Raw genomic sequence first — 55,952 nt, forward strand, 5'->3', positions numbered from 1 at the left:
TCGCAGTAACTATCGTAACTACACTATTTGCATCTAAGCAGACTCAAATGGGATAAAATGATGGGAGGAAGGGGACATTGAGTCACTTTGCTAGTGGGCGGTTGGAAGAAGAACGGGAAGAGCAATTGGAAGAGGAAAAGAGCCTGGGTGAAGGAGGTGGTGGCGAGTTTAGCGCAGGATGGGAACAGGCTGGCCGCTGACAGCCACAGAGGTGCTAGAAAGGGCAGTACCATGCTCCAGGCAAGAGATGGGAAAAGCAGCTTTGGTACCAGGGCTGGGCCTGGCAGGCAGTTGCTGGAGGCCAGATGCCTGGGGGAGGGGGTAGTAATGGGCAAGGCTGATGGTCAGAGACTAGATTGAAACAGCGATTGAGGGCTGGGAAGAGGAATTGAAATGGGGCAGAGAAAGACTGGTGTTTGGCAGGGGGCATGGAGAGAGGAGGTTGACGTTAACTCACGTAGTCTAAGCTTTGCCCTGTGAGAGGAAGAGAAGGAATAAAGATAGGCTGATAAACATCGCTTTTCTCGGTGGTCTCCATCCAACCCCATTCAAGCGGGTTGTTCCTACAGGGACCCCAGTCTCTCTTACAGAGGTCCCCACCGAGGGAGAGCAGTAGTGTGGTCCCGCTGTGGAAGCTGAAGAGACAAGCTAACTCCTCATCTGGTCGGGGGCAGGGGGCGGTGGCTTATGACTTAAGTTTGACCCATCAGAACCTGTCTTTCAGGATGTCGACTCCTGAGCAGGTGACCTTAGAACGCAGGGACAAACAGAGATCATTCCTACCTGACAGTTAGCCTGTTTCCACTAAGTTACAAGCAGTGGGGCAACAGAGCTCCTGGGCTTTTCACCATCCCAAACCTGGACCTCCAGCCCCCAATCAATTCTGGGAGCCACCTCCACCACCACACACACACACTCACATGCGTACACACATGCTTCCATTAAATTCCTCTGCTTTGGTTAGCTGGACTCAGTTTCTTTGGAAGAATTCAGAAGAACCTCACGTTTGTTCATGTCATTAATCTCCTTTGTGCCAGATACTGTCTGCCAGGTACTGGGGACAGAAAGAAATACGACAGGCCCTGGTCTTCAGGTAAGCAAGTCAGTGTGTCTTAGTTTGAGTTCACCCATTAGCAAACCTTGAGACAAGTATTCAAGTGCAAATCGTTTATGTAGGAAGTGGTCCTTGGAAGCACCGGGTCAGGGAGTAGAGAAGAAATAAGACAAGCCAGGGAAGAAGGCGTGGAAGTAACTTAGAGGGCACATCACGAAGCGAGCTGCCGCAGTGGCAGTTGGAGCCGGCCTGGCTGCAGCCTCCGGGAGACCGTGTAGAACAGGCCTCAAAGTTTCATTTCTCCACCAGCTGCCATCTCTAGAGGCTGTGGGCTCCCCGATACTTTCACTGCCCTGCGTGTGTGGAGACACGGCAGCCTGAACAGCCCTGAGGCAGAGGCACAGAATGGAGAATGCCAAGGGGCCATAGTTGGGCCACCATGTCCACAGCTGAGGAATGCAGTGAAGAGAGATTTCTTTGGGTTCCCTAAGAGAACGAGGACAGAGATGGTGAGCACCGGAAGAGAGCAGTCAGTTCCAGAGAGACAATGTCAGACTTGAGTGACGTCCTTCATGAAGGCCTTCCAAGCATGATGGGTTTTGACTGTGAACTTGTAGGTGTGGTAAAGGAAGGCCAGCTGGAAAGAAAACCAGCTGTTCTGTGGTCCCACCCCAGAAGGAGCCCAACTGCAGGCAGCCTGCTGGGCTCTAAGGGAGAGGCAAGAGCAAGGAGGCTGGTGAGTGGGGGCCCCCCCGAGGGCAGCAGCCTCTCACCAGCCTTCTGCTCCCATGGGCACCAGAGCCACCAGCTGAGTCTCTACCAGCTACCAGAAATGCGTTTTAAATCACTCAGTTTTATTGAGGGCCCAACCCCAGCTCTTCACACTGATTTTTTTTTTTTTTCAACTTTTTTATTTTAAGTGTGTTTTTCCAGGACCCATCGGCTCCAAGTCAAGTAGTTGTTTCAATCTAGTTGTGGAAGGCACAGCTCACACTGGCCCATGTGGGGATCAAACTGGCAATCCTGCTGTTGTGAGCATTACGCTCTAACCAACTGAACTAACCGGCCACCCCTTCACACTGATTCTTGACTCCTGGTGAGGAAGTGCACTGATGACCCACGTCAGGAAACAGCACTGGGAGGTGAAGGGTCTTGCCCAAGGTTTTGTGGCTTGAGCAAAGCCAGAGTAGGGTGTGAACCCAGGTAGCGTGGTTCGCAGGCCTGTGCTCCCAGCATTTCCAGAAGGATTATTTAAAAATACAGGGGAGGTCATGTTCCTGCTCTGTTAATACACAGAAGGCTGTTTGTTTGTTAAGTGACAAGTGACATAAAATGAAATTCGCGGAAGGCTGCTGGCTGCTTGGATGTCTGCAGAGGGCCTCACCCAGGAAGGTGAACTTGAAGGATGGCCAGGCATGGGTGGAGTGCAGGGACATGGTGAGGAGAAGTTTCCCTGGGCAGCAGGCTGTGGCACGGCCAGGTGGGAGGGGACAGGCACTGCTGCGCTGCAGGATGAGACGCGCCCTCCATCTGAAATGGCAGGGATCCCGATGTAGGAGTCACCCTGTCAGGCACCAATGAGCAAGAGGTTTGCAAAGGGTGAAGAAGACACTGTCCTTTCTCGCAAACAGAATCACAGTCCAGTGGAGGAGATCTAAAAGGCCACAACAAATGGTGGAGGGCGGTGACAGCTGCCAGGACAGGGTATGACAGAGGCCTGGAAGTGGAGGAGGACCCGGGAAGTGGGGAGGGCAATGCGGTCCGGATCCTTCTAAGGAAATGCCAGCCCTGCCTCCTCACCACCCCCCATACTCCTCTGTCTGCAGGCTCCTATCCACCCAGTGCCCAGGCTAGAGGCCTCCTTCTCCTCTGGGCCCCAGCCATCATGCCTGCCCACCCTTTATGCCTCGTCCTCTCTCCTTGCAGGGATCAGTAGGTTGCATTCACACATAATGTGCTACAGTTAGCGGGACAATGCCCCATCCCCACCACCCAGACTTCCACTGTCTTGGAGTTATGTTTGCACGAGGACGTGGAGTTTCAGGCAGTGCCGGCAGCGGTGCGTTCTCAGGGGGCCAGATGGGGTTTGGGTGCTCATAGTCTTGTGACAGATCTGAGGACAGCAATCCTCTTGGACACACACAGCCTGAGCCTTTGCAGCTTAGCCACGTCTGGGAAGCTTTGCGGCTCTTTGGGTACTGAGGTGATGCACCAGGTAAAGAGAGCTGCCCCTCACAGGGTGCTGTTCTGGAGGTGCTCTGAACCCCACAACTCAAGCCTTGTTCCATCTGATCTTGAGATACTCCAGGGTGGGCATAAGGCAAGGTCATTAAATTGAAGTTCTACTCGCTTCTGCTGCTGAGAGAGCTCTAGCCACAGACTAAGATGCCTTTTCTTTAACCCCCTCCGCAATCATTTGGGATGGGCGGGGGTTTGCAGGGGCTGCAGACAAGGGCCAGGTGGCAGAGGGTGGCCCTGCTGCAGGAAGGCTGCTCCTGGCTCCTTTGCATCCCAGCAGCCCCCCTGGCAGTTCAGGGACTGGGGCAGAAGCTGCTGTCTCCAGGGTGGAGAAGAGGGAGCTGGGGCAGCCAGGGTGGGCTTGTGTGCAGGGCTCAGGACAGCGTGTGCAACTGGAGCAGAAGCCTCTTCTAAAGAGTGTACATACATGGCTGTGGGGGCAGGGTCTTCTCCGAAAGGGAGATTTGGTCTGGGGCTTGCCAACAGCTATGAGTGACCGTGATATAGTGGGTATTAGGGGTGTTCTTGACGGGAGCTGAGAGTTGGGGGACAAACTGGGCCTTTGCTCCTTAAGTGAAGGGTCTCAGTGCTGGCCCTGACTAGTGTTTAACCCGAATGTGTGCTTGAGCGTGGGTGTGCAGGTCTGTCCGGCCCATCCAACCTGTGCTGCTTGCGCTGCCCTGCTCCACCCGTAGACTGGCTGCAGAAATTCTCCAAGGTCTGCCCCAACACCCCCAACCCGGCCTAACCAGCAATTCTTCCCTCACATCCACCACGACTTCGCATTCCAGGGCCCAGCCCATGCACAGGTGAGCACAGGCCACTGCCCTGAGGCTGGACTGGACAAAACTTGAGCCAGACGCATAGGGAGGCTCAGGCCCGGTGAGTGAAGGGAATGAGGACTCTTTCAGGCCAGTGTCCGGATGCAGGCTCTGCAGTTTCTGCCCCGCCCCACAGGCTTTAATACCTGTCCTAATCCCTTCTGTTAATGAGGCTGGCTGGGGGTGGGAGGAGGGACTAGTGAGCCCGGAGAGGCCCTGGGAGCTGCTCTGCCCGAATCCCATAGACCTTGGGAGGGGTGGGCTCTTGTTCTGGGCTCTGGAAACCAGGGTCACTCAGGAAGGCCATCAACCCAGGGACTGGGGCTCTGTGCCCTAGAGCTCCAAAGTGAGCTCATTGGGACAAAGAGTTTAGATCTGATTTGAAACTGTGTATCGATCATTTACTGATGTTAACCGGCTTCCCTGATTGCTAGACTAAGTTGATCTTGGGCGACTGGCACAGCTTGGGAGGGTGAAGAATGTGTGAACAAACCCACCATAGGCTGTTTACATTTCTATTGTCCTCTGTTTGTCTAAACCTCAGGAGGTTTCCTCTGCCACCCCCCACCTTGATTTGGGTCTCTGCTCCTGTTCAGAACTTGAATTTCACAAGTAGGTGTGAATTTCACCAATCTTCTATGTCTTACCTGGAAGTGGGGCAGTTCAGGCCTCAGCCCACATGCATTTAATGAACATCATTTGCACTGAGGGAGGCCCCGAGGGGCTGTCTCTAGGTCTCTGGGACCCGTCCTTAGCCGGTTTGCCATCTTGGTATCATTCAGGCAGCCCCTTGCTGTGCAGGGGTCCGAGGCTATGATAATTAAGGTCTTTTGAGGCTCTCAGCTGAAAGATTATGGGGCCCCACCCCAGCACAGATAATAGGATGTCTAACCACCTCTGGAGAGTTCTCCTGGCAACCACTTCGATTAATTTTTAAATAGCCTTTTTATTTTAGAACTTTTAGATTTACAGAAAAAGTGTGAAGATAACACAGCGCGTTTTCATATATCCCTGCACCCAGTTTCCCCTAGTATTAGTATATTAGCCTGGTACATTTTTTACAAGTAATGAACCAATATTAATACATTAGTATTAACTAAAGTCTATATATACTTTATGCAGATTTCCTGAGCTTTTTTTTTTTCCTGACCTAATATCCTTTTCTGTCCCAGGATCCCAATCCAGGACACCACACTACATTTGGTTGTCATGTCTCCTTACGTTCCTCCGGGCTGACAGTTTCTCAGCCTTGCCTTGTTTTTGATGAGCTTGACACTTTGAAAAAGGACCTGTCAGGTAGTTTATAGAATATCCTTCAATTGGGGGGACAGTGTTTCTTATGATTAGAAGGGGTTATGGGTTTTGGGGAGGAAGGTCACAGAGATAAAGTTCTTTGATTAATTTTTAATATAAAAATAAAATTAGTTGCAAAATTGTTTGTTTTTCTCTCCCAACCCTCCCTCCCTTCCTTCTTTCCTGCTTTTTCTCTTTTTCTTCCTCGGCACACCTGCTTTGCCTGTCCCAAGCACTTCTCCCATCTATCTGCTGGGTAGTGGAGCACTGGGTCAGGGCATCAGAGCTGAAGAGTAGAGGGGCAGGTCGCTCTGGACCGGAGAGGACCAGGGCAGGAGGGGGGCCAGTGTGGTGCAGCGGCTAAGATTATGGACTGGCGGGGTGGCCGGGTGGCTCAGTTGGTTAGAGAGCAAGCTCGGGGCAACAGGGCTGCCGGTTGGATTCCCACATGGGCCGTCGAGCTGCGCCCTCTGCAACTAGAATGAAGTCAATGAGCTGCCGCTCAGCTCCCGGGTGGCCAGATGGCTCAGTTGGTTGGAGTGCAGGCTCTCAACCACAAGGTTGCGGATTCGACTTCCGCAAGGGATAGTGGGCTGCGCCCCCTGCAACTAACAACTGGGCCTGGAGCTGAGCTGCGCTCTCCACAACTAAGATTGAAAGGACAACAACATGACTTGGAAAAGTCCTGGAAGTACACACAGTTCCCCAATAAAGTCCAGTTCTCCTTCCCCAGTAAAATCTTTAATAATAATAATAATAGACTTGCTGGGTTCAAGTGCCGGGAAGTCTTGCACTTTCTGCGTCTCTGTTAAGAGCACCCACCTATTTGGGGTTGTTGGGGGCACTAAGCGGCAGTGAGCGGCTAGAGAATAGCCTCACCAAAGGGGGTGCTTGAGGTGAGCCCTAAAGACAGGAATGGTGGGAGATAAGGCACAACACCCCCCCTTGCCACAAAGGCACTACAGCAGAGCAGCACTCTGGCCTGGCTCCTGGGCTGCAGGGAACATCGCTAATGACAGGGCGGCCTCCCTAGAACACCTACTAGCTCCCATCTGCTGGGCACGCACTCGCCAGGCTAGGTGCCTGGAAGGGGTCCTGTGAGGAGCTATTATTACAGCCCCTTTACGGAAGAGGAAGCGAAGGCCCCACCCACTGCACTGGCCTAAATCAATGTATTTTAAACCAAGGGTGTCATGGAAAAAGCCAGAAAGAGGTTTTCCTTCTCTAAAACCTTTCTCTTCTAGGGATTCCTGGACTTCCTTTAACAATTCTGAATAAAAGCGGATTCTGAATAAAAGCCGCACTAGCCCTTTGCCCTGGAGAGTTTCAATGAGGCGACTCCAGTCCGGATTTCTGAGCAGGAAGACCTGAGCCTGCCCCCTGCCAGCACTGTGTGACTTTGGGTGAGTCTCCTAACCTAAGTTTCCTTTTCTGCACTGGGGGTATGGGGGGGTGGGGCGGGAGACAAAGGCTATTGAATAGTTAATATGTACTGCTGATCAGCAGGACTCCTATTTAAATAGCATTTGCTGTTTTCCAACAAGCTTAATAGCAGAAGAACTAGAAACAATGCAAATAAATGTACAACAGCCAGTAGGTTTTCAAAAACTTTTGAGAATATTCACTAGGTGAAATAATAAGCAGCCACTGAAAATGATATTGACCGAAATGTACCATAGTATCCTGAAGTGGATCTTGGAACAGAAAAAGGATATTTGAAAAAACCGGGGAAACGGAATAAAGTCTGGAGTTCAACAAATAGTATTAACGTTAATTTCTTAGTTTTGGTAAATGAATGTTAACATAAAGGAAGCCAGGTGAAGGTTTATGGGGACTCTATGTATTATTTTTGTAATTTTTGTTTAAATCTAAAATTACTACAAAAAAACCTTAATGATATTCACAAGTTGTAGTAGAGGAAAGATAGGGCTAAAATGTTAAATGATAAAAGCAGAATTCAAAATTGTGTGACAGTATGATTACAACTATGCAAAAGTTTTTTTCATAGAAAAAGGAAAAGAAAACATGCAAATTTTCAACAGTCTATTTGGTTGACCATGAAACGGTGAGTAATTTAAATCCTATTTTTTTATGTTTTCCAATTTTTCCTTAATATGGGATCTCAACCACTCCAAACTCTTCAGAGGGTGCGAACGTCAGAAGGGGTTGGTTAATTTCAGCGGAAAAGGGCAGGATCACTCTCAAATGGCAGTGACAGTGTTGGGGATCAGGCCACCATAGCCCAGGTTACACACACTGGATGACACCTATAGGCTTGCCATCCACACCCACAGCCTGGACGATGCATATATCCAGCCCAGCCTCAAATCCTCGACTTTGTACTTGCTAGCTTGGGACCTTGGACAAGTTTCTTAAACTCTCTGCCCCTGAGTTTCCTCATCTATAAAATGGGGCTGCTAATAACTGTATCTTCCTTTTAGGGTAGTTATGAGGACTGAGTTACTATTAGAACTGAATGAGTTACTATTAGAACTGTCTGGCATGTAGTAAGCTCTATATATTTATTACAGAAAAAATACAGCTGGTGTCACCAGAATGAATTTAAACGTCCCTCTTGTCTCTTGCCCCAGACTCAAAGTCCTAAGGAGGAGGTGGAGGGAGCAGGAGAAGTGGATGTTGGTGAAGTCCCACCTGCCAGGGTCAGGAGAGTGTGAGCGTGCAGTGGGTGGTCCGGCTTCCGTGGGGGGAGGGCGCTGCCTCCTTGCAAGACCGCACAGAGGCCTGAGAAACCCGGGAGGGACCAGATACAGGGCTGGGAGGCAGAGATTTCATAGTAAGTGCTCAACGATGAATTGTTGAAGGAATGAAAATTCATGAATGAATGAACTGAATAGGAAACCAAAGCAAACACAACAACTACAACAACAAAGAACAGAGCTCATTTAAGGGGAGATCCCATGAAGAAGGAGGAGGGGGTTGGGAAAAGGAGACGAACAAGATCTTGAAGTGTCTTGGAGGTAGCAGCTCAGGTGATGATGGCATTCACCTCTGCCTCTACACCCTGTGGTCAGGTGGTCCTGGCCTGGAGGAGGGGGCAGAGGTGAATGGAAAGTTGCAGAGATGGACCTAGGGCACGTGACTGGTTACAATTGTAAAGTACTCTTTATCTGGCCATTTCTTTTTTTTTTTTGGTGGGGGGAGGAGTCGGGGTATGAAAGTGAAAAGTAGAGAGCCCAGGATGTCTGAAGTGGCATTGTTGGGCCAGAGGGAAGCTCTGAAGGATGTCACCTTTTGGCTACGTGACTTTGCTTTGTCACATGACTCAGCTCCTTCGGCTGGTAAAAGTACAAGAGTACAGGGAGAAGAGAGTTGGAAACTCAGCTGACCTTTCCCTGCAGCCTTCCGCCCCGCCCCCATCATTGCGTCTGGGTCTCCATGGAGGCTAGTTATCCAGCAGGAAGGACCCCAGGGTCCTCCAGAGACTTCTCTTCTTCCCTTCCCTCCTCCTCCTGCCAGCCCCCCCAAGATAGTTCTGGCACACGGTGCATGCCCCCAGGTGCTGGCTCACAGCACCTTACATCCTAGGAGCTCTCCCTTGGGGTTCCTTGACGTTCTTTGAGAATTTTGATCATCTCCCCAGCTATGTTACAAATTCTGGGGTGGGTTCGGGGAAAGCGGGGCAGGGACTGAGGAAGACTCCACAGGTGTAGCATAAAGGGAAAAGTGAGTCTGGGTTACGGGCCCCACGTGGGAAGAGTTTTGCTGCGAGGTCTTGTTTGATCTCACTCCAGCCAACGCACTTGACCATAATTTTGCCAGGTGGTAATTGCAGGGCTAGGATTCAAACCCTAGATTCTGACCTAGCACCATAACAAACTGGGGACAGCGTGCCCAGACTGGCCAGAATGGTCAAGTCGCTTGGCCACTCTGAGCTTGTTGGGGTGGGCACCGCTCAGTGGGTGGCAGTTGGTGAGAGTGGTGTATCACCCCGACAGGGCCCCAGGCTGGAGTGATGGGCAGATCTCCATGCCTGGTCTCCCTGCGTCACCCCCATGCAGGGGTGAGGCTCCTCTCCTTGGGCCCTGCTGCCCTCTGCTGGTCAAGGTCCAGGCGCCTGGCGAGCACCCAGAGGAGGTCAGGAGCTGGAGCTGGGAGTCCTGACTCGTTCTGTGTCCAAGTGCCCAGCTCTTGCTCTGCCACTCACTGCTTTTGGTCTCACGCTAGCTCTTTGAAACTGTTTCCTCATCTGTAAAGCGGGGATTTGTGAGGATTGAATGAGGTAGGATGTACAGAATGTCACCTGTAAAGCCTGGCCAGACAGGCCTCTGTGATGCTCTCCTGGTGGGCAGACAGGAGCAGGGTCCTAGAATAATCCTGTTGCAGATGCACGGGTGTGGTGGGCGAGCTTGGAGTCAGCTGTGTCATTCAGTGGGAAGCACCTCCCTGGTCCTCCCATCCCCAGCTCCCCTCCTGTTTATCTAATGGCAGGAGCAGGCTGCCGAGTGGATACTGGACACTCCCCTCCCCAACTGGTTGTGTCGACACTGGAGCTCCCACGGAGGATGGAGGATGGAGGTTTGGAAGGCAAAGACCACATCCTGCTCACCCCCCACCGCCGCCCCCCCGCCCTGCACTCAGCACTGGACCAGGCTTGATGTCGCCACTGCAAACATAAGCCCTGCAGGAATTCCAGCCCCATCCTCCTGGATCCCCTTGCAGGGTCCAGCCAGCCTTACACAGAGTCCGCTGCTTTATACTCCACGTCCACTCTGAGACTTCCCATCTTTGTCACCAGGAAGGTCTGCTGACTCCCTCCCTCCTCCTCCCAGGGCATGGTGACTCAGGGAAGAGAGAACCAACATCCATCAAACATGTCCATTCTTGCTTCTGCTTTGCAGATCCTTCAACAACCTTGCAGGGTAAACAGTGACCCTCATTTCATAGTTAATAACTCTAGTTGTTCACTGACTGAATAAGCACCAGTTGTATGAGTTTGTTCAATCCTCCTAACATTTCAGGAGGTAGGTCCTACTCATATCCTCATTTTCCAGATAAGGAAAAGGACACAAAGTAAGCCCTAGGGACTTGTCCAAAGTCACAGAGCTGGTAAATTGCAGAACCAGGATTTGAACCCAGGAAAATCCCCTACTTTCCACAATCCGTCCTTAACCAGAAGCATTTAGCTTGGAGGTCAAGCCCTGGAGCGTAGGGAGGGTGGTCAGCTAGTCCATTTCGGACATCTGCTCCTCAGCCTGGTCACAGGCTTTGCTGATTCCCTAGCCAGTGGCTTTGGGATGACTTCCTAGGGGTCATGAGTTCTCATCCTCCAAAGGAAGGGCCCCCAGGAGCAGAAGGAGACCAGCGAGAGCCAAGAGGGAGACCTGAAGTGGCGTATCTGCCAGATGTGGGGCCAGGGTGCTATGCAGGCAGAGGGGAGAGGAGAGTTCCATGACTCACAGATGCCAGGGAGTGGCCTGTCCTGGAGGAAATGACTTGGGGTCCCCACCTCCACCCCTTGCCTTCCCAGCAGACAACCCCGAGGCCAGGCGGAGGCGGTGTGGAGAAATGAAGACAGGGTGGTTTGTGGTTGTTGGCCCGACTGGCCTCTGGCCTGCGCTCTCCCCGGCTCCCACTTGTCTGGCCGAGCCACCCTGCCAGGCGGGGTTGTGAGGAACTGAAAGAGGGGTTTGGTGGGTGAGGAGGAGGAGAATAACAACCATCCATAATAACAAGCCTCCCTGGCTGCTTGGTGGGCGTCTCTAAATGCTGCTACTCACTGTGCCCTCCTGTGACACCTGAAATGGCTGCATGTGGCCGCTGGGAGGCATCGGGCCTGAAGCTGGAAATGGGCCACCTAACATTCCCTCCTCTCCCAGGGCGGCTGTCTCAGTGCGTGGAAGGGGCTCACCTTCTCCGCCTTTCTCACGCAGGGGAGAGCCGGCATTCTTCCCTCTCTCTCAGTGTCCCCACCCTTCCCACAGTACACCCTTGCTGTGGCATAGGCTACCCAGCCCAGAAGTCACATGGCCTTCACTTGTGGTGGCTTGTTTCTTGTTTCTAGACGTCTGCAGCTGCCCAACTGGTCTACGGCTCTCACCTCCACCCTCCCAGTCACCTGGTCCCGCCACCAGACCTGTCATCTTAAGGAATCCAACCTAGCCTTTCTCACAGCATGGAAAGAAAGGCCAGTTCCTTAGCCAAGGGGCTCTGGCAAAGACAATGGATGTTTTGGTGTGCATGCAGTGAGGTGGGAATGAGGAAGCCAGCAGATCCATAGACTTCCTGGAGGTGGTGTCTTGAGCTGGCAGCTAAAGGATTTGGGGGTGGAGGAGCCTTGGACAGGCAGTGACTGGGAGGAAGGGTGTGCTGAGATGGGGGAACAGCCTCAGAAAAGGCTTGGAGGCTGGTAGGGGTCATTAGCGCTCCCAGGGTATGGCTGCGGGTGTCAGGCGTCCAGGCCGAGAGCCTGGAGACTGGGAGACTTGTGTGGCAATCTAGGCAGGAGCGGATGAGGGCCTGAAGTAGAGCACTGGTTCATAGCAGCCATCCATCCGTCACACCACCATTCTTTAGTACCTCCTGTGTGCTAGGCACAGGGGATTCGGACTCACCAGTCTGTGCTCTAGGGGAGCTGGCCATCCCATGGGGAGACAGACAGGACAGGACCATGTGAAATGTGACCAGCTCTCAAAGAAAGGAAAGGGGAGCAGCTAAGCGTGGGTCAAGGACAGGGCTTGGATCCGGTCCCACTCCAGCACCTACATGGGGTGGGCTCTTAACTACCATGGAACATGTGTGTAAAGGCATTTCAAAACAAGAGTGACACAACTAACAGGTGACGTCATTTTAGTTGTTACAGTTACCACTGGGAAGGGCGGGGGAAGCAGGGGTTGTGGGGTGAGTGGAGGGGGGGTGTCCTAGGACCGCCTGGTGCTGCCTGAAGATGCAGCCCCAGGAATAGCCACGAGGTGGCACCAGGCTGCCCGTCTGCTCCAGGAGGTGCCGGTCCAGGGCTGGGACCTGGGAGTGGTAGTGATTCTAAGGGACTTCAGGACTAGCCCTCCTCAGGGCTGGTGGGCCCGGGAACCCCCTTCCTCAGGCCTCAGAGGGGTTTCACTTCAGCCCAGGGATCCCAGCCCCAGGGTCAGGGGCCCAGCCTCGGTGGTGCCCATCTGTCTGAGGGTCAGTTCGGCAGTCACAGTCTGGGGACTGGGTCCAGCCCAGCCAACTAGGCAGAAGGTCAGCACCCAGCTCCTTCCGGTTCTGCTGGGGCTGTCGGGGCAGGGAGGGCCCCAAGCTGTCAGGTCACCACGCAAAAGCTCTGGGTAATCCGCCTCCAGAAGTTGCGACTGCGGCTGCTGAGGGCCACCTCGGCAGCCTCCTGGAAGACGGCATGGACGTTTTCGTGGAGAAGAGCTGAGCACTCGAGGTAGGCCACGGCGCCCACGGACCTCGCCATCTCCTGGCCCTAACAGGGAGAGTGGATGGGGCAGCTGTGAGGTGGGGGCCGCTGGGCGCCTCACTCCAGCCTTCCCACAGCCCTCTTGACCATCCTAGGGAGGCTCTAGGACAAAAGTGGAAGGTACGTTTTTTTCTAGGGCACCCACATACGCTCCCCTTAGCTTGACCAAGTGCTCTCGTGGCTTCATTGGATTTCCCGCCTCGGTCTGGGCTGGGTCTTTGCCTCTCAAGGTACCAACTAATCAAGTTCCCAGGTGTCTAGCAGAGAGAGGCCTGCAGACTGAAGAGCTGAGGGTCCTCTCTGGGCCTCAGGTTCCCCATCTGTGAAGTGGGTGGGTCAGACTATCTGGGTAGCAAGTGCACACTATTTGTTCTCCCTCCTACAGGCAGAACCTTCTAGAGTATTCCAGGTGCCACTGCCAAGCATCAGCCATTCCTGACCCATGACTGCCTCCAAAATGACCCATACCCTGGCCCACACCCCGAGTGTGCTGGACTCTTGGTGCTGTTGAGAGGCTGGGCCGGGTCAGCATATCCCAGAGGTTCCCTCTCCCAATATCCCTGCCTCTGGGCTGGGTTTCTTACCCTGTGGTAAGTCACGGGCTCCAACCTATTTTTCCGCAGCTTCTTCACCAGCGACCTGTCCTTGCGCAGGTCAGTCTTGCAGCCGACAACGATGATGGGCACCTCCTTACAGAAGTGACTCACCTCTGGGTACCACTGTGGGGAGGGAGGTGGCGAGGGTGTGTGTGTGTTAACCATCGGGAGTGCTGTCCCTCTGGGCAGATGGGAGAATGGGCTGCTCTCCTGCCCCCGCCCAGGCTACCTCCTATGCGTTCAGGGAGACCTACTCTGTGCCAGGCTCTAAGACTTTACACCTGTGAACTCATTAATCCCCAGGTCCCTATGAAGCAAGTTCTAGCATCAGTCCCATTGTACACATGTGGTGACTGAGGGTCAGAAAGGCTATATAACTTGGCCTTGGTCACACAACTGGCAGTGGCAGGATTTGAGTCCAGGGACCTGCTCCTACCCCCTCTAGAAAGCTGACTCTCTGCAAGGTAAGTGTTCTCATGACTGCCTCCCCAACTGGGTGAAATATATCAGCAAATAAGTGATCCTTTAAAGATAAAGCATCTCACAACACAGTTGCAGCAGCTGTTTGCCTTTGGGAGGAAGCACTCCCCTCCTGGGTCAGCTGTTCTTTGGAACGTGAGGCTCCAGGCCTAGCTGTGTCAGCCTGCACTACAACCCGGGAGCCCGGAATCCAGAAACAGGGGCTTTATATGTCCAGGAGCAAATGCCTGCTCAGTTTGTCTGTTCTGAAAAAATTGGCATCAAACCAGCTAGCTCCTGGAGCCAGATGGGGCCCATGTGGGGTCCTGGGCAGACTGCCCACACTCCCAGCCCTCACAAAACTGCCCTCGGAAAGGGTGTCCTCCACAACTCCACCTTGCTAAATCCAAAGTAAGTTCTCAGCCCTCACCCTCCCTGAGCCCTGACACTGGGGACTGCGCCCTCCTCAGAGATCTGGTCTGCACTCTACCCCAGGACCCCTCTCTCTTCTTGGATCTTCTTGGATCTTCCCAGCCCCCGGCGCAAGCCATGGGCTCACCTCTCTTCTAGGTGCTCTTGCGCTCCAGGTGATCCCAGGTGACCACTCCTAGCCCATGGCTCTTCCCCACCAGCAGCTCCTAAATGGATCTACCTGACCTGGCTTGGCCTGGCCCTCTTCAGGGAACTGCAGACTCAGACTGCCACCTGCCTATCTGCCACCTCTCTGGGATGTCCAACAGGGCCCCCATCTCCCACCTCGTCACCCCCAGCTTGCTCCTTGGGACATGGCAAGTCCACCTTCCCGTTGCTCTGACCAAAACGTCTCTCTCCCACCCAAACCATCCAAACTGTCTGCAAATCCTGATGGCTTTGCCTTCCAGATTCAGTACCCAGCCACCTCGCACCACCCCTTCTGCTAGCAACCTGGTCCTAGCCACCACCATCTCGTCTGGCCCCCGGAGCCTAGAACAGAGCCTGGTACATAGATGTGCTCAATCAACACTTCTGAATGTTTGTATGGAGCAGGCTGCGTGGGTTCAAATCCCCATGTTCTCACTTCAGTAGATGTGTATCATGGAGCAAGTGATCCAATCTGGAGATAGTGATAGTATCTGCTCCCTAACCTTGTAAGGGGGATAGATGAGTTAATATATATGTAAGTGCCGGGAACAGTGCCTGGCACACGGCAAGTTCTAATGCCATCATCGTTGTGTTATTATTACTAATGCTGTCACTGGCTGTGCTGTGAGGAACTCTGGAGCAGTTTGGGTGGTAATGTGTCATGGGTGAAGCAGAGGAACTCAAGGGACCACATGTCTGACACCTGTGAGCAGCTTCTGGAACCCCTGACATAACGGGTAGGCATCCTGGGAGGCTACTGAGAGGCAGCGGTCACACAGATGGAGGCTGAGAGCTGCTGGAACCTGACGGTTTATGCGACTTTGAGCAGGCCCAGGCGGGGGAGATTCAGGGGTCTCTGGGTCACGCAGCATTCTCAGGCAGGGGCGCAGTAGAAAGAGCCACAGCAGTCTGAGTCTGCAGTAGAGGGCAGGCAAGGAGCACTGGACTAGGAGTCAGAGGCCAGACCCTGCCACCAAATCCCTGTGGGACCCCCAGCTAGTCCCTGACCCCTCTCGGCCTCGGTTTCCCCATATGTATGTCAGAGGCACTGGGTCAAGAGTGCGTGCGGATGAAGCAGTGTGGCCTGGCTATGGGGGCTGTGCCTCCTGGACCCCCAAGACCTACCCGGTTAAAGATGTTGTCAAAGCTGTGTGGGCTGGTGACGTCGAAGCAGAGGAGCAGGACGCTGGCGTCAGGGTAGAACAGGGGCCGCAGGCGGTCATAGTCGACTTGTCCTGGTAAGCAGGGGAGGTCACTCCCTCTGATCTCCTGCCCACTGCAAGTTCCTCCCCAACATTCCTACCAGACCGTGCACACGCATATACCCTGTTTCCCCAAAAATAAGACCTAGCCGGACAATCAGCCCTAATGCATTTTTTGGAGCAAAAATTAATGTAAGACCCGGTCTTATATTATGGTAAAATAAGACCAGGTCTTACATTAATTTTTGCTCCAAAAGACACATTAGAATTGATTGTCCGGCTAGGTCGTATTTTCGGGAAACACGATGTGTGTGTGTGTGTGTGTGTGTGTGTGTGTGTGTGTGTGTGTATCAGGGTCTAGTCCTGTGCCTCAGGGTCCCAATTTCACACTCACGTGGCCACTCAAGTGGCCATTCCTGATGAAGATCCCCCTCTGGGCAGTGTTCTCTGGTCTGCCCACAGGATATGCCAGCCCTGGCCTGGATGAGACCACCTGCCGGGAGAGCCCTGTTCTGGAAGGGGGAGCAAGGCAGAGGCCCAGTCTAGAGGGATTGAGGCCATCACTCAGAAGCTTGCTTTGCCCTGGGCTGAGGCGGTGAGGAGAAAGAGGCAGGTGGCACCCCAGCAAAAACATCTTTGCCCATCTAAGGTAAGGGGGCTGCTGGGACTGTCTGAAGTTAGCTTTAAGCTCTGGAATAAATTGACTGAAACCTCATGTAGAGAAGGTCAGAAGGCTGGAGGGCAGAGGTCAAAGTCCACAGATCTTACAGAAGCTGAAGCCAGGGTGGAATGCTGAGGAGGCCAGGAACAGTCCACTCCTTGAGAACAAAGAGCTCTGGACTCCCCCTTGTCTGGGGGACACAGTGGGCTGTCCTGGGGTAGAGGAGGCAGCAGACTCAGGTGCAGAAGCAAGGAGGGTTCAGGTTCCTGGGGCCCCTAATCCTGGTCCACACCTGTCCCTTGGAGATTGGCTGGCCTTCCCGGTTCAGAAGGAAGGGAGTGGGGTTTGGCTTGGGGCATCTGGGGACCCTCCTTCCATCCTGCCCCTCCCCCCAGCCTTGCACACTCACCTGCTGTGTCCCAGATTTGGAGGTGCACCGGTTTGCCCTTTATTTGCAGATTAACGGTGAGCCGCTCAAACACCGTGGGGGTGTAGCTCTGAGGAAGAAGGGGACAAATAGAGGCTGTGAGAACAACTGAAGGGGGCAGGTGCCACTGCCCAGGCCAGAGCCCAGGAATGCCCGTGGCACCGCCCTCTTTGGGAGCCTGCAGAGTGCAGTAGTTTCTGGAAGTGGTCGGCTGACTGGTGGGGTTGAGGTGTAGAGCCACCACTTCCTAGCTGTGTGCCTGGCAAGGCACCGACCTCCCTGGCCGTCTTCTCCGCGGTTGTAAAGTGGAAAAATTAAAAGTACCCACTGCAGTATGTTGCTGAGATGCCCCACACAGATCCCTTAGCACAGGGCCTGGCACGAAATAAACACCCAAAACATGCCAGCTACTGTTATTTTTATCTTTATCCCCCTGCATCGGGAACTGTCCCATTTCTGAGCCTTCCTTCATGCTGTCCCCTCCTCCTGGAATGACACTAACCTACACTCGTTCATTCATTCATTCATTCATTCATTCATTCATTCATTCATTCCCACTCTCTCCAGGTCCAGTTCTGGGCACTGGGAGCAAGTAATAAACAAGACTCAGTGCCTGCCCCAAGGAGCACGCTGCTTTTTGGGGTCCTTCCTTTGCCTCTCAACCTCTCACAACCCAGCCAAGACCCCTGCCCAGTGCCACCTCCCCCAAGATGCCTTTCTGGATCCCTCCACAGCTCGTGCTCCATCTCTGCCTCTCTTACTTGCCCTGTCGGGACTCAGGAGGAGGTCACCCAGGCCAGAGGCTCCCAGGCCTGCTCTGCCGGAGCTTGCTCCCTCTCAATAAAGTCTGGGTAAATAGAAACAGGTTGGCTTTTGTACACAAATGCAAGAATGTAGCGGGGAGCTTTTACAGATCTGGTCTGAGCAACAGGTGAGGTGTTCAAAACTCCCGCTTCACTTGCCCTCTGCCCCGAGGGGTGCCCTGGACCACTGCAGCTTGTGTCCCCAGGCCTTACTCACTTGCTCAGGGCTGGTCTGTGGGGCCACAGCCCAGGAGACCCTGTCCTCCGCCCATTTCCCATGCCAGGTAGAGCCCCCACCAGCCAGTGACTGGCCGAGTCAGGCCCTGGCTCTGGAAGGGCAGCCCCCTAGTGGTGGCTTGGTGCAGTCCTCCAGGCACTTGGGAAGCTGCTCAGGGAAGGTGGGCACAAAGGGTCCCATAGTAGGCAGCGGGGCCAGATGGAGACTTTGAGGATGGTCCTGATGTAGGGGTTCCACCTACCCTGGACTCTTTCACCTGTCCCCCCTCTACCAATAGGAACAGAAAAGCCTCCACCCACCACCCCGTGCCCCTCTGCCTGACCAGGGCCCCTGCCCTCAGGCCCATTGCCTGGCAGGGGACCGTGTGACATGGTGGCTAGGAGCCCTGCTTTGGAATCAGATGTACCTGGCTTAGGACTAGCTCTGGCATTAACCAGCTATGTGACCTTGGGCCAGTCCCCTCACTGGTAAAAGGAAAAGAGTGTCACCTCACAATGTGATAGGGAAGACGGGTGAAATCAAGCATCCATGCCCACCACTTAGAAAGCTAGTGGCCAGGGACAGTGTCCACACAGCCACTTCCATCCCTCCAGCTGGTGCCCCCTTCCCCAACCCCTCCCTAGTCTGTCACTGGAGGGCAGATGCCTGCGGAGCTCTCAGCGTGGCCACCCACTTACCAGTAGAGGGGTCCTGTGCAGGATTCCCGAGCTGAGGTGCAGGGCAGCCTGCCACTAAGCTCTTGGGAGACACATGTCACTACTTTGCAAATGCCTGTGGAGATGACACCATCACCCACATTCTCCATGGCCCTTTACCTGCACCATCTCTGATCCCTGCAACCTTTGAAAGTTGGTACCAACCCATTTTCCTGATGAGGACACTGAGGCCCAGAGAGGGGAAGTGACTTGTCCAAGGTAACGGACAGATGGCTAAAGACAAAGCCAGGTCTTTCTGGTTCCAGAGGCCAGGTTCTGTCCCCAGACACTTGCCTCTCGTGAGGTCACCAACTCTAGCCACTGGTGGGAGTGACCAGGAAAGTTCCCCCCGCTCCCCCCCTCGATTTCAGGGTGTGGGGTTGGGCTGCTCCTCTGGCTTGTAATTGTCACAACCCTACTCTGGAATGTTATCCTGGAGACTCTATCCGTCTACACCTTCTGTTGTGTTCTTTGAACCCCTAGGCATGGTCACTCTCTGCCCATAGAGCCAAAAAGCCCTTAACCTTATCTGTTGAGCTGTTCTCAGCCAGAAAGGCAGGGCCGAGCCTAGGCTGGACCAGGGTAGAAATGACTCAGGCTTGGGTTTGCCCTCATGGGGCTCACAGACACACAGTTGGATCATTCCAGGATGGGGGACGTAGCTCAAGAGAGGAGAGCGGGGCTTCCCTGGGCAGCACACCCATGGGAGTCCCTGTGTGGAGCGGGAAGACTCAGCTGGTTCGGGAAGGCAGGGCTGGCACTCCCTGTCCCCTCCCACCTCCCCTGCTGTGGGGCCCCTAGGCTTTGGCCCTGTGGGAATGGTTGCTGCCCCAAATGTCAACCAGGAGTCCTCCCGCCTCAGGAGCTCTTTCCACTCTGCTCCCCCTGCCCTGAACCTGAATTTGGGCCAAAGCCAAAGGTTGTTGAGGCCCCTGCAAATCCCAGCCTGTTCTCTGCTCTTTGCTGCAGGCATAAGCCCTAGGGAGATGGGGCCCCAAGTCTCCTTGCTCCTGGCTCCCTGGGCTTGGTGGGCTGCCAGGAGGGGAGTCCAGGGACAGGAGCAGGAGAAGGCTGGGTCCAGCAGGCCGAGCACTGGGGGCTTTGGAAGGTGTCTTATCGGGGGAGGAAGACCTGGGTTCTAGACCAGCGCTGCCACTGCTGGGCCCTGTGCCCCAACGGGAGACTCTGTCTCTCGCCTCGGTTATCCTATCTGAAATGAAGGCCTTTCCAGCTCTAGGACCTTGTATTTCTTTTAAATGAAGAGGCCTCTCTTGTGCCTGGAGGCAGAGGGGTGCCTGGGAATTCAGGATCCCCAAACAGGGAGGAGCCCAGACAAAGCTGCGCCCACCTTCTTGGTGACAAGCATGCCTTCCCTTTCCCTGGCCAGCTCCAGTGTGTCCCAACACCCACATTTCGTCAACTGCGTGGCAATGCCCACTTCTACACTGTAACCTCTTTGAAACCAGGGTCTCACCATCAAGGCTGTCTCAGAGCCCAGGACACTGGTGGTGAGGCACCACCCCTCCCAGCCCCTCTGCTGGGCCCCACTGGCCTGGCCCCTCCGTGGTGCTCTTCCCAGTGTTTCATAATTGTTGGGTTCCCAAGGGCAGCATCTGGGGGCCCGGAAACACATCCCCCACAACTTAAAAAAAATGTGACTGGCCAAAGGAGATGACATCAGCTCCATAAACCACAAAAGACTCAGCTCAACGCTGTCACCGGGGAAAGAAAGTTCCGAGACTGTTACGAGGGTTGGCCTCTCCTGCCTCCCTCATCAGACTCCCCAACGCCTGCACAACCCCAGGGGTTTGTAGGATGCTGGCACAGGTAGGAGGGAGAAGAAGTGTTGGAAGCAAATCCATGGTCTCCCAGGAGAACTAGGCTGAGAGGGGGCATGGGGTGGGTGGGTCCAGCCCATTCTGGTACCTGGTGAGTCCGCCTGAACAGTCAGTAAACATGCTAGTGAAGGACCGGTGGTCAACATGCCCTGAGCACCAAGGATGTGCCAGGTACCACGCGGGGTCATCTGTCAGCCTGACTTTAATTCTCACCAGCACCCTGGCTCTCTCCACCCCAAAAGGTGTCAGGAAATGGAGGCTCAGAGAGGTTAAGCAAGTTCCTGAGGGCCACACAGTTTGTTAGAGGAATGCCAAGGTACCAATCAGCTGTCTGACTTGAGTCTGTTTCCCTTACCCTCCAAGGCAGAGCCCATGGGATGTCCGTGTCAGGGGCAAATCTGGGGGAGAAGAAATGATGTTTCTTTCCCAAGTGAGTCCTTCCTGTTACAGGTTCTGAGCTGAGTATCTGACCTGTATTAACTCACTCTTCACCGCGACACTGGGAAGTGGGCACCATCATTATTCCTATTAAGCAGTCAAGGACACAGGCACAGAGAGGGTAGGAGACTTGCCCAAGGGTACACAGCTGTAAGTAGCAAAGCCATCACTTGAACCCAGGCAGTTTCCAAAGTTGTCAGTCCCTTTTAGCCATGCTGTGCCACCAAGTGTTCCCTTAGGACCTGCCACTACCCAGGTTGCCAAAGTCAGTCCCTGTGACACCTCTCCCAGGTAGGTGCCTTTCTCCAAGATGATATCATTGAGGCCCTCACTCCCGATGGCAGAGCGAGAACTGCCACTGACCCCACGCTCTGCTGGGAGACGTCTCGGGAGGCCAGCGTGGGCACACATCCTGGGCAGCTCCGGCACAGACGGGGCACACCGGGCGCCCGTGCGTAACCGTGACCAGGCGGGGATGCGTGCACAGCAGTGGGCGCCGTGCCCGGAGGGCTGCGGCACTCACCTCGGGGAAGGCCCCTTCGGCGAAGACCATCAGCAACGACGTCTTCCCGCAGCCGCCGTCGCCCACCAGGACCACCTTGACGGACCGCACGCCTGGCGGCGCCTCCTCACCCGCAGCCTGGGCCGCCTTCATCGCGGGGCCGGCCGAGGGGCCGGGCGCGCAGCGGCGTCCGCCCGGGCTGCGGCGAAGGCCGGGTGCAGGGCAGGCCCGGCGGGGCAGGAATGTGGAAGGGGCGGGGCGGCGGGAGGAAGTGCGAGCCGGGCTGGGGGCGGGCAGGGGGCGGGCGGGTGGCCGCCGAGCCCAGGTGAGAGGCCCGAGCCGGGATCCCCGCGCGTGGGGCGGCAGAGACGTGGCGGCAGGGCTCGGGCCCTTCCCCTCCCGTCCTGTTTGGCCACTAAAGAAACATTTCTTGAGCACCTACTGTGCGCGTGCACTGAGACCACAGAAGCGGGGGACCCAGACTCAGCATCCGGTCCTCAGGAGGGCACTCTGGTCTGATGGGGAGGAGACAAGTAGCTGGACAGCGACAGTGCGAGTAGGGGTGTGGACAGGGAAAGAGGGGGCACCTGGCCCATTTCCCCTGGAAGGAGGGAAGTGGGGGTCAGCCATGTTAGCCTACCAGTTTGGTGGGATCAGGGACTGGGTTCCAGGTGCCCAGTGGAGCAGGAGCTGGTGACTTTTGATAAAGAAAGAGAGGGAGGGAGGGTAGGAGGTACCAAAGAAGGGAGCAAGTAAGGAGGGAAGGAAGGAAGGAAGAGAAAGAAAGAACATGCATTTTCCCCAGGGCTCTGGAGACCCAGGACACCACCTTCCTCCCTCCAGGTGTTTCGGCCGGGTAGGAATGGGGTGACGTGGACATGGCACTGCCAGGCCTGGCCTGCCTTCCCACAGCCAGCACCAGGAAGTTTCGCTGCAGGTGGGTGACCACCTGTCTCACTTCTGGCTGGAGCATGATCTGGGGAAAGCAATGGAACCTTCCATCGATAAACTGCTTAGATCAAGGTTTGGTACATGCTTGATGCCACGTATGAGTGATCCTTATTATTTAACCAACACTGATGGTTCCTCTGTGCCCAAGAGCCTGGGGGACCCTGAACCATTTAAGAAAAAGTCCCTACTTTGAGAAGCCCGTGCCTAGAATGGGAGATGGGCGGGTATCGGCACGATGAGAGCTACAACAGAGATGACACAGGACGGCTACAGGGAAGAGCGGCCCCTCACTCAGGTTTGGGGGAGGCCGTGTCAGGAAACCCTTCTGAGAAGAGGGGCTACTCTTGAAGAAAAAGTGAGACACAGACGGGGAAGGGGAAGGGTGTTCCAAGCTGAGGGAACAGCACACGCAAGGTATGGAGACGAGACGGGGGTGCTTTGGGGTCACAGTCCTTCCCCAGGACAGAGGGCAAAGTGGGTTGGGGAGCCAGTGCCGGGGGTGAAGCTGAGAGTTAACAGGCCTGGATAATGGAGCACTTCGGATGCCAGGAATTAATACAGAATGAAGTGGAAACTCACTGTCGCCTGACCTCCCACCCCTGGTAGCAGCCAGAATTGAAATCTTTTAAAAATGAGCACAGGGGCCTCCCCCAGTCCTGGACTGAGTGTTTTTGTTGAAGCTCAAAGAAAGGGGGCAGAAGTCTTTGGGTTTCACATTCCCCCACCCCCTTGCAGGTCATGATATCATCTACATAGAGTTCAAAGCTGGACACCTGAAAAAACCCCCTCAGCCCCCTTTGAACTTCACTGTGGCCCAAAGAGGCAGCCAGGGCAGGAGTCACTGCCCCAACGGCAGAGGCAGAGCTCAGACCCCTGACTCCTCTTCTACGCTCACCCAGGACCCCAGTCATCAGGCTGAATGAAGACTCACCTGGTTGGAACGAACATCCCAGGACCTCCCCACCCTTCAGGTGCCCCTTCCTCCCCGAAACTGCCACAGGGCTGGGCAGTGACTTAGAACAGGACTGGGTGTGTCACCACTGAGCAGGGATCTCCGCCCCAAGGAGTGGTGGGGAGGGCCCCAGCCCCCAACGATCAGCTGTCAGACTCATCATCTTCTGTCCTTGCCACTGTTGCTATCATCAGGCTTTGGGTGGCAAGGCTGGGAGGCAGGTGGGGGTGGAGAGTCAGGCAGAGGCATTTGGCCTTGTTTGCTATGGGGATAATCACCTAATGACACCCTTGATGTGTGTCATGCTTTACAGTTTCACTGAACATTTCGTAATAATAACAGTGTCCATGAATGGATCGTTAATCCTGTGCAGCAGGACCTACTGTGCAGCACCTACTGTCCCCTAGTAGGTGGGGATTGTTAGTCCCATTTCACAGAGGAGAAGCCTGAGGCCCAGAGAGGTTAAGTTCTTGTCTAAGATCCACAGCTAGTAAGAGGCAGAATCCTAATTTGAGCACAGGTCTGGTCACAAAGCTGGGCTCTCTCCTGACATCACACCTCATATACTTTAGTCCATTCAGACCTCAGATCTACTGATGTTGAACCCCAGCCTCATACCTCTTGCAGAAGCATGAGCATAGATAGAGCATAGATTGGGGCCCGGAAAAAATCCATCTTGGTTGGCAAAGAATTTACCCAAATCCCAGACATGGCTGGGCCCTGGATGGCACTGTTTTCCTGGTGTTTATTTTGGAGTGGGGAGGGGCCCAGGTCACAGTCAGCCTGGCTAGGATACTGTTTACTGTTGTACTGTTTTCTGTGGCTACAGTTTGCCGCCAGCCTGTGGGTGACTCAGCCCTTGGAGATCCCACTGGTCCCAAGCCCAGAGTCCTTCAGAAACCCTGCCCAGCGGGTCACTACCCCAAAGACCCTAGAACAGCAGAGGTGGCCAGGTTGGCCACCTGTGCCTCAGGATGTTATGTCCAATTGAATGCCTTGCTGGACAAGTGGGAAAGGAAGGAAAATGAGGGAGCAGGGGAGAGAGGAAGGAAAGAAGGAAGGAAGATGGGCTGACTGAAAATAACAACAAACTGAAGAAATGAATAAAAGAATAAACCATTGCATGGATGAATGAATACAGCCCATGACCTGAGTGCGGGGTCAGCAGACAGGTGAGCACCCTCCAGCCTCCATCTGCTCCAAGGCTCCCCAGCCCTGGGACCCTCTGCCCCATTTTCTGACACCCCACCCCCATCCTCCCTGAGGCCCGGGAGTCCCCTGCTGTTCCAACCGAGTCTCTGCTGCCCCCGTGTGGCTGCTATGCTCCCTACACCAAGGGCAGCCCGCTCTGCTTGGGGTTCTGGCTCCGGGTGTGGGGTGTTTATGAACGGCTGAAGCAGAAGGAAAGTGGGTGCCAGGGGGTGGAACTTCAGAGTCTAGTCCTGCCCTTTGGATGCTTTGGCTGCGGACACAGGCCTTTTGCTCCTCTTGCCTCCCTACCCTCCCTCCTTCCCTTTCATCCCAATCTGGTGGATCCCAAGAGCCGGAACGCCACCCAAAGCCTTGACTTCACATATACTGAGCACCTAGTGTGGGCCAGACACGTGGCGTGTGTCATTTATTCCATCCTATGAAGTGTGTATAATTCTTATCCTCTTTGACAATTGAGGAAACTGAGCCCCAAAGAGGACAGATAGTTTGCCCAAGATCCCACAGCTGATAAGTGGAAGAGCTGGGGTTCTAACCCAGGCATTGGGGCTCTAGAACCCATATACCCAGAATCCCCAAAAGTAAGAGATGCGAGGGGCCTTTACAGGCCTTCTTGTCCAAATGCTCCTTCTTCAAATGGGGAAACAGAGGCTCTCGGGGGGGAAGGCACTTGTCTCACAGCGAGTAAGCAGCAGGCCCAGGTCTATGGCAGGCAGAACCCAGAAGAAACTCTTCTCAAGTTTCTTTCTGAGGCTCCCCAGAGCAATTTGATTGGAGCGCAAGCCTGGGGACGCAGGCCTCCTGCCCCTGCCTCCTCTCCCTGCCTCACCATCCTTGATCCTTCTGGGTAGGATGGGAAGATTGATTATGGGGCGGGAGTGGGTGGAGAGCGAGGGAACCCAGTGGCCCAGTCTCAGTGTTTATTTAGCTTGTTGGTTTGTTACTTCCGGTGTCTACAGGCATAGACAACCACAGGCAGAAAGAGGAAGTGAAGTCTGAATCTGCTGTCAAGTGTGGATGATAAAGTAGCTGATCCGGCTCCTCCCACATGCAGGCCTGGCCTGGCCAATGCCGCTGGCCAAATCAGCAACCTCCACACCTGTCCTTTTGGGTGGAGCTCGGCCTGTCCCCGAAGGCTCCCAGACAGGGGGCCTGGGATCCTTGAAGCAGGCCCATGGGCCTGGGGTTGGAGGAGGGGAGAAATGAGGGATGGGAAGGAAGGGGCAAAAGAGATGGAAATAGCTCAATTTGGACCGTGCTGAATGAACCTAAAGCCTGAGGGCAGCTTGGACTGCCCCTCACTGACCTAAAACAGCCTTATGTCCCCCCTTGTCATTTCCAAAGCTGCTTAGAGTGTTCCCCTTCCTGCCTCCCTTCTTCTCACTTGCTCCTGCCCAGGACCCCTCAGTGGCTCCCCATTGCCAGCTGGACAAGGACCTTCAGCCTCAGCCTGGACACAAAGCCGTCCCAGCTCAGCCCTATCCGGTCTCTCCACACTCAGCCGGCTGTGTGGCTCCCTAGACACACGCAACGCTTGTGCTGGCAGTTCCCCTGCTTGGAGGCCCCTCTCTCTCTTCCATGTGTACGGTCCACCCGCCCTGCAAAGCCAGAGCTCATGTTTCCATCTCCTCTGGGAAGCCCTCCCTATCCACCTTTACAGGCCCCTGCAGCAGCCTGTCTCCCTGGTGTTGGGGGAGGGGGTTCCACAGAAGCAGTTCACAGTCAGGCCCTGGGGTGGCCAGGCCTCCTGGGGTATGCTGGGAATTCCCACTCAGATTCTCTTCTTCCCATGTTTACTGTGACCTTCCAGGAGAGGGCAGGGGGAAACCAAAGCAGCCTGGAATCCAGAGGGCCTCCTCTGCTGCCCCTCAGCCCCACCCTTGAGGAATTGAGGGAGGGTTTGGCCTAGTGATTAAGAGGATGACCTTTGGGGGTAGCTGATTAGCTCAGTTGGTTAGAGCATGGTGCTAATAACAGCAAGGTTGCTAGTTTAATCCCTGCATGGGCCCTTATGAGCTGTGCCCTCCTTAAAAAGAAAGAACATGAGCTCTGGAGCAAACCTGAGCTTCAATCCTAACTCTAAGACTTTTTGGCTGTGTGATTTTGGGCTAGTTACCTAACCATTCTGAGCTTTGGTTTCCATATCTGCAAAAGGGGGATGACAATAGTACCTACCTTGAACTGTTGCAGGGTTGCAGGCTGCGCACTAGCTCTCACTGACTCGTACAGCCTTTCCCCTGGCTTTCCCCTGGCTCCCTTCTGCCCATCCTCCCCCAACTTTGCTCTAACAAGGTTGAGAAATTGGCCAAGTGTTTGTCCACTCCTGCCCTTTACCGTATGCTGTTCCCTCTGCCAGGAATGCTTTTTGGGCCTTATCCATCTTTTGCGGCCTCATGCTTCTTGTCCTGAAGACTCAGCAAATCCACTGGAAGCTGCGCTTGATATTCCCTACAGCCATCCGCTCCACCAGGCCTTGCTCAAGGCCCCTTCTCTGAGCTTCCCAAGCAGCCTGATGGCACAGAGGAGACAGATCCCTGTCTCCCCAAGCAGACTGGGGGCTCCTTCTCCTCTGGGCATCCAGCTACAGGGGAAGGAACACTCACAATAACCAGGGCAGAGACCTGAGTCCCTGGTTCCTATAGAAGAGACGAAGGTGATTCGGGCCGAGCAGGACTCTCCAGAAGCCTCCTCCTTCCTGCCCCAGCTTTATTTTGGTTCTAGAATTATTCCAGTCAGCATACTGGGTCCCCACCACACCCATCCCAGGTGCATGGTCAACATTTCATGCAGTTAGAAGGAAGGAAAGAAGGGGAAGAGAAGGTGGAAATACATGGCCTGCACTGCATAGCCACTGGGGTAGAAAGAATCCAGGGTCTCCCAGGCTGCAGAGGTTCTCCCAGGCTGTGTGTCCCCGGGCCCTAAGCTGGCCTGGGCTGTGCAGACCTCCTGGTGCAGGCACTGGGTAGACAGCCTGGCCTCAGGGCTGGGCTATGGAGGTGTCAGGTGAGAGCCACAGTCCTGCCTCTAGTCCCAATTCTGGGACCCCACCCTGTTCCAGCTACGCCCTCCGGCCACATCACTGGGGATAATTAGTGGGCCTGGGTCTCCATGGCTCACCAGGGCCAGAAGCAGCCAGCCTGAGAGCCCATGCACGTATGGGTGGGGGGGCGCCATAGAGTAGATACTAATCCCTCCTGCCCCCAACCTTTGAACCAATAGGGACACCCACCTGTCCACTGGGGCACCCACCCCACAGTTTCAAAGGGTGTACAGCTGCCAGCTTCTGTGGGGCTGCGTTTGGTGGATGGGAGCTTCCTTAGCCAGTGACCCTTCCTCCAGCTGGGGGTGGGAGGGTAGCCAAAGATGATGCATGTAGGGGTGTAACAGCCCAGCCCTTTTGCTTCTGGGCAGGACCCCTCTGGGGTACTATTCACACTCCGAGCTCCCCCAAGCCATCAGGCTGAAGCTAGACTCTCCTGAAGCCACCACTTGCTAGCTGCACCCAGGCTTCCCTCTCTCCCTTAAAGGTTTCTCCTGAGGGTTCTCCCCCATAGACCCCTTGCCCGAGAACTGCCCCCCTCGACTGCCCCTCACTGCTCAGGATGTCCCTCCCTCCGAGGCCCAGCCCAAGGGCCTTCTGCTCCACCATGACATCCCAGGGGCCTACAGCCCACGGAGGCCTCTCCCACAGACCCTATCACCACCAGTCCCCCATAGACTGAGGCACGTCTCTTCCCAACAGGGCCTGGCCTGGAGGGACTTCAACAAAGGCCATGGAGCCAATGCCCGGTTTGTGTGGGACTGAATATTAGGACCTGGGTCTGGGCCTCTGGGCCTTGGAAGGGTTATGGTCCAAGGGAGTAGATTTCACAGAGAATGACTCCGGAGCCAGGTCCCACGTGGCCTGCGGGCCTCTGCTTGGCGTGGTCTCTTGGCCTCTTCTCCTGCCCAAGAGAAGCCCTGGTGTCCACTGCAGTGGCTGAGGACTGTTTGTACGTCCCTGCCATACTTAGGTGGGACCGCCTGCCTGGGATACTCTCAGTTCTTTCCCTGCCACCCCAAACCACAGCTCCCATCGTCCTCCAGCCCCCAGAGCCCTCCCCCAGTCTGCCTGTCTGGGCTACCATTTAGTGCTGAGCAGATCAACAGGATGTGGCATCTTGTTTCCCGATGTCCTCGGGGCTGTGTCTCGATCGTGTCACCCCTCTGATGCCCTAGCACAGCACCTGTCTTTCAAGACTCGCTCCATTCCAGTGCGTGGCACTGGCCAGCTTGGCACTGGCCTTCCAGCAGGGGTAGGGCATGGGGAACTCTGAGAGGCCAAGGTCACCCCAGGCCAAGGAGCACAGCTGTTGGGGACCTCAAAATGGGAGAACAATGGGCCAGTGCCCAGCTGCCCTCCTGGGGCCTGGCCCAGCCACAGCTGGTCCTCAGTGGGAGAAACCCTGGGTCCCACGATACCTAGCCAGGCCCGGTCCTCCACTGCAGTCTGGACAGAGGGACCAAGATGACTGATGGGGACTCCACTGGAGACCCCAGCATTCATGGCTCCAGCTGGACTATGGAGAAGGGTGTTAGAGCTGAGCTTGCACCAGGCTCCAGGCAGCACCAGTGCCCACCCTGGCCTTGCCCCGGCTGCTAGTTTCGCCGGACAGGGTGCCACATGGACACAGGCCTGCGCAGTGTGGCCAGCATCTGGTTCCAGTGCGTGGTGCCCATGCCGCTAGCCGAGGGCCCGATGATGACATGGCCCACGTTGTCGCCGTGGCCATCGCTGCTGCTCTCAGCCACCGTCACACGGAGAGACAGGTCCTAGGGAGGAAGGGACACGGGCGCTGGGGACCAGGGGCAGTGCCAGAGGTGCTCCATGGCTCCCGGGCCCTAGTCCACACATGCTTGGCCCCAGCGGGGATCCAGGTGCGGCTCCCTGAATCCTCACCTTTCATCTGCCTAACCCCACCGCCTTCTGGTTCTGCCTCCCCACACAGCGGCAGCACCAGGTTCAAGTGCCAGCCTCCCCACTACCTTGCTGTGTGACATGGACTGACTTGGGCTCTTCCTACCTCAGTTTCTCCATCTGTAAAATGGTTTCTACCTGTTCTGGGAACAAAATGAGTTAAAATTTACGGAACAGTGTCTATACCCAGTTAGAGCGTTACAATATCTGCTGTTCTTCCTAATATAATTGTAGGCTGGACTCAACTGAGGAAGGGAGAGAACCTGCTTAAGGTCAAAGCAGTGAGGCTGAAACTGGACCCCAGCCTGACCTCTCTTCTCCCCAACCCTTGTCTCCCATCCCAAGACATCTCTGGCCCTTGGAGGCTGGAGTAGTGGCACCGTGACTACCCAGAGGGAAGCAGGGGACAGGTGGGCAGCCTGTCCCGTGAGGGTGACAGAGCAAGGCAATGACACCCCGGACTAACCAGGGATGCGGGCATGTCTGCCTGGATTAGGAACACCCAGACGGAGGCAGAGTTCTGGGCTTTCAAATGCAGACAGGGTATCTTGGGAAGGGAGATCAGGCAGGTTCTGTACAGCCCAGGGCTAAGGGACAGCTTTTGGCTCAAGGCACAAAAAGACTTTCTCATGGTCAGGAATGCCAAGGATGGAGGGAGTAGTGAGGGGAGGTAATGAGTTCCCCATCCTCTGAGGCATGCAAGCAGCACCAGTGGTGTGGCCCAGGCCATGTCCTCTGCAGTGTCCCCCACCCTTGGTCTGTGATATCTGTGCTGGGAGGGGGTCTCCCTGGGGCACATCACCTTCTGAAGGCCACGCACGGGCTGTGGGGAGCTCAGCAGGGCCTCTGCAGGTGGAATCCTGGGAGATTCAGGGCCCTTGGATTCGCCTTCGGAGTTCCCTCCCCTGGGAACTGTTTTGCCTCAGATTTCAGCTGAGCTGACACCTCCTGCAGAAGCCTCCCTGACCACCCAAGTCTGGCACGCTCTTAGTGGTTGAGGATTGTCTGGGGACTTTCCTGCCTGTCCCTTTTGAGCACCAAGGACGCAGAGCCCACCTCCCCAGCACCCACCATAGGGCTGCTATCTAGTGGATGCTCAATAAATTCTTCTCGACTAGATGGTTGAGGCAAACCCTCACCACCTGCAGGAGCCGTGAGAAGCTCGGTGGCAGGGGATGGAGTGGTCTCAGAGCCCTGGGGGTGACATGGCCTGGCCCCACCACACTCCTTCGTCAATTCCCCCTCACCTGAAGCACAATGGCTGGTACTGAGAAGATCATGGCTTCGTTGAACACTGGGTTGGGATCGTCCCTCTTCACAGCTGTCTTCTTTTTGCTCATCTTTCTCCCATCCTGGAGCAGGTACACCTTGATGTAGGGGTCTGGGTGGGTGAGAGGTGGAGATGAGGGCCCGTGCCACACGCACCTAGTACAGCCCTGCCCAGTCCCAGGGGCCCACTGGCTCCAAACTCCCCAGACCTTCACTATTGCCATTATATCCTACAGTCCTGCCATTGGTCCTTTATTTCTTTTCTATTTGACAGATGAGAAAACTGAGGCTCACACACGTGTCAGAACAGCCGGGCTTTGGACGAGGGCAGCCCACCTCCCAGCCCACACACATGCTCCCTTCACATGATGCTTGGGGAGCTTGGCAGACCCACCACTTTTAATTCTATAAATGGCCCGGGCGCAGACGTCAGCTCTGAGTCACCCAGTGCCTGCTCAGCAGGGCTTGACTCAATGACGTGCAGCTCGGAAATAACAAGTGCCGTCTGCTTGTCACCTCCTGCCCACTGGGTGTCCTTGCTGTGCCTGCCTGGACCCTGGGTCTTCTCAGGCTCCAGTAGGTTGGGCTCCCCCAGCTCTCTGTCTTCAGTTAGCAGGGGCTGAAGGCTCCTGCAGACCTGGGACCTTGGGTCCCCCCGGCACCTCAGGTCCCGCTGGTCCTGGTCCCCATGTAGGATCTGGGATGCAGTCCAACCTCTGGGAACGGGGTCTCCATCATGAATTCCAAGGTGGGACAAGGGTGCCCACCTTCCCTCCCAGTGCCCTAGCCTTCACTGCTGCTTTCTCCTCTCGGACTCCCATCTCTCCCCCGGCAGGGGCTCCCTGCCTCCCTCCGTGGTTCCCATGTTTCCCCAGCTAGATTAATCTTCCCACTGTGCACGGCTCCTGAGCTCAGCCAAAGCTGGGGTTAGGGGCCTGGCACTGTGCCCCACACTTGCTGATGCCTGCAGGTAGGTGCCCAGGGTTTAGCAGCTGGGCCACAGCTACCACCAGCTGCATGGAGGAGCCAGACAGCCAGCAGGGCCTTACCCGCTGTGGTCTTGTCATTGGTCCAGATGAGATTCTTGGCCTTCACCACGACCACAGTGAGGCGCTCGGCTGTGGGGAGGTAGCTGAGGGAGAGCAGGATCTCGCCCACAGCGTCAGCGACCTAGAAGACAGAGGCTCAGAGGGCTTCTGTCCCCTGGACCTCAGGGTCCAGGGAAAGCAGGAAGCTTCTTCCTCCATGGAGAAGTTGCTGCTCTGGGACCCCTTATACCAGGGCACCAGGCTGACGAGATTGAGAAAGAGACCCCCTTCCCCACTCCATGGAGTATGCACCATCCCTCTCTCCCAGCGTGTGGGGGTCTTGTCTTGGAAGGAGGGCAGAGGTTGCCTGTCAAATGTAGCATCCAAATGCAGTTATGGTCCCTCATTCTAGGCCAAGGAAAACATTGTGTGGTGGTGGCATATAGAGGTCCGAGTGGACTGGAATTAGTAGATCATTTGCTTATGCTCCCCCAAAACTCCTACATTTGTAAAGGTAAACATCAGCTTGGTCTCGGAAATAACTCACGTTAGGGCCAGAGGAGAACTTCCTAACAGAAGCGCTATAGGAGTAGAGCTTCTAAAGCTTTGGTGGTAGGAGCAGTAGAAGAGCTGTAAACAGTGGTCAGGGTGTTTTTCATTTGCGTGCAGTAAACTGAGTCTCCTTGAATGTGGCTCAATATCCTAAAGGTGCTGGAGTTTGGGTTGTTGTGGAGGAGAGTGAAGTCCTTCCTCCGAAGTGTATGTGTGTGACGCTCTCTTCACTGGGGAACGAGTGAGCAGACTTACCTTGTTCTGGTCCTGTAAGTAGAGCCAGCCGCTGAACGGCTGCAGCGGGAGGTCGAGGACAGAAAGCTTCAGCTCCACCACCCCCGTGCTGACATTCTGCTCATCCTCATCAATGCCGAAAACAGAAAACCGCAGGCTCTTCTCCTCCAGGGCTGCAGGGTCCAGGGGGATGGAGAACTTCTCGTCGAAGAAGATGGAGTAGGCGTTCCTCTGGATCTGCAGAGAGAAAGGAGGGCACTCCAAAACTGGGAAGGAGGTGGCAGCCAGGCGCCTGCAGGCCTTGACGGAGGGGAGCACTGGACGGAGAGTCCGGGACTTGGGCTTGAGTCCTGGCTCTGCTGTGCCCCAAGCTCAGTGCCAATCTTTCCTTTCCTGGCTCAGCCCTGATGATTTAAAAGCCCTGCTGTCCTCCCCTCAGTGGTGGGCAATCTAATGGCCTGGAACGTGAAGCTTCACAATCAGACCCCAGCTAAGTCCCATCCTTAGTGCCCGTGGCTGCACAGAACCCCGGTGACGCACTGGCTGAGCGGGTCTCTGTCTTTCTTCCACATATTCAAGTCCAGCCCTGGGTCAGGTATGCAGTGAGTATGAATTAACTGTCTGAACAGTTGACAGCCATTGATGTCCCAGCCCCCGAAGAGCCTGTCCCAGGACTCTGAATGTTGTGGGACAGATGGATGGATGGAATGACTAGGCAAGACTGTGTAGACTCCGTTGTGAAGCCCAGACCTGCCTGGTGGGCACCACTGGCCTGTTCCCAGGAAGCTGTGGGAGGGCCCCTGGGAAGGTGCACTTGCGGGCACTGCTCCCCCCTCCATCGGGGGGGGCTGCCTTAGTCACCGCTTGGTGATATTTAAAGAGAGGAGCTCTCATTCCTGGCACCTCGCCTGAAGCTGGGGGGTTGCCCAGCTTGGGGGCAACCACCCACTCGCTGGGCTGGGCTGCTAAGAAGCCCGTCTTCTTAGGAATAAATCCACCAGCACCTCCAGATGCCCTGAGCCACTCACTCTCTTTGGTGACCGCCTGGGCTGTGGGAAGGCTCCTCTTACGCTGCTTCCTCGGAGCTACAGGCCCCACCTGCTCGAGAATGGAGGGCTCCTTCCCCCATGGGATAAAGCCCACCTCCCGGTCCTCACCTCTACATTCAGGCTCTTTCTCCGGCCAAACTAGGCTGTTGGCTGTCCCCTGCCCAGAGGCGCCCAGGCTCCCTGATCACCCATTCTCTGTGTAATGAGCACATGGATGGAGAAATGAGGACCCCGGGGTTGAGTCCCGGGTATCCTGCTCAATTGCTGGGTAGTCTCGGGCAAAGAACTTCCCCAAGCCTCAGTTTCCTCATCTGTAAGATGCCCTCAATCCACCCCGTTGAGGTAATGAGAGAATCGTGGATGTGCTGGGCTCTGGGAACCAGGTTCTCTGCACATAGCAGGCTGTGGTGGCTGCTGTCTGTCAATGTCCCCCCTCCAGGGATGTGACCAGAACACCCAGGGTCCTCCAGGCTGCCGTGGCCATAGGCAGTGTGGATCCGGGCTCAACAGGAAGCCTTCACACTCCCAATAGACAACCTATTGAGCGCTTACCAAGGACTGGACGCTTACCAAGTTTGCATATATTAACACATCCCCTCAAGAATTATGATGCCCATTTGACAGACGGGAAAACCGAGTCATAAACAGCCTCGGTGACTTACCCAAGGTCACGATGCCAGGAAGTAGGAAACCAGGGTTTGAACCCAGGCAGTCAGGCTCCAGGGTCCTGCTCCTAGCCACCCACAGAACTGCCCTTCAGAAGCTGGGCTGTTGCCTCTTGGATCCCACATGCACATGGCTGGTGGTCCGTTCTAGACCCTTCTAGACTGAGGGGGGCAGGATGGGGCGGGAGAGGGATGACAGTCCCCACTACTGAGGGCAAAGGTGAGCAGAGACAGGTGGGTCTCTGAGGAGTCAGAAGGCACTTGGTCCTGCAGATCGTCAGGCTCCTGCTCCGGTCACAGGCCACGGGGTGTTGGCCTCGCCCACCTCAGGATTCCCAGCTTCGGCGTTCAGACCCCTCTGTCCAGCCTGGGTATCCTGGCCGCCAGTGCTGGACAGTAGGATTGTCGCACGTAGGCTTTGCTCCCTCTGGCAAGGCAGAGGGATCCATGGAGGGAGGCGTAGCGCTGGCTCACGGGGGTGTGCTGGGTGCCTCTCCTTGCCCCTCCTGGTTTCCCCCCACCCTGCCCCAGCCTGCTCTCGGCCCCAGAAGCTGAGCTCCGTCAGCTGCATCAACAGGCTCCTTTGCCCAAAGGACACAGTACCTATCAAGGTGGCCCTCTCCACACACCTGTTTCCTTTTGGGCCTGGTAACCTCCCCTCCTCTCCTCATGTCAGACCAGGGTACCACGCTAGCCTTGAGGTTGCCCTACACCCCATCCATACCAATTCTTAACAGTCCTTTTATTAAGCTCTCCCCGAATTAGCCAACTTGCGTGTGTCATCCCTTCCCTGCCAGGACCCCAGGTTGACACAGGGGACGGGTACGGAAACGGACATCTACCACACACTGGATTCATATGGCAAGAGTGCCGAGAACTGTGCACAATGGCAGCCCACAGGTGGAGATCCCAAACTCTGGGTCCTGTCCTCCCTATCGTCAGCACGTTCGGCTCTGGGACCAGAATCCAAACCCACTCTTCAGCGCCCTCCTCAGCTCCTGCCTGGCTGTGCAGACCTGTCTGCCTGGGGAGAACTCCTGAGAGGCGGGCCCACATCTCTGCCCTGCCCCGCAGCCCCCACTTACCCGGGAAATGCCCACGATCTGCTCGTCGGGAAGCAGGCTGACGCGCATGAAGCAGGACTCGAAGCTGGCTTCCTCCCGCTCCAGGAGGTCCTTCCCCTGCAGCACGGCCACGTGGAGGGTGTGGGAGGCGGCATTGTAGTCCATGCTCACCTCCACCTGGCCCAGTGTGAAGTCCTGCCCGAAGGTGTTGCTCACGGAGGAGATGGAGTTGAGGGAGTCCACCGACTGGGACTTCCGGAGGGTCCCGTAGGGGGCCAGGTCCAGCTCACGGCCCATCAGCTCCAGGGGCCCCAGCTCACTGATGCTCTCAAAGGTGTCCTCGATGCTGAGGCTGCCTTTGCGACTGGGTGGTGCCCGAGTGCTGGCCCGCTGGGCATTCCAGGCAGGCACTCTCTGGGGTTAAGAAATGGGGATATGGAAGCATCACAAGGGCATTGGGGTTGAGGAGATGACAAAGACATACAGTTAGCTCTGCTCACTTGAGGTACCTCCAAGATCCCCTTTTGCAAAAACAGGGCATACCTTAGTTTAGAAGGCCCTTGCTTAATGTTACTTCATGTCACTCAGTTTTCTCTCTCTAACCAGATGTAAGAGAGAGCGTTTTCTTAAAATGTTTATTTATATGGATTGAGTTCTATACATAAAGATGTTCATTGCAGTGATGTTTATGAAAAGGAAAAATAGTTAGCAATCTAGGTGTCCAGCAGAAGGGGAATGGGTAAGAATACTGGAGTATGGCTACTCAGTAGATGATTGGGCAGCCTCAAAGGAAGTTTTCAAAAATGTCTACAACATGAGAAAGCTTTCATGTTGGGTAACACTCACCCTAATATTTGAATTTTTCTTTCCTCTAAATTGACCTTAGGAAAACAAAAGCCTTTGTACCACAAGCATCTCCCATGTTGCTGCATGATCTTCATGAACACAATTTTTAATGCTCTCCCCAATTTGCCGTTGAGTGGATAGCCATAATTTATTTTACAATTCTCCTGCTGTTGAACATTGATGTTGTTTCTAATTTTTCACAAATATAAATAATGCAGCACTGAATAGATTTCTCAAAATCCTGGCTTAGAGGACACAGTCCTTTTGAAAGCATTTGATGCATGTCGGCAAAGTGCTCCTTGGAAAAGTTGTGCCAATTTACAGTCCCCCCAACAGAGTGAGAGATAGTCCCCTCTGAAATCCCAAACAAGTGAGCATGTGGGGCCTGTAGCTGGTAACAGATTCTGGCTGTGCTCTCTGGAACATTACATGATGTTAGAAAAATCTCTGCCAAGTGTCAAATGATGAAACATTCAGCAATAGATACAGAGAGCCCTAAAAATGTTTGTACTCCCTCATACAGTAATTCCACATCTGGGCATCCATTCAAAGTATATAATCCCAAATGAAGACAAAGTTTTACATATAAAACATTCACGGCATCATTTATAATGGCATTTAGTGAATCATGGCACATATATAAAAAGGAATCTTACACAGCTATTAAAATGGTGTTTATGATGGGTGTTTGACAATGAGAAAATGCTTCAGCTATAAGTAAGATGAAAGGGGCAGGGTATAAAAATCTAGGTAGAAATGACACCCATTGTGTAAAAACTATGCATGGATAAAAATGGGGGAAAGTAGATTAAAAATATTAGAGAGAAATAAAACAAAATGTTAGTAGTTTAAAAACAGTTAACAGTTGCTTGCCTCTGGGCGGTGGCATTTTGGGAGAGGTTTTTCTTATTTACGAGTATATTTTTCACAGAATGGTTCTTAAAATTGAAAGTATTCATTCAACAAATATTCATCGATTACCTAGCACTGGGCTAGGTTGGAGATATGGAGGAGGATGAGGGTCTCAGAAGGAAATTAACCAGGAGGGGGTAAGGTGAGGAGCGAGTGGGGGCCCACCCTGCAAGTGGCCGGTGGGGACGTGGGGTGCATAACTGGGTGTGTAGCTATGAAGCCTCACCTTCTGCCTGGCCTCTGCGTAGGTCTCGCCGTACTTCTGCTGGAGGTACCTGTAATCGTAGTTGGGGAATGGGGAGGGGCTGGGGAAACTCCCCGATGTCCAGAGCTTCCACAGGCTCACAGCTGCAATTCCCAGCAGCGCCAGGGCCCCGGCAGCGTAGACACCCACCTCCCAGTTGGGGGGGCTCTTGATGACTGCAAGGCAAGAGCAGCCTCTCGTTAGTGGGCCCTGGGGCCCCTCAGGAGTTACAGATGCCCACTCAGGGAGCACTGACTTACTTATTCATTGAACGAATATTTATTGAGTGCCTACTATGTGTTAGGCTAGGTGCTGGGGATCCGGTGTCGAACAAGAATACACTCTGTGGTTTCTGCTTCTACCCCGTCCCACAAAAATAAACATTTCTACCAGCAGTGACACTTGGCTAGAGCAGATGAAGAGCTGTGAATAATGGTTTAATAGTAATTAAGCTTTAAATAAATAGGGTTGTTCTTGCATCTTTGAGTTCTCTGAACTCAGCCTTCAGAGGACCTCTTGCTCCCAGGTAATCAAAGCAGCCCTTTGGGGTCTGGGGAAAGAAGAAGAGGATTTGGGGGACAAAAAGAAATAACCCCTTTTTTTTTTTTTGCCTCAAATCTCATCTAGAACAACCCAATGTCCCTCAATTGATGAATGGATAAATAAAATGGAATAACATAAAAAGGAATGAAGCACGGATACATATTACAACACAGATGAACCTTGAAATCATGCTAAGTGAGGGAAGCCAGTCACAAAAGATTCTATTTATATGTTGTATGATTCTATTTATATGTTAAAAATAGGCAAATCTATGCAGACAGAAAGTAGATTAGTGATTGTCAGGGGCTGGGGGCTGGGAATATGGAATATGGAGTTTCTTTTTAGAGTGATGAATATATTCTAAAAATTGATCATGCAGATGAGTGTGCAATATAATAAAGCCCACTGAATTGTACATTTTAAGTGGGTGAATTTATAGTATATAAATTTATCTCAATAAAGCTGTTACCAAAAAAAAACCCCAACTCAGCCAGAAGTGAGAGGTGGCTGCAGGCTATGCAGGGCGTGGGGACAAATCCAGATGCTCAAATGCTTTTTGGTCACTGATGAGTATATGACTTTCCTATTTAAGCCAAATATGGTAATGAATTATCCCTCAACCGTGATGGCTGAGTCCTTACCCAGCACAGTGCTTGGCATATGGCAGGACCTTACATGTTAAAAGGAAACCTTCTGGGGAGCCAATGAGAGAGTGGGATTCATTTTGCAGATGGTCGCCCTGTTGGCAAAAACAGTTCTCTAAACCATTCTGAGTGTTGCCTCTACTCAATTCAAATGGGGAAACTGAGGCACACAGAGACTGTGCCCAAGGTCATGGAGCCAGGATTCCAGCTCTGACAGGCTCCAGAGCAAGCAGGGGTAACGTCTGACCAACCTGGTCTCGACCCAGCACAGTTCCCTAGTAGCAGCACAGTTAAGGAGGTGGGGAGGGCATTTCAGGGGTGGAGATTTATCATTGTATATCTATTGAGCACCTACTGTGTGCGAGCACCTTGTGGAGTGAGTCAGTCTCAGGTCCAGCTCATGGTCTAGGGGGTGGGGTGGGCAAATAAATAGACAAAACCGAATGATGGGAACAGCCCAGGAGGGCTTCCTGGAGCTAGAGGAGGGATGTCCCTTCCTGGAAGGACATCTACACTGAGATACGAAGGAGCAAGAAGTGTGCCAGGCCAAGGCACCAGGGACTGGGAGTTTAGGGCAGGAAGAGGAGCTGAACAAAGCCCAGAGGGTTCAGAGTGCCCAGTGGGAGGGAGGGAGTGGGGGCGTTGGGGGGCTGGAAGGGCTCCTCACCAATGTTCCCCAAAGTCCAACACATAGGGAGGAACTGTGCCGCAGTGGTAGCCCCTCAGGCAGTGGGAGGCCTCAGCCTGACCCTGCTGCTCTGAGCCCCGCCAGCTCCAGCCACGATCTACACGAACTCGCTCTGGAGAAGGGCTGGGCCCATCCATCAGCCCTGGCATTTATCCAGCACGTAGCACCCTATGAGGGCCCTACCTCCACTTTCTAGAGAACTGAGGCTGGGAGAGGCTGCCACAGGAGTGAGAAAGCAGAGCCTTAGCTCCCTCCCAGCAGGCCACCTGGCCTCTCTGGGCTCAGTTCCCTCATCCGGAAGAAGGAGATGATGACAAAATCATCCCCATCCAGTGGTTCCACCCCGGGGTTTATTCTAAGGGAAAAATCCCAACAAGTTTTCTGTCTGGTGTGAGTCATTCTAGCTGAACTTATTTATAACAGTAGAATCTGAAAACAGCGAGAAGATCTGACCTGGGGCTGTGGCACTGTCTTAGGAGGGAATGTCACTGGCTTTTGAGAATGACAATTGAGGTCGTTAGGCTGTCACTGTGGCAATGCAGAGAGACGTTTAAGACAATGTTAAGAACAAAAAACATCAATCCCCAACATGGTATAACCTTATGATTTTGATGTAAAAATCACATAGTGAATGGACAGGGGCTGGGCGGGCTGAGGAGCAATGAGGGGAAGAAGAAATAAGGAGACAGGGACTATTTATTTATTCGTGACCTTGGTTACCAGAATGTAATTTGTGGGCTAAATGAAACCACAACAAAGGTCTACAGAGGGCCCCAGGCCAGGCCTGCCCAGGTCGGGGAAAGTCCTGGGAGTCTGGTGAATGGCGGATAGGACGGGAACGGACTTGGCTAACTGGAGAGTGAGAGGCAGACAGAGCGGCTCCTGCTGAGATAGGCACAGCAGGGCCTGGGTGCCAGCAGGGGTTAGGCACAGAGGTCAAGCAGGCAATGGGCCGGGCAAGGTGGCAAAGCACAGCCAGACTCCCCTGACAGTGAGGATCGGGGGTGGGGTGAGGGTGGGGGTCTGAAGGACTGAAGCCAGCGCTCCCGTTGGCAGAAAAGGGGGGGCAGGGCTGGGGGCACGAAAGGAACAGCTCCAGGAAGGTGATATGAAATGATGACAATTAACGCTCATTTATTTATTCATTTATTGAGGACCAGCCTTGGGATGGTATGGGAAGAATTCCCAAGGGAAGTGAGGTCTATGCTGAGACCAGAAATGTAGAGGAGGAAGAAGAAGAGGCGTCAGAGTCATAGGTATAATAGATTCCCTTCTCTTTGCTATTTGCCAGGCTCCGTTCCAAGCACTTCCTGTGTATTAACCCATCGAGTTCTCAGAAGGTTCCATTATGATCCCCATTTTACAGATGAGGAAGCTGAGGGATAGAGGAGATATTTGCTGCCAGACAATCTGGCTCCAGATCTGTGCTTGTAACCTCCACACCAGTCTTGAGGACTTAGCCAGGCCAAGGCAGGGAAGTACTCCAGGCAAAGGGAATGGCATACGCAAAGGCCTGGAGTTCGGTTGTGTTTGCACTGTGCTGGGCACGTCACATGGGTTAGCTCATTGAACCTCCCAGCAGTTCTTGAGGTAGGCCTCATTGCCCCATTTTACAGATGAGTAAGTGGAGGCTCAGATAGGTTTTATCACTCATCCAAGGCCATGCCAAGATCTGGCCCAAGACCTGGGAGCCTGCAGGTGAAAAGTGAAAATCCCTAGCTGGGGGTTAGGAAAGGGGTCCCTAGTGTACCTCTCAGCTCAGCCCTGGCTGGCTGGGGGCTGTGCTAGGGCAGGAGCTGAGTGGTAGGGAGTGCCAGCCTGGGAGTCAGGAGACCTGGGTGCATGTCCTGACCCTGTTACTTACTCACTGTCCCTTTCCCTCCCTCCTGCCATCTGTAAACGGGGAGGGGAACATAAGGAGAAAAGATGGTGAGGAGTGTGTCTGGTGTCTTGAGGCCATTCCCAAGCTCCATGCCTGCCGGGGCACACAAGGGAAGGCAGGAGCTGTGTCCCCATCCATCCCTGGCCTGGACAATCTCTGAGTGTAATGTCACATGGATCTAACATCAACGTTCCTGGGTTTCCTTTCACTTGGCTACTTGACAGGTTCCAGGAATGGCCCTGGTGAGTGGATTCTGTGTCACAGGCTCTTCCTTAGAGAGCAGCGGGACACAGGCCTCCAGGGAGATCCCTTCAAGTCAAACGGAGGGAGTTGCTTCCACAAAAGGAGCCAGTGGAGCGGAAAGATGAGGAGACCTCAGACTGCTTCCAGTCCCGTGCCCCCAAGGCTGTGTGCCTTGGGCAAGTCACTGATGGTCCTTACCAGTAAAACAGGGCCATTATTGGTGTCCCACTGATACCCCCACCCCAGGGCTGGTGGGAGGGTCCTGCGAGATGGCATGTTGCCTCTGGGACTCACCATTCAGGTGGTATTCTGCCACGTCCACGGCCATGATGCCCACTGTGGTGGCTGAGACTGGAAGGGAAAAGAGAGTCAGCAAAGAGGGATTCAGAGCAACCCTGTGCCCTGGCCTCCCTGGTGCCCATGCACCTGTCACCCAGAGCGCACACTCAGCTATGAACCCCCCACCACGCAAAAGGAGGTGGTTTTTGAAATAGCATTTTTATTTATTTATTTTCTACTTTTTAAATTTTATTGGGGAATATTGGGGAACAGTGTGCTTCTCCAGGGCCCATCAGCTCCAAGTCGTTGTCCTTCAATCTAGTTGTGGAGGGTGCAGCTCACTGGCCCATGTGGGAATCGAACTGGCAACGCTGTTGTTCAGAGCTCGTGCTCTAACCAACCAAGCTACCCAGCCGCCCCATGAAATAGCATTTTTTAAAAAATGGTGTTTGAAGCTCTCTTCAAGCTCTCTAAGACCTCACTGCAGAGTTGCCAGATAAAACACAAGAAATCCAGTGACATTTGAATTTCAGATTCATTTTTAGTATAAGTACGTCCAAATATTGGGACATACTAAAAATGTATTCATTGTTTATCTGAAACGCAAACGTTGCTGGCATCTGTATTTGGATTTGCTAACTCTGGCACCCCCACCTCACTTCCACTCTACCAACAACAGGCTGACCAGCAGCCACTCTTTGTTACTCATGAGAGCGCCCCCCACCCCCCCCGCCAGGGTGTTCACTAAGCAGTACCATCAGGGGTCACAAAACCTGTCAATGAGGGACCACATAATAAAACGCACGGTGGTCCCATGAGAGTCTAATGGAGCTGAAAATTCCTACTGCCTAGTGACATCTGAGCCACTGTAATGCTGAGGCACAATGCATTATAATTTCCTACAAGTTCAGTACAGTCACAGGCTGTACAGCTTAGTAGCCGAGGTGTGCGATAGGTTACAGCATCTAGGTTTGTGTAAGTGCATGCTACAATGCTCACACAACGAAATCGCCTCATGACGCATTTCTCAGAACGTACCCCGCCATTAAGCGACGCGTGGCTGTACTTAAAACGCTTTTGTTTCAATTGGAAAAGGAAAGGCTGTTTCTGCAAGATTCTGTTCTCAGTCCTTTCACTCCCCACCCCACCCTCCATTCCCAAGTTTTATGAACCGCTGAAGGTCTGAGTTGTTCTTGAAAGGTCTAGAAGCTCATACAAGCCATTAGCTGAACCCAGGGACTGCTCATAAGTTTCTTTACTGTTGTTGCTGAGAAGTAAATTTGCCTCGCAGACATGTTCTAAATGGGGAGAGTTTGTAAAGCGGAGGCCAGGATGAGCTGCGTTGGTCTCACTCGGGGCACACAGAAGAACAGGATAACCCCCACCCCAACCTCTGCATTCCCTCCTGCCACAGAGCGGTGGGCAGAGGCAGATGAGGAGGGTAAACGGGGGTGTGAGAACTGCACTGCGCTTACCCACCCCGGGCGGTGCTTTTCCACTCCTGCGAGAATGGCCGTTCAGCATTGCTGGACATTCTGGCTCTTTAAAGAAAAGCCAGATACCTGGATGTATCATGTACAGTTTCTTGATTTTTTTAAATGTTGCAACCAATTCATCAAAAATGTCAACACCGTTCAGGCACAGTGTAAAAAGCTGCTTGGCTGTGGCTTGCCCGTTTGCAACCCTTCGAAGCAGTCTGTGGACTCTCTTTGGGACTGGGGTCAAGTCAGAGGGTGAACATTTTCCTGGGCATTTTCCGGAATCCTGGGGTTCTCCCCAATTTGGGGCTCCGGAACCAAGAAGTTATGGTGCCTTGACTCAGACATATGGGGTATCCAGCACCTGTGGGAGTGCCTCACGTCCCACGGCGGAGACCTCGAGAAGCAGGGTAGAACAGGGCCCTGCGCGAAGCCCTGCCAGGTGCACAGACTGCTCTTTGCTCCCAGCATCCCTGCTGATGCCCACACTCCCACGGTGAGATGCGGGTTGTCATGGTGATGGGAGGGCGGTGTTAACCAGGAAGGGCTTCACCTGGGTTGACTCAAAGTGGAAGCTCATTCCTGGGACCTGGACTGGAGGTCACGACGATAGTTATTCCTGCCAAGCATTCCTTCATCCAAGCGCAGTTCTAAGCACTGTGCAAATATATATACTACCTCATCTAATCCTCAACAACCCCACGAGGCAGATACTATTATTACCTCTGGTTTGCAGAGGAGAGTCTTGAGTCATAAAGATAAAGTCATTGCCCCAGGCCAGACAGCTGAAAAACTGTTCCGCTCAGGCCATCTGGCTCCATGTTCCTACCCCTGTGCCCAACTTGCAGGCAGGCATGTGGTTTCGAAAGTTTCCTAAGAATCTTCAGGCCAAATCAGGCACTATGTACAAGCCCAAGGTGGCCCTAGTTCCTGGCAGAAGGGGGTCTGGACGCATCGAAACACACGTTAACGTGAACACACAGGTACCAGCCTGCTTCTGCCTTGCTGGGAATCCAATGATGCCAGGGGCTTTCTTTCCTGCACACCTGGCACAAGCTGACTTTGGGAAAGAGAGGCCGCCTGGGATGGCCAATGCCAGCAGCCTGGGCTGAGTACACCCCTGCAGCAAGTACACGTGGTATGGCTGATCTGCTGATCCGACCTCTGGCTGTCTAGGAGCCCCATCCCTCCAAGGATGGTCCATCTCAGACTCTGGACTCCCACACTGCCCGCCTTTCTCCCTCTCCTCATCACAAACCCCCCTGCCTGGGAGCTGTGATTTCAGGGAAGGTGTGATTTCAACGACCCCAGGCACACCCAGACCCGCAGTGGTGCCCTGTGAAGTGGCAGAAGCCAGAGCATATCTGTCTGAGCGGAGGGAGGAGAGAACTCGGGGGAGAGTCAAGGCTCCTGGGTGGGGGCACTGTGAGCACAGCTCTGAATCCCAGATCTGTCCCCTCACTTGCTCTGATTCTCAGTTGTCCCGTCTGTAAAATGGGGCTCCTGCCTGCCCTATCAGGGTGCTAGGAGGGCGGAATGAGAAGTAAGTGTGGTCTTGGCCTGGCAATCATCCAAAAGCCCCCTTTGCTCCTCGTTTAAGCTGTGGAATTGTGTGGGCAGCACTGCCAGCCTACAGATGTGTTTCATTTGTCTTAAATGTAAGTGAGTTTCCAACATTTAAAAATTGGGAAATTTCCCATTAACAACGGATTTCTAAAAAGAAAAGTAAAGAAGGATGGATTGCCAGCTTCTCTTTTAAAGTTAGATCTGGGGGCAGTGGGTCTATACCCTCCCTAACCCCCCAAAATAGCCCGAGCTAGAGCAGAGCAGGCTTTGCCCCTTCAGACAGGGCACTTGCTCTGCAGGCCTGGCACTTTCCACTCACTGCCAGAACCTGCTGGCCCCGGGGAGCGTCCCCGTGCCTGAGCCTGGGAAGCAGGACTTCAGATGCACCAGGGGAGGTTCAGAAATGTTAAGTGACTTGCTCAGGGCAACACAGTCAGCAGGGGTGGAGCCAGGCAGCCCTGCCTGATGCCTCGTCCGGTGCCTCTTCTATTACAGTAGCCACAGCCCCTGTGCCCAGGCCTTCACCTCCCTCAAGACCCCTATGGAGCACATATCCTATCATTAACCCCACTCTGCAGAGGAGGAAAGTGAGGCTCAGAGAAGGTGCTCAAGGTCACCTAACCAGTAAGCAGAGAGCCAAGACCGAGCCGGATGCGGCTCTGCCTCAAGCACCCTTCTTAATGGCTTTACTCACTTTCCCTGAGACCCCCCGACTCCATTCACTGACTACAGCAACCTCAGCAGGTCCGGCTGGCAGCCTGGAGGTCTGCCAGGCAGAGGGGCTGCGGCTTTGGCTCAGAACACGATGCTGACAACGCATGTCCAAGGCCAGGGCAGCCTGTGACCAGAGCTTCCCGAGCTTAAGACACATAGGAAATGGGGCACAACAGGGACAGCCAGAGCTGTCCCAAACCCACTTCTGAGCTCCTCAGGTCCATGTCCCCTTCTTGGCACCCAATCTGTTCATTCTGACCCAAACCTGCATGGAATATGCTCTCTGAAAACAGCTGTAGGTTCAAATCCAGGCTTAATCAAACCTACCTGGCAATACCTACCTAAAGCTATAAGAATTAGACATAATATACGCTAAATGCTGAGCATGATGCCTGGCTCATAGTAGGCGCACAATATAGACCTGATAATTGAATGAATAAATGGATCCCCATTTTAAAGATGAGGACGCTGGGGCCCCTGGTCACTGAGCGTATGAGGAGCAACACCGGGATTGGCGCCAAGGTGCGATGGATCTGGCTTGGGCTCTTGGCCACCATGCCACCTCCTGACTAGGCTTTTCGGGGGTGGAGGTGGGTGGGAAGAACTGCCACTGGCCTTACAGGAATCTGACCATAGCCAGTCCAGGCCCCCTCCTGGGCTTGTCAGAGAAATGGCTTTCCAGGAATTTTGTGCCTCTGCAGGGGAAAAGGGTCCCGTGTCTCTGCTCTTCCCACCCCATTTCCTTGTTCTGCGTCTCCACATCTCTGGCCAGCAGGGTGTTGGCGCTTGCTACCCTCACTCTGAGGTCAACAGGTAGTGGGAATGACAGGAGTGGGGACAGGGCAGCCCTCCACCTCCCAGGCTGCGAGCTTCTTTAGGATCTTTAGGTTTGAAATTCTTTTCAAGTGCTCCCCCCTCCCTGTCTGAGATAACCACATCCTGCTACCCATCCCCCCAAAGCCCACAGAAACCACAGTAAAGACTGGCTAGGGTGGTGGTGGTTGGCATTTGTTGGGCACCTACCATGAGCCAAGTACTGTCTCCAAGGACTCGCCATGTATTATTTTAGCAAGTCCTCCTTGCTGCCCTCCAAGAGGGCTGCTACTCTGCCCATTGTGCTGGTAAAAGAACTGAGGTGCAGGAAATGACTTGCCCATAGTCACCAGAGCTGATGAGAGGCAGAGTCCAAGCTTGGGAGCCCCCACTTCCCCAAGCTGCTGGGGGAAGGTTTCATCTTGCAGAGTCGGAAGGCAGAGGTTTGGGGACATGTCTTGACCCTTCTCTGGAGTGGCTCTCCTGCCTGATCTGGGCCTCAGTTTCCCCATTTCTGTGCCAAAGCACAACTGCTGCCACTCTCCAAACCTGTTCCACTCTGGCTCTGGGAAGGGGCTGATATTCCAGGATGCAGGTTTCCCAGGCACTTTGCGGTGGGGGTGGCCTCACTGAATGAGGAGAGGGGGCTCACCATCCCTCTGTAACCCCTGGAAGGGAGGTCACCAGGTTGGCTGACTCAGGTCTCTTCCACTCAAAGACCTGGCTCCAGGGTCCCACGTTCTGCCCCATTCCCACCGCCTCTTCAGCCCAAAACCACAGCCCGCGGCCCCCAGACCCACACACTTCCTCTCCCAAAGGACAGCAGCCTCGGCGGTTCTGAATGGAAAGCCCCCCACCCAGGCCAGACCGCGGCTGAGGATCCTTTCCTGGGTTCCGGGGGGCCTCCTGGCCATAGGGCACCGACATGCCTCTCAGGATCGGGGCATTTCCTGAAGACCCAGCACCGGTGCTGCGGGAACCCCCAGGGTATACGGGGACAGGAGAATGGGGAGCTGACCCGAGAGCCGGGAGGGGGTGTGAGGCGGGGCCGAGGCAGTGGGGACAGTCAGGGTGCTGACTGTGAATGTGAGGGGCGAGCGTGCAGCGCGGGCGCCCGGGGGGCGTGTAAATGGCCGGGGGAGCCGCGTGTGTGCACACGCGGGGCGGGCGTGCGGGGCGCGGTGCGATGCGCAGTACGTGGAGCGGCTGGGCCGGGGAAGGGCGCCCGGCGTGCGCTGTGCCGGGCGTGCGTGTGCAAGCGCGGCGCAGGTGTGCAGGCACGCGGAGTGCGCGGAGCCCGGGGTCCGCGGCGAGGGGAGGGGGCCGGCGTGAGCCCGCGCGCCCCGCGCTGGGGGCGGCGGGGTGAGTACTCACCTCGGTTCGGGCTCCGGCGTGGGCTCCGGCTCCCGGCTCCGGGTTCCCGGCCGGCCTCGCGCAGCGCGCACGCACCGGCGCCAAGCCTGGCGGTCGCCCGCAACGCCACCCCTGCAGTGTCGCCCGGCGCCCGCCTCGGAGGAGCGCGGCGCGGGCCGGGGGCTCGGCCCGGCCGGGGCGGCGGAAGGGAGCTGCGCCGCAGTCCGGGCACGCTCCCAGGAGCCTGCCGCGCGCTCCCTCGCGCTCGCCCGCCCGCCCGCTCTCCGTTTAATTTAAAGTGACAACCTCGAGCGCTCTCTTCGCTCCGGGGAGCCGCGCGGCGCTTCCGGGGTCTGAGCCGAGGATCCCCAAGCACGCCCGGGCATCCTGGGGTCTCCCCGAGGCGGAGTCCAGCCCATCAGTCGCAGGCTGGGGGTACGAGGGTGGGGTGGGGATGCGCTCACCAGGGGCTCCTAGAGGCAGTCGGAGCACTGGACGCAGAGTCAGCAGGCGTCGAGTCTAGCCCCAGCCTCCGGTACCCGGCCTTATCCTGTTCCCTTTCTGGGCCTCAGTTTCTTTTTCTTTTTCCGACACTGCGCAACTCCTGGGAACCGCTGAGAAAGCAGGCGGTATCCCCTTCTCTGAATGGATACTTACCCTCTCCCACCATGATTGGGCTGTTACTGTAGGCCAACATCATCTCACTTAATCCTCACAACGACCTAGTGGGGTCGTGGTCCAGTTTTTTACACGAGGAAACAGGCTCAGAGATGAAATGACCTTCCCAAGGTCACAGAGCCAAAGGTCAGAGCTAAGACTTGAACCCAGGTCTGTGTGACTTCAAAGTTCATACTCTTAACCACTTAGGGGTCGTGCTTTCTCTCCCAAAAGAGTGAATGAATTTTTCACGAGATATTTATGACACCCCCCACTGGACGCCAGGCTCAATGCCAGGTGTGGGCCATCTTGCGGGAACGGGCACAGGTCCCATCCTGCCCTCGCAGTCTGGTAATGCGTGCAGGGAGGCGGGCACGCATTACCAGGGGCTGGGGTGTGCAAAGGATGTTGTCACGTGCCGTGGGCGCAGTAACCAGGAGAAAAGGCTTCGGGGGCACCTGGGGAGGCCTGGGGTGGAGTGGGAAAGAGGGGTGAGGTTCTCAGGTGGGGAGCGAATGTGCAAAGGCAGCGGTGGTTCCTGGATTCTCTGCCCTCTGGGCCTTCGCGGCTGCCCCCTCAGGAGGAGCTGGGTCTGTGCTGGCTTTGTAGGGAAGAGGCCCTTGATCTACAAGGCTGGACCCTGCGGAGCCAAGAATACAGTTTCACTCTCACCCACAGGGGGCGCCCTTGTTCTCCCTTCATTTTTCTGGCCCTGGAAGAGGAAGGAGAATGGACATTAATTATACCCTTGGAAGAGAGAGGCTGGGCACTGGGTCATGGGCTTTCACTGCCATTTCTCATTTAACTTAATCTTCACAGCCACCTGCAGTTGGGCAAGAATGAGCCCATTTTCCAGATGAGGATATTGAGGCCTGAGGAATGAGAGAGTTCCTAGTTTGGAAAGGAGAGATGAATTAGACACACCATCCACACACAAAAGGACACACTCTGATGCAGGCTTCTATTGGAGCAGCACAAAGGTGAAGTTGAGGCTGGTCTGGTTCTGGGGTCAGCCCCCCAGATGCAGGAGCTAGAGAGAGCATGTGAAGGGAGGTATTGTCAATTTCAGACTAAAGACCCTTCAAGGAACAGAAAAGCATGCGCATGTGAACCAAAGATAGGGACTACAAGGGCCAGCAGCAGTCGGGCATGAAACGCTTTGTAGTGTGGACACAGTGGCACACGGCACAGCGAAGGGGGAAACAAAACTACCACTGCCCACAACAAGGTGGGTGACTTTTGCTTGCAGTGTTAAGAGAATGAAGCCAGACACAAAAGAACAACATTGTTTGATTCCATTTATACAAAGTTCAAAAACCAGGCAAAACGACTCTGCTTCTAGCAGTCAGGATGGCTGCAATCATGGGGTGGTGACCGGAAGGGGAGCTCTGGGGTGTTGCTCTTGTTCTGGCTTTGACTTCAGCCCTGGTCCCCTGGGTGTGCTTGTGAAAATGTGTGGCCTTGCAGACTTATGATTTGTATACTTTTCAGTATGTGTGATACACTTCAATACAACTTACAAAAACAAACAAACAAAAAACCTCATTTGGCTGCCCACTGCTCTAGAATAAAAGCCAAACTCCGTTCTGTGGATCAGAGGCCCTGCTGGCCTCTCTGACTTGTCCTGCCATCCTCCTTCCCACCCATCCATCTCTCACCTCGGGCCTTCTGGTGTTCCTGACACTTGCCAAGCCATTTTCCGCCTCAGGGACTCTCGTTTGCTGATCCCTTTGCCTGGAAAGCCCTTTCCCTGCTCTCAGCAAGACTGCTTCCTCCATCTTCTGTGCATCACCTTAAAGAAGCCATCTCTTCAGAGAGACCCTCCTGACTACCCCACCTACTACCTAAAATTCCACCCACAGCACGCTGTTCATTTCCTTCAAAACACCAGCCATAATCTGCAATAATTTTATTGATTTGTTTAGAGTTCATTTTCTGCATCCACCACTAGACTAATAATCACAAACCCATGGCACACTTACTATGTGCCAAGTGCTCTTCTAACGTGTTAAAGCATTGAATTATCATCCAACCCCATGCGGAGATACAATTCTTAACCCTGTTTTACAGTTGAGGTGACTGGGGCTCAGAGAGGTTATGTAACTTGCTTGTGGTCACACAGCTCGAAAGTAGCAGAGTCAGGATTTAAATCCAAGCAGCCTGGCTCCAGGATCCCTTCTTTTAACTCTACACTTTGACAGATTTTTGTCTATCTTCTTCCTTGTAGTATATCTGGGACAGTGCCTGGTACACAGTAGATACTCAATAAATGTTTGTTGTGTGAATAAATAAATGAATGAGTGAATGAAATGCTAGGGGGAGGTCGGGGGAAGCTTGGATCCCAGAGTGGGTGTTGAGGAGAGGGGGTAGGCAATGTATCTAGAGTCCCAATAGCAAGGTAACCAGGGAACTGATACCATGTTTCCCTGAAAATAAGACCTGGTCTTATATTAATTTTTGCTCCAAAAGACGCATTAGGGCTTATGTTTAGGGTATGTCCTCCTGAAAAATCATGCTAGGGCTTATTTTCCGGTTAGGTCTTATTTTCGGGGAAACACGGTAGCAGATGGAGGTTCCCAGACAGCTGGCTTAACTGCAGCTGTGGTCAGGGCCAAGGTTTTACCTGGGCCAAGGCGTTACCTGGGCCAAGGCGTTACCTGGGCCAAGGCGTTACCTGGACCAAGGCTTTACCTGGGCCAAGGCGTTACCTGGGCCAAGGCATTACCTGGGCCAAGGCGTTACCTGGGCCTGGGCCAGGGCCTGGGCACATCTCCTGTCCAAGTCGAGCCCACCTTCAGCCTCCCCTACAGGCCCTACAAGGCACAGAAGCCCTTCCCAGAGGGAGCTCTGCCTTGAGTGCCCACATCCCATCTGGGGTCCCTAGCAGGATGTAAGTCCCCCAGCAGGTGATGCCAGCCATCAGATGTCTAGGCTGTGGTGGCCCCGGAGAGAGTGACATAAATCACATGAATCACCTGTTTCTGGCCATAGCCTCTCTGGACCTTGAATTGCCCCAGGGCGAGGAAGGTCCCGTGTGACTTAGAGTCTAGGTTGTGGCACTGCGGGTGGGTGAAGGCCACGGCCTGTGTCATTATCTCCCTTGAGCCTGTCGTGAAGTTTCCAAGCTCCAGTAGCTGGAGCCAGCTGGTTCCCCGCCATCTTCTTCACTAGCCTGTCCTGTTGGGAACATCCATGGCTGTGGGCTTGTTTGCACCATCTCCCAGCAGGGCCCCAACTCACTCTTCATCTGCTTCTGGGACAACTGCGACCAGTTCCCAAAGAACCATGGCACCTCAGGTGAGGCACTGCCCTGAAGTCTGGTCCAAGGATGGAGATTTTGATAAGTGTCATGAAGAAAATAAAGCAGGGTAATGTGACAGTGATTAGGTGGTCAAGGAAGGCTTCTGAGAAGGTGACTTTTGAGCTGGACCTAAAATGATATGACTCTATGGGGCATTCCAGGCAGAGGAAACAGCGAGTGTCAAGGCCCTGGGGCAGCAGAGAGCCCAGTGAATGATGTGACCAGACAGAGGCCGGTGGCTTCAGGGCACGGTGATGAGAAGTGAGTCAGAAAGGTGAACAGTGGCAGATCTGGGGGTGACAGGAGGAGGGACCATCATGATTTTATGTCAACTTTTGTGACTCCTTTTCTGACTGTTCTTGGAACATAGTTGGAGGGCTAAAAGTTGGGAAGCCAGTGCAGGATCCAAGCAGAGAAGATGGGGACTCAGAACAGAGTTTCATCGGGAAGAGGAGTTGACAGGTTTAGGGTCTATTTTGGGGGCACAACTGATTAGGAAGAGCAGGTCCTGTGGTTCCTACTATGCCATCCAGTAGGCTCATAAAATAGTGTGGTTCCAGAACAAGCCTGCCATGGGGAGCTTTTATGATGCTCTTTTTGGGATACTATACCCTATTTGGTTGGAGACTCTGTCTCGACACATTTAAAGAAACACCACTCTAGCAGCTAAAATAGCTGAAAAGTTATTTACATCTTTCCAGAAGCCTTTCTAGAAAATGCCAGAGAAATGTGAACGCACAGCAAAAGCCCCTTTCTTCCCATCCTCTCTTACCCATGGCTGCTGCTCCCCAAATTTCTCTCTACCTAGCTCCAAATTCTTTCCTGAGCTCTTTGTTCAGGCTTTCCCGCCCCCACCACCCCCACCCCTGCCCTCATCCTGCCTCTTTGTGTGTATGATGTTTTTCTCCAGCCATGAGCTCTCTGGCTTTCCCAGTGGAATCCAGCCAGGCCTCCCTCTGGTCTCTCCAACCCCCTTTCTCCCATTCCCACCCGCTTTGAGGTCCAGAACCCTAATTGCCAGCAAGGGAGGAAGGAGCCACTGGACACTTCTGTATTCACAGTTTTTTCTGGTCACATACAGGCAGGAACTTTATAAAGATCAAAACAGCAGACACACAAAGGGATTCTCGTAGTGAAAGCCACACAGCTGAGATCTGTTAGGCATGTTTCAAACACTATATTCATTGTCTCCTTTGATCCCGCCAGACCGACGCTGGTACTGAGCCTCGAGGAACCCAAGGCTAGGGAAGTTAGTCACTGGCCATGGGGAGCCCACCAGCCCCAGGCCCACGTCCTGAGCCCCGTCTCTCCAAGGAGCCCCTTAACCTCCCTTCGCTCTTCACTGAAGCTCCCATCATCCCATGACCTCCCAGCATCCCATGTTTCCTGATCCCAGACGCCGCCCCCATCCACACCAGGTAAGGAAGTGGCCCTTCCATCAGCTGTCACCAACACAGCTCCTTGGACAGTTGCTGTCTGGAATGCAGAGTATGAGGCCAAGGCGCTGGGAGCCGGGATGGGTGAGTGTTGATGGGGACAAGCTCAGGAAAGCCTGGAGGTGCCAATGTTGCCGGGTGGCAGGGACTCATTCTCTCAGCAACGGCCCCAGCCTGCCGCTCCCGTTGCACCACCCACCCCAGGGACTTTCTGTCTCTGCACCCACGAGACGCCTCTTTCACCTGCAACTAAGGGCCCCTTTTTCAGGAGAAGCTGCCACTGGCATTAGGGCGGAGGAAGTTTAAGGGGGGGCTGCAGCTCTAGATGTGGGGCAGGGGCCCCCATGCCGGCCACACAGTGTCTGCCTAGAGTAACCTGTCTGCCAGCCCTTTCTCTCCTGCTGAGTGTCACTCGGTCCATCTGCCTCTATGGCTCCGAGGCCCAGGGTTGGAGTGACTCTCCCCGCCTCACTCCCAGGCCCATCCAGCCCTCTGGGCCCACGTTCACTGACTGAGACGGTCCTTCCATTGCTCCTTCTCACTGTCTTTGGCAGTCCCAGCCTCCAGAGAATGTAAATGGTGGGGGTGGGAGGCCACAAGTGTCCCAGCTGCCTGTGGAGGGCAGGACAGGACACCTAGGCCCACCTGGACCTCAGACCCCCGTGCCAGGCCTTGTTGCTGCCTCCATTTGAGTCAAAACAGTCTTGGGGCCAGCCAGCCTCTTCTTCCCCACTGCCATCCTCACCCTTAGTTCTCCAACCGAGATCTGACTCACAAGACCCCAGGTTCCCCCCAGGTCCCAGTCGCTAGTGATCATGCCTTGCTCACAGCCCTGCCTCCCTCAGTGCCCAGGCAGTGGGCAGCCTGGCAGGGGCCCCTTCCCCAGCTCTTCCCGAGAAGCTGGTGCTGGGGGAGTCACGGAAGCTAGTCCGCGGTTTCTGTGGGCCACCCCATTCTATCCACTCCCCCTCCCAAACCCCCCCCAACCCCCGGCATCTTCTTCGGGCACATTGTTTGGATTCCCAGTCAGTGAGTCAGGCAACAAAACCTCTTTCCTTCCAAACAGCAGTTTCTATGGGGAAGCAGAGGCAAAGGAGGCACTAGCCCAGCTCCCCAAATGCTCCCAGGCTGGCGGGATAGTGCATAGTGGTTGAATTCTGCTCCCCAAAAGAAATGTCCAAGTCCCAACCCCCCCACCCCCATTCCTGTGATTGTGACTTTATTTGGAAATGAGGTGTTTGCAGATGTAATTAAGGCTCTCAAGATGAGATCATCTGAGATTCAGAGTGGGTCCTAAATGCAATGACTGGTGTCCTTCTAAGAGAAGAGAGAGGAAGATCACAGCCCCAGAAACCCAGAGAGAAGAATGCCACGTGAAGGTGAAGCAGAGCCTGGCATTAGGAAGCCCCAAGCCCAGGAACACCCAGGGTTGCCAGTATCGCCAGAAGCTGGGAGAGAGGCCTGAAAGAGATTCTCCCTCCTCCTCCTCCAGAGGGAACCAATCCTGCCAAGCCCTTGATTTCAGACTTCGGGTCTCCAGAAGTGGGAGAGAATAAATGTCTGTTGTTTCAAGCTGCCAAGTTTGTGGTCCCAGGAACCTAACACAAGTGGCATGAACCTGTGCAAAAGGCACTGAGCAGAGTGGGAGTCTGGTGGCAGAGTGGCCCTGACCTGGGGTCACCTGAGGCTTCTCAGCCAAGGCTACACTTGACGTGGGCCTGTAACGTTGCCAGGAAGAGACAGAGACGTGGGAAGAGCTCACAGGTGAGGTCCATGGCAGGACCATTTGGTGTGTCAAGCGCCCAGCTAGCTAGCTGGTGGGGCCTCAGCCCGAGTATGAGGGCTGTGGGCTAGGAGCCCAGAAGGGTGAGTGGGATGGGCCCAAGTGGGAAGGTCTTGAATGTCAGACTTGGGGCAAAGAGTAGAGAGGTAGAAATATTAGCTGAAAACCAGAGAATTCTGGATGGCTTACTCAGCTCCTAGAAGGACTGCAAGGGAGAAAAGGGAGAAGGGGCAATCCAGGTGGGCCTTGAGCACCCGCCCACCTGAGAACCTTTGGGAAGGCAGATGGCAGCTCAGCATACACAAGAACTTTGTCATGGTCAGGGCCCCCGAAATTGAGAGCATCCCCGAGAGGTAATGAGCTCCCACCCAGGGAGGTATGTAAACAAGACTGCCTGGCAGAGACCTCAGCACTGGATGAAGGTTTGTTATGGGTGTTCCCGGAAGGGCTTCTCCATCCTAAGACCCTACAGGTTGCCTGGCTGGGTCTCTCTCCACAGCAGCAAGCCTTGGACCTCCCCCTGCCCACTCTGGGGGTCACTTACACTGAATTACTCCGGCTCAAGCCACCCACACTCCCTTTCCTGCCAGACTGCAGAGTCTGTCACCTGTGAAGACATGGATGCCATCCCTTGAGGCCCAGAACTCAGGAATAACAGATAGATTCTTGCCCCTCCCCCCAAAGGAAAGGCTGACCCTCCTGGGCTTTAAAATCCAACTTATATCCCCCACCTTGGGAGTACAACCACCGCAGCCCCCTTTTAGTGTGTGTTTACTTCATGCTAAGTATCTGACATCTGTTAACCTCTGCCACCCCCAGAGGCAGAACACGTGGTTAAGAGTACCAAAGTCACTGTGTGACCTTGGATAAGCTACTTACCTTCTCTGTGCCTCAGTTTCCTCAAACTGCAAGTCAAGGCACTATGTGTCTGGGCTGGATTGGGAGACAAGTCCCTCACACCTAACAAGAATGTTGATTTCACAGGAGCTTTGTCACTAAGGGTGTGATTGTGCTGGTTGATATGGTGGGGTTCACGGTGGGAGGCTCCTGAGGGCTGAGGGGTTGGTGGCCTCTGTGGGAGGTTCTTTAAAGAAAACGCAGAGCCTCCACCTCTGTTGGGCAAGGGCCTACAACATCTGACATGTGGAGGAAATTATTGCCTTCAAAATAAGAAAGGAAAAGAAAATTGAAGTTAATATTTGATCACCCACAAATATTTTGCTAACTAGTAAACTGTACCTCAACATAGCATGATAAAGAATTCTGTTTACTGTGAAATGTGGACCCCTTTTGTGTGATGTGTTGCGGGATGAAGGCTTCAGGAGAGAAAA

General features: G+C 54.3%; 2 protein-coding genes across 3 annotated transcripts; both read right to left on the reverse strand.

The window, feature by feature from the left end:
• Window positions 1-12,328: 12,328 nt before the first annotated feature.
• RHOD (ras homolog family member D) lies at window positions 12,329-21,555 on the reverse strand. The gene is made up of 5 exons (XM_033119989.1): window positions 21,331-21,555; window positions 16,778-16,865; window positions 15,631-15,740; window positions 13,414-13,548; window positions 12,329-12,835 (listed from the first exon to the last, which is right to left on the reverse strand). Exons 1-5 carry the CDS (start codon window positions 21,460-21,462, stop codon window positions 12,668-12,670), a joined length of 633 nt encoding a protein of 210 aa, XP_032975880.1. The 5' UTR covers window positions 21,463-21,555; the 3' UTR covers window positions 12,329-12,667.
• Window positions 21,556-26,684: 5,129 nt separating this feature from the next.
• SYT12 (synaptotagmin 12) lies at window positions 26,685-48,233 on the reverse strand. Of its 2 annotated transcripts, none has more exons than XM_033119988.1 (8): window positions 47,909-48,233; window positions 41,536-41,592; window positions 37,224-37,417; window positions 35,261-35,653; window positions 32,483-32,698; window positions 31,697-31,817; window positions 30,626-30,759; window positions 26,685-29,233 (listed from the first exon to the last, which is right to left on the reverse strand). In XM_033119988.1, exons 2-8 carry the CDS (start codon window positions 41,567-41,569, stop codon window positions 29,060-29,062), a joined length of 1,266 nt encoding a protein of 421 aa, XP_032975879.1. In that variant the 5' UTR covers window positions 41,570-41,592; window positions 47,909-48,233; the 3' UTR covers window positions 26,685-29,059. The 2 variants fall into 2 exon arrangements, with proteins under 2 accessions (XP_032975879.1, XP_032975878.1); XM_033119987.1 differs by lacking the exon at window positions 47,909-48,233 and adding an exon at window positions 47,466-47,622.
• Window positions 48,234-55,952: the final 7,719 nt, after the last annotated feature.

This window comes from Rhinolophus ferrumequinum, chromosome 11 (assembly GCF_004115265.2).
Source record: "Rhinolophus ferrumequinum isolate MPI-CBG mRhiFer1 chromosome 11, mRhiFer1_v1.p, whole genome shotgun sequence".
In the NCBI taxonomy this organism is placed as follows: domain Eukaryota; kingdom Metazoa; phylum Chordata; class Mammalia; order Chiroptera; family Rhinolophidae; genus Rhinolophus; species Rhinolophus ferrumequinum.

Bases quoted from the DNA above. Each gene is read 5' to 3' on its own strand.
- SYT12 (XM_033119988.1), bottom strand. From the start codon at position 41,569: ATGGCCGTGGACGTGGCAGAATACCACCTGAATG. The intron at 37,418-41,535 runs GTGAGTCCCAGA...CTTGCCTTGCAG, and splicing joins GGCAGAATACCACCTGAATG to TCATCAAGAGCCCCCCCAAC. The intron at 32,699-35,260 runs GTAAGTGGGGGC...TTCTCTCTGCAG, and splicing joins AGATCGTGGGCATTTCCCGG to ATCCAGAGGAACGCCTACTC.
- RHOD (XM_033119989.1), bottom strand. From the start codon at position 21,462: ATGAAGGCGGCCCAGGCTGCGGGTGAGGAGGCGCCGCCAGGCGTGCGG. The intron at 15,741-16,777 runs GTGAGTGTGCAA...CCTGCTTACCAG, and splicing joins CCAAATCTGGGACACAGCAG to GACAAGTCGACTATGACCGC. The intron at 13,549-15,630 runs GTAGGTCTTGGG...CCCTCCCCACAG, and splicing joins TTGACAACATCTTTAACCGG to TGGTACCCAGAGGTGAGTCA.